The sequence below is a fragment of the Balaenoptera ricei genome, chromosome 7 (assembly GCF_028023285.1).
Source record: "Balaenoptera ricei isolate mBalRic1 chromosome 7, mBalRic1.hap2, whole genome shotgun sequence".
Classification (NCBI taxonomy): Eukaryota; Metazoa; Chordata; class Mammalia; order Artiodactyla; family Balaenopteridae; genus Balaenoptera; species Balaenoptera ricei.
In genome coordinates this window covers 106,557,106-106,629,194 of record NC_082645.1, presented here as the reverse complement: position 1 = coordinate 106,629,194, position 72,089 = coordinate 106,557,106, and the positions used below count along the sequence as shown (strand labels likewise).

Sequence of the window (72,089 nt, the reverse complement as noted above, 5' to 3'; positions counted from 1 at the left end):
AAAGTCATTAACTTGAGATATCTGTTCTTCTTTAATTAACAGTAATTTTTTGATGTTCCCACCTCCAGGTTGTTTTAGCAAAACCTCCTCTATATCCTGGTTCCTCGCTTTACATCTTCAAACCAGTCCCTCAGAGCTATCAGAGAGGTTGTCTCCCGGGCTCAAGTCCTCAGCAAGTCCGCCAAATAAAACATAATTCTCAACTTTCAGGTTGTGGTTTTTTTGTTTTTTTTTTTTCAGTCAACAATACCATGGCTGAGATTTTTTTTTCTCTCTCTCCTTCCTCCAACATTGCCCAGCCTAGCTGGGTCTTCTCTCTCTCTATTATGCAGAGAAATTCTGCTTGCCTCTTGTTTCTACTCCCAAACTGGCACATATAAAACCAATTCATAGCTCAGCTAAACAAATAGCCTCCTGTTAACAGGACTCAGGCTCCACAAAAGGCCGTTTACTATTATTATTGTGATTTCTACTTAATCATATCCTTGGGATCCCACCTTCCTAACCCAAGTTGCTTATCAAAATATTTCTTTCCAATAAATAAAGTGCTTTCCCAAGAGGAATCTGATGAATTAAGTTTTCTGTAAATTTTCACTCATTGTTTCAGCTGATTGTTGTGAACTTTGAAGTGATATTTAACACAAAATCTAGCTCATTCTTGTGGACCTTTGTCATAAATTGTATGAAATTCTGATTGTATTAAGGTGTAGGGATTTTTAATACATAAAATATATTGTAAGAATTGAAACAACTCATGCGACTACACATCAGATTAAAGCTAACAAGCGTGCTGTTTTTTCCTGTGTCCCAAAACAATGCGGAGTGTTGTGAAGCTGGCCTAGTTTTTCTCACTGCTCTTTGTCAATTTTTGACTAAATGGAGGTTGTGTTAAAGGAGACGTGGGGAGAAAAGAGAAACCGTATGTGTATGTGTGCTAGTTTGAGGAAAGGAGGTGACACCAGTTACCTCCATGGCTCACAAGACTGAGAACATCCGGAAACCTCCTCCTGAACAGACAGTTTATGTAACATGAAAACAAAATATTCACAAGTTAGAATTCAGGCAAAGAGTCCAGAAATTGACTTGATCTAGATTCAGAGAACTGGCCTGAGGGGCTACAATTCCCATCTGACTGCTCATTCCAGCTCTGTCATTGCTGGTTCTAACATCTCTCCTTTTCCTGCTGTCGCTCCTACTCAGTGACTATGTGATATTAAAGTAAAGGTAAGGTTCTTCCTTCCTCACCTATGAGAACAGAAACCAGCATAATTTCTTGTGCCTGTGTTAAACAGTGCTGAAATGGGGCATATTGTCCTTACATTAAACAAGAAGCAAAAGTGTCTTATCTGCTTGCTCCAGGAAATAAATACTTGCTCCTGGGAGAGAAGACTATGAGTCAACCAAAAGCGCTTACTTATCAAGACTAACAACTTGCTCATCAAGATTGGCTTCAGGACCCTTGCTCCACTGTGCCCACTAATGCAAAACTATTGTGTGGTAACCCCTACCCAGTGCCAACCAGTAACTCAGCTTCCAAGACCTGCCTTAATGTCACACAACCAGGCCTAAAACCCTGTAAGCATCCTCCCCTGACCTCCCCCTTCCGAGACACTAATACAACCTTTAAAGACATGGTCTTCCTTCCTGTAACAGGTGTAGTAAACTCGGCTTTGCTTGGCCAACAGGTTTTCTGATGGTTTGAAGAGCCAACAGTTGACAAGTGCTTCTTAAGAAAAATGGGGATGAACAAGGAAATAAATGACTCTCTCCTAAAATGGAAATAAGTAGTTGTTTAAAGTCTAGAGGTGGGAATGTAAAATGCAGCCACTATGGAAAACCTTTCATGGTTCCTTAAAAAGGAATTCTAGACTTAGAATTACCATATGATCCAGCAATTCCACTCCTACATATAGACCTAAAGGAATTGAAAGGGACTCATGTTTTAGAACACTTATGTTCATAGCAGCATTAGTCACAATAGCCAAAAGGTGGAAGCCACCCAAGTGTCCATTGATGGAGGAATGGATAAACAAAATGTGCTATGTACACATTTATGAATAGAAGGATCCAGAGTAGAGAGTTAATACTTACTTTACTGTGTGGTTGGTTGCTCCCAGAGAAAGCCCTTTTACGTGTGTGGTCTCAGTTGTTACAGAGGTCTGGGAATTAGAACTTATTGTAATAGGGAAGAACAAATTACTTTAACCTTTGAATTTTATTGTTTTTGCGACAAGTTAATCACTAAAGGGATGTTGCCTATAAGCTTATATTATACATAATAGCCTATCTCAGAGAACCCTGCCTCCTATGTAATCAGCATTAAGCTAAAATATCTTTGTTTAGGTCACAGGAAACATCCTGACCAGGCCCATCTGTGAATGACTGCAGGAAGGAAGAAATGAACATATCCCCTCTGGAGGCTGACCAGAACCAGGAAATGTTTGACTTTACTCCCTCCCCTTTTAGTATAAAAGAAGCCTGAAGTCTAACTTGGGGAAGATGGTTCTTTGGGACACTAGTCCACCGTCTTCCATCTGCTGGGTTTCCGAATAAAGTCGCTATGCCTTGCCCCAACACCTTCTCTCTCAATTTATTGGCCTGTTGTGTGGTGACCAGTACGAGCTTGGACTCTGTAATATTATTATCTTCATTTTGCAGATAGAGAAGGAGAAGCTTGGAGGGGTTCCCTTTACGTGCTTCGTGGGTGAGCAATGAAGACACCAAGTCCGGGCTTCCCTGGTGGCACAGTGGTTGAGAATCTGCTTGCCAATGCAGGGGACACGGGTTCGAACCCTGGTCTGGGAAGATCCCACGTGCCGCGGAGCAACTAGGCCCGTGAGCCACAATTACTGAGCCTGCACGTCTGGAGCCTGTGCTCCGCAACAAGAGAGGCCGCGATAGTGAGAGGCCCGTGCACCGCGATGAAGAGTGGCCCCCGCTTGCCACAACTAGAGAAAGCCCTCGCACAGAAACGAAGACCCAACACAGCCACAAATAAAAATAAATAAATAAATAAATAAATAAAAGAAGACACCAAGTCCATGCACTTTCTGCCACGTCCCCTGGTGTATGTCTAAGAGCAGGAGAGAAAAAAAGTCTGAGGATGAGGAAAGAGCCAAGGAAGCACCATGCTTGGTTGGAAGCCAGCAGAGTGCCACCAACCAGTGCTTTCAAAGTCTAAATGGCAAAGGAATCTTGACTTTCTCCTGTATTATAATTCTTGGCCCCTATAAGTACTCTGCCATCAGCTCAGCTTCCCTATGAGGAAGCTAATACACAAATCTCGAGTTAATCCCTTAGCTTCTCTGAGCCCCAAGATTTCCATCCATGCAAAAGGTAGGCATTCCTTAATGATCTACTGTTCATGGATGCTACAAGGATTAAAAAGAACATCAGTGATCCCTGGAGGAAAGATCTGCAGGTGTTGTCACAATTTGACAGAGAAATCTTGGGCTGGGTCACTATGAATTAAACACACTAAGCAAACCAATGTGGAAAGAGGGTGCTAAACTGCAATCCACAACTGTTCTCATGTTCACAGCTTTGTTTCACATTTCTTTAGCATGTGCAACCTTGGCATGTGCTATTATAACCTCCTAGCTTCTGAGTCCAAAGAGATGGAAAAGGCAGGAAAAACTCAGCCAAAAAAGGAAATAGACTTTCCCCTAAACTGTCTGTTCCTTGATGATCTGAGCTATTTTTTTCCCATGCCAGCTTGCACAGCGACTCATGCTGCAAATGCAGCTGCAAATTCCATGCTGTCTGGGTATTTTAAATTCAGCTAATAGCAAACTCATCTCCCAAGTGCTTTATTGCTGGCAGTTGGAGGAGCAATTGCAACAGATAGTTTATTCAGTGGGCCCGCTTTGAGAGGCGGCCTTCCAGGATTAAAGGAAGTGATGTGATGGGAATGAGGAGGAACTGTTATCCAAAAAAATAAATAAAGGAAATGATTCCAGTCCCTTCTGCATCGCAGTGGGGGAGAGTTGTGTGAAAAGATGTGGGTTGTGTTTTCCACTAGAGAATCTATCCTTTGTGCCTTACTGATTGAGGAAAGAAATACTTTCCTGGGCATGGTCTGGAAGACTATTACATTAAGAAATGAATAAAAATGAAAACATGCCATATAACAAAGTAACAGATAATCCTGGAAATAAACCATTTATGAGGCTTTAGAACTTAGCAAAATGGGAGCTGGGAAACATATCTGGGGAAAAATGTATCAGTAACAAAATAATTTTTAAAAAGGGGGGGGGGGTACTTTGACACCTGGAGGAGCCATAGTAGTAAAGGAAAGGCCCAGTGTCTATATTTTGAGGGCCTGGACAGTGGAGATGCGATGCCTGCCCCTCTTACACAAATTCTTTTTGAATAAAAGTAAGACATTCCTTATGCTAAGTAATAGGTGGTTAGGGTGTTATTTCTACTTTCAGCAAATTCATAGAGAAAAGTCAATTGAGGTGATCAGAAAGTGATAGAAATGTCAGATAGATGCTAAATCTGGGAGTAAATATCACACTCTTTCTTAGAACAGTCCTTGAAGAAATGCTCCAGCAAAATGAAGGAATAAACAAAGAAAGCATAGAATCCAAAAAATAGCGGGTCCATCTAAGAAAAGTGGTGAAAGGTGGCTTTAGAAGGAGAGCTGTGCCGCTGGCTGATTAGTCCTGATGGGAACAGAAGGATGGAGGGAAGGAGACGCTTCAGGGGAAAAGGGGAGGGACACCCCAAACAGAATATCTAATTGGCGAAAAAGTATGGGGAAAAACTGTGATTGTGATTAAGGCAAACAGTGCAGGAATAGAAGAAAGAAAGAATAAAATAGAGACCATTAGAAACTCCAGGAAAGATGAAAAGGTGGATGAAAGAAAAGGCAATCAGAGCAATAAGCTGATTCTGCAGTGAACAATTTTTACATAGACATCACCATTTGAAACATACTGACTGATTTTCAGCTTTTAGAAACAACCTATAGACAATATATGGAGAACTAAGTTATGTTTACAGAAGAAAATATAAATGGTATTGACCTTGGCAGCGTAAAAGGAGAACGACAGAAGATGGAAGGAGAGAGGACAACTAAAGGAAAGGTTAGGGGTGTCAATATCTTCTTTTGATAATTAGGGGATCACAAGATCTGGCTGTAGTCTAGAAGAAATAATGGTGCTTAAATATTATTCAAACCATAAGTGTAACTTGTTGAGACCATAGTGATATCATTTTATATGTTGAGAGAATGAAGGAATGGAGAATAAAAGGACCAGAGCCCAACAGATAGTGACTAAAACTGAGTCAAAACAGCAGAATCCTATTGTTTACCAGTTTTAGACGTATCTACCAGAAGAAATGACTAAGAGAGGAAAAAGTGATTGCCTCTGGGAAGCAGGCTAAGGAGGTGCAGGGCACAGATCAAAAGGCTATTATTCTTCACCATAAATATTTCACTTCTACTAGATTTGAAAAATAAAACTGTATGCCCAGATGACTTAGATTTAAAAATCATATTTTAAAAGTCTGTCGTATGAATGAGGCCAAAAAGAATGCTTCCTTATGGGCTTCCCTGGTGGCGCAGTGGTTAAGAATCCTCCTGCCAATGCAGGGGACACAGGTTCAAGCCCTGGTCTGGGAAGATCCCACATGCCACGGAGCAACTAAGCCAGTGAGCCACAACAACTGAGCATGCGCGCTAGAGCCCACGAGCCACAACTACTGAGCCCACGCACATCTACTGAAGCCCGCGCGCTCTAGAGCCTGTGCTCTGCAACAAGAGAAGCCACCACAATGAGAAGCCCGCGCACCACAACGAAGAGTAGCCCCTGCTCGCTGCAACTAGAGAAAGCCCGCGCACGGCAACAAAGACCGAACACAGCCAAAAATAAAAAGTAAAAATAAATAAAAAATTAAAAAAAAAAAAACCACTTCCTTATTGTCACATCCCTTGTTTGCGTAAAATTCACTTCAAAATATAATAAAGCTTTTTATGAGTATGCTACCAGTTGTGTAAAAGTTGGAGTGTGCGTGTGTGTGTGTGCTGTGATGGTTAATTTTGTGTATAAACTTGACTGGTATATATAGATATAGATAGATACAGATATACCAGTATATCTATACACACTTATACGTGCATAAAATATCTCTGGAAAAGCACAAAACATTGCAAGGAGAGGAACTGGGTAGATTTGTAGCTGAAAGTGGAGATAAAGTTTTCACTCCATATCCTTTAATATTTAAAAATTTTAAATGTTAGAAATACACCACCGGATGCTTAGAAGACGGCAGAAGAGTAAGACGCGGAGATCACCTTCCTTCCCACAGATACAGTAGAAATACATCTACACGTGGAACTGCTCCTACAGAACACCCACTGAACGCTGGCAGAAGACGTCAGACCTCCCAAAAGGCAAGAAACTCCCCCCGTACTTGGGTAGGGCAAAAGAAAAAAAAAATAACAGAGACAAAAGAATAGGGACGGCACCTGCACCAGTGGGAGGGAGCCGTGAAGGAGGAAAGATTTCCACACACTAGGAGCCCCTTCGCGGGCGGAGACTGCGGGTGGCGGAGGGGGGAAGCTTCGGAGCCGCGGAGGAGAGCGCAGCAACAAGGGTGCGGAGGGCAAAGCGGAGAGATTCCCGCACGGAGGATCGGCGCCGAGCAGCACTCACCAGCCCGAGAGGCTTGTCTGCTCAGCCGCCGGGGCGGGCGGGGCTGGGAGCTGAGGCTCGGGCTTCGGTCGGATCGCAGGGAGAGGACTGGGGTTGGCGGCGTGAACACAGCCTGAAGGGGTTAGCACAGCACAGCTAGCTGGGAGGGAGTCCGGGAAAAGGTCTGCAGCTGCGGAACAGGCAAGAGACTTTTTCTTGCCTCTTTGTTTCCTGGTGCGCGAGGAGAGGGGATTCAGAGCGCCGCTTAAAGGAGCCCCACAGATGGGCGCGAGCCGCGGCTATCAGCGCGGACCCCAGAGACGGGCCTGAGACGCTAAGGCTGCTGCTGCCGCCACCAAGAAGCCTGTGTGCGAGCACAGGTCACTCTCCACACCGCCCCTCCCGGTAGCCTGTGCAGCTCGCCACTGCCAGGGGCCCGTGACCCAGGGACAACTTCCCCGGGAGAACGCACGGCGCACCTCAGGCTGCTGCAACGTCACGACGCCTCTGCCGCCGCAGGCTCGCCCCGCCTCCTCCGTACGCCTCCCTCCCCCCCCCCGCCTGAGTGAGCCAGAGCCCCCGAAGCAGCTGCTCCTTTAACCCCGTCCTGTGTGAGCGAAGAACAGACGCCCTCAGGCGACCTACACGCAGAGGCGGGTCCAAATCCAAAGCTGAACCCCGGGAGCTGTGCAAACAAAGAAGAAAAAGGGAAATCTCTCCCAGCAGCCTCAGAAGCAGCGGATTAAAACTCCACAAACAACTTGATGTGCCTGCATCTGTTGAATACCTGAATAGACAACGAATCATCCCAAATTCAGGAGGTGGACTTTGGGAGCAGTATATATTAATTTTTCCCCTTTTCCTTTTTTTGTGAGTGTATATGTATATGCTTCTGGGCGAGATTTTGTCTGTATACCTTTGCTTTATAATAGCTTTATTTTACTTCACTATATTATATCCGCTTTCTTTCTTTCTATTTTTTCTCCCTTTTACTCTGAGCCGTGTGGATGAAAGGCTCTTGGTGCTCCAGCCAGGCATCAGGGCTGTGCCTCTGAGGTGGGAGAGCCAACTTCAGGACACTGGTCCACAAGAGACCTACCAGCTCCACGTAATACCAAACGGCAAAAATCTCTCAGAGATCTCCATCTCAACATCAAGACCCAGCTTCACTCAACGACCAGCAAGCTACAGTGCTGGACACCCTATGCCAAACAACTAGCAAGACAGGAACACAGCCCCATCCATTAGCAGAGAGGCTGCCTAAAATCATAATAAGGCCACAGACACCCCAAAATACACCACCAGACGTGGATGTGCCCACCAGAAAGACAAGATCCAGCCTCATCCACCAGAACTCAGGCACTAGTTCCCTCCACCAGGAAGCCTACACAACCCACTGAACCAACCTTAGCCACTGGGGACAGATACCAAAAACAACGGGAACTACGAACCTGCAGCCTGTGATAAGGAGACCCCAAACACAGTAAGATAAGCAAAATGAGATGACAAAAAAACACACAGCAGATGAAGGAGCAGGGTCAAAACACACCAGACCTAACAAATGAAGAGGAAATAGGTAGTCTACCTGAAAAAGAATTCAGAATAATGATAGTAAGGATGATCCAAAATCTTGGAAATAGAATAGACAAAATGCAAGAAACATTTAACAAGGACGTAGAAGAACTAAAGAGGAACCAAGCAACGATGAAAAACACAATAAATGAAATTAAAAATACTCTAGATGGGATCAATAGCAGAATAACTGAGGCAGAAGAAAGGATAAGTGACCTGGAAGATAAAATGGTGGAAATAACTACTGCAGAGCAGGATAAAGAAAAAAGAATGAAAAGAACTGAGGACAGTCTCAGAGACCTCTGGGACAACATTAAATGCACCAACATTCGAATTATAGGGGTCCCAGAAGAAGAAGAGAAAAAAAAAGGGACTGAGAAAATATTTGAAGAGATTATAGTTGAAAATTTCCCTAATATGGGAAAGGAAATAGTTAATCAAGTCCTGGAAGCACAGAGAGTCCCATACAGGATAAATCCAAGGAGAAACATGCCAAGACACATATTAATCAAACTGTCAAAAATTAAATATAAAGAAAACATATTAAAAGCAGCAAGGGAAAAACAACAAATAACACACAAGGGAATCCCCATAAGGTTAACAGCTGATCTTTCAGCAGAAACTCTGCAAGCCAGAAGGGAGTGGCAGGATATACTTAAAGTAAGGAAGGAGAAAAACCTACAGCCAAGATTACTCTACCCAGCAAGGATCTCATTCAGATGTGATGGAGAAATTAAAACCTTTACAGACAAGCAAAAGCTGAGAGAGTTCAACACCACCCAACCAGCTTTACAACAAATGCTAAAGGAACTTCTCTAGGCAAGAAACATAAGAGAAGGAAAACACCTACAATAACAAACCCAAAACATTTAAGAAAATGGGAATAGGAACATACATATCGATAATTACCTTGAATGTAAATGGATTAAATGCTCCCACCAAAAGACACAGACTGGCTGAATGGATACAAAAACAAGACCCATATATATGCTGTCTACAAGAGACCCACTTCAGACCTAGAGACACATACAGACTGAAAGTGAGGGGATGGAAAAAGATATTCCATACAAATGGAAATCAAAAGAAGGCTGGAGTAGCAATTCTCATATCAGACAAAATAGACTTTAAAATAAAGACTATTACAAGAGACAAAGAAGGACACTATATAATGATCAAGGGATCGATCCAAGAGGAAGGTATAACAATTGTAAATATTTATGCACCCAACATAGGAGCACCTCAATACATAAGGCAAATACTAACAGCCATAAAAGGGGAAATCGACAGCAACACAATCATAGTAGGGGACTTTAACACCCCACTTTCACCAATGGACAGATCATCCAAAATGAAAATAAATAAGGAAACACAAGCTTTAAATGATGCATTAAACAAGATGGACTTAATTGATATTTATAGGACATTCCACCCAAAAACAACAGAATACACATTTTTCTCAAGTGCTCATGGAACATTCTCCAGGATAGATCATATCTTGGGTCACAAATCAAGCCTTGGTAAATTTAAGAAAATTGAACTCGTATCAAGTATCTTTTCTGACCACAACGCTATGAGACTAGATATCAATTACAGGAAAAGATCTGTAAAAAATACAAACACATGGAGGCTACACAATACACTACTTAATAACGAAGTGATCACTGAAGAAATCAAAGGGGAAATCAAAAACTACCTAGAAACAAATGACAATGGAGACACGACGACCCAAAACCTATGGGACGCAGCAAAAGCAGTGCTAAGAGGGAAGTTTATAGCGATACAACCCTACCTCAAGAAACAGGAAACATCTCGAATAAACAACCTAACCTTGCACCTAAAGCAATTAGAGAAAGAAGAACAAAAAAACCACAAAGCTAGCAGAAGGAAAGAAATCATAAAGATCAGGTCAGAAATAAATGAAAAAGAAATGAAGGAAACAATAGCAAAAATCAATGAAACTAAAAGCTGGTTCTTTGAGAAGATAAACAAAATTGATAAACCATTAGCCAGACTCATCAAGAGAAAAAGGGAGAAGACTCAAATCAATAGAATTAGAAATGAAAAAGGAGAAGTAACCACTGACACTGCAGAAATACAAAAGATCATGAGAGATTACTACAAGCAACTCTATGCCAATAAAATGGACAACCTGGAAGAAATGGACAGATTCTTAGAAATGCACAACCTGCCGAGACTGAACCAGGAAGAAATAGAAAATATGAACAGACCAATCACAAGCACTGAAATTGAAACTGTGATTAAAAACCTTCCAACAAACAAAAGCCCAGGACCAGATGGCTTCACAGGTGAATTCTATCAAACATTTAGAGAAGAGCTAACACCTATCCTTCTCAAACTCTTCCAAAATATAGCAGAGGGAGGAACACTCCCAAACTCATTCTACGAGGCCACCATCACCCTGATACCAAAACCAGACAAAGATGTCACAAAAAAAGAAAACTACACACCAATATCACTGATGAACATAGATGCAAAAATCCTCAACAAAATACTAGCAAACAGAATTCAACAGCACATTAAAAGGATCATACACCATGATCAAGTGGGGTTTATCCCAGGAATGCAAGGATTCTTCAATATACGCAAATCAATCAATGTGATACACCATATTAACAAATTGAAGGAAAAAAACCATATGATCATCTCAATAGATGCAGAGAAAGCTTTCGACAAAATTCAACACCCATTTATGGTAAAAGCCCTGCAGAAAGTAGGCATAGAGGGAACTTTCCTCAACATAATAAAGGTCATATATGACAAACCCACAGCCAACATTGTCCTCAATGGTGAAAAACTGAAACCATTTCCACTAAGATCAGGAACAAGACAAGGTTGCCCACTCTCACCACTATTATTCAACATAGTTTTGGAATTGTTAGCCACAGCAATCAGAGAAGAAAAAGAAATAAACGGAATCCAAATCGGAAAAGAGGATGTAAAGCTGTCACTGTTTGCAGATGACATGATACTATACATAGAGAATCCTAAAGATGCTACCAGAAAACTCCTAGAGCTAATCAATGAATTTAGTAAAGTAGCAGGATACAAAATTAATGCACAGAAATCTCTTGCATTTCTATACACTAATGACGAAAAATCTGAAAATGAAATTAAGAAAACACTCCCGTTTACCATTGCAACAAAAAGAATAAAATATCTAGGAATAAACCTACCTAAGGAGACAAAAGACCTGTATGCAGAAAATTATAAGACAATTATGAAAGAAATTAAAGATGATACAAATAGATGGAGAGATATACCATGTTCTTGGATTGGAAGAATCAACATTGTGAAAATGACTCTACTACCCAAAGCAATCTACAGATTCAATGCAATCCCTATCAAACTACCACTGGCATTTTTCACAGAACTAGAACAAAAAATTTCACAATTTGTATGGAAACACAAAAGACCCCGAATAGCCAAAGCAATCTTGAGAACGAAAAATGGAGCTGGGGGAATCAGGCTCCCTGACTTCGGACTATATTACAAAGCTACAGTAATCAAGACAGTATGGTACTGGCACAAAAACAGAAATATAGATCAATGGAACAGGATAGAAAGCCCAGAGATAAACCCACGCACATATGGTCACCTTATCTTTGATAAAGGAGGCAAGCATATACAGTGGAGAAAAGACAGCCTCTTCAATAAGTGGTGCTGGGAAAATTGGACAGGTACATGTAAAAGTATGAAATTAGAACACTCCCTGACACCATGCACAAAAATAAACTCAAAATGGATTAAAGACCTAAGTGTAAGGCCAGACACTATCAAACTCTTAGAGGAAAACATAGGCAGAACACTCTATGACATACATCACAGCAAGATTCTTTTTGACCCAGCTCCCAGAGAAACGGAAATAAGAACACAAATAAACAAATGGGACCTAATGAAACTTAAAAGCTTTTGCACAGCAAAGGAAACCATAAACAAGACCAAAAGACAACCCTCAGAATGGGAGAAAATATTTGCAAATGAAGCAACTGACAAAGGATTAATCTCCAAGATTTACAAGCAGCTCATGCAGCTCAATAACAAAAAAACGAACAACCCAATCCAAAAATGGGCAGAAGACTTAAATAGACATTTCTCCAGAGAAGATATACAGATTGCCAACAGTCACATGAAAGAATGCTCAACATCATTAATCATTAGAGAAATGCAAATCAAAACTACAATGAGGTATCATCTCACACCGGTCAGAATGGCCATCATCAAAAAATCTAGAAACAACAAATGCTGGAGAGGGTGTGGAGAAAAGGGAACACTCTTGCACTGTTGGTGGGAATGTAAATTGATACAGCCACTATGGAGAACAGTATGGAGGTTCCTGAAAAAACTACAAATAGAATTACCATACGACCCAGCAATCCCACTACTGGGCATATACCCTGAGAAAACCATAGTTCAAAAAGAGTCATGTACCAAAATGTTCATTGCAGCTCTATTTACAATAGCCAGGACATGGAAGCAACCTAAATGTCCATCGACAGATGAATGGATAAAGAAGATGCGGCACATATATACAATGGAATATTACTCAGCCATATAAAGAAATGAAATGGAGGTATTTGTAATGAGGTGGATGGAGTTAGAGTCTGTCATACAGAGTGAAGTAAGTCAGAAAGAGAAAAACAAATGCAGTATGCTAACACATATATATGGAATCTAAGGGGGAAAAAAAAAAAAGGCCATGAAGAACCTAGTGGCAAGACGGGAATAAAGACACAGACCTACTAGAGAATGGACTTGAGGATATGGGGAGGGGGAGGGGTGAGATGTGACAGGGTGAGAGAGTGTCATGGACATATATACACTACCAAATGTAAAATAGATAGCTAGTGGGAAGCAGCCGCATAGCACAGGGAGATCAGCTCCGTGCTTTGTGACCACCTAGAGGGGTGAGATGGGGAGGGTGGGAGGGAGGGAGATGCAAGAGGGAAGAGGTATGGGAACATATGTATATGTATAACTGATTCACTTTGTTATAAAGCAGAAACTAACACACCATTGTAAAGCAATTATACTTCAATAAAGATGTTTTAAAAAAAAAACACACAGACAATATCAAACATCAAAAAAAAAAAATTAAACTATTTATGTAAAGAAAAATAAAAAAGAAATACACCACCTGCACATGATATAAGATAAAATAAATATGTAAATTCAATAAGATTTGCTATGTTTGGTTTTTAGCTAATATTTTTAATTAGGATCCCATAAAGAATGTATTGCTAAAATATACATTTCTGGAAATTAAAAAATGGAGCCAAAGTTTTTTTCTTTTTTCTTTTTTAACATTTTGAGATAATTTTAGACTTACAGAAAAGTTACCAAAAAAATGCCAGAATTCCCATATATCATTCACCCAGCTTCCCCTTACATTAACATTGTACATAAATATAGTATAATTACCAACAGCAGGAAATCAACATTGGTACAATATCACTAACTAAACTAAACAGAACTTGTAGCCAAAGTATTAACATGATGCCCATACAAGCATTTAGAAATTTCTTGCTGACTGCAAGAAAAATAATGTTGGTACTGGATTGATATGCTGCTCCAAGAGGAATTCACCTGCAATATGGGAGTCCTATAGGCAGCATGATACCCTGGGACAGTGTTGATGGGGGAGGGGCAGGGAGCTAAGGAAACCTGAGTGTCTCTAGAACTGTCACTAACAAGTTTGGTGACCTTGGTCAAGTCACTCAACTGCTCTAGGTTTTCATTTTCTGGTAAAATAAGAGGATGAGGCTAGATGCACATTTATTAATATTTTTGGCATTAAAGATATCTTTGAAAATCTGATGAAATAAATCTAGAGATCCATACTTTCAGAAAAATTCACATTGTGCCTAAATATTTTTGTATAGCTGAAAGGGACAAAAATATGAAGTTATAGGAGATCACAGACTTTCCTCTTCATTTCACATCCTAAAGAAGATACTGTATCAGTTCCACTTTCTTCAGGGCCTTTGTTATACAGTTCAGGGTGATGCGTAGAAAGGAGAATCAGAGGTAACAAGAGAAGCTAGATTGATTTACCTCAGGGTCAGGGCACTAATGTAGAAGGTGAGTAAGAATAGATCTAGGGTAGATAAAGTGTACTTAATCAAAATTAAAAACCTTCGTGCTTCCAATGGCATCATCAAGAAAGTGAAAAACAACACACAGAATGGGAGAAAATATTTGCAAATCATATATCCAGTAAGGGACTTATATCCAGAATGTATGAAGAACTCTTACAATTCAACAATAAAATGATAATCCAATTTTTTTTTTTTTTTAAATTTATGGCTGCGTTGGGTCTTTGTTGCTGCATGCGGGCCTTTCTCTAGTTGCGTCGAGAGGGGGCTACCCCTCACTGCGGTGCACAGGCCTCTCATTGCAGTGGCCTCTCCCACTGCGGAGCACAGGCTCTAGGCGCCAGGCCTCAGCAGTTGTGGGTCATGGGCTTAGTTGCTCCATGGCATGTGGGATCTTCCTGGATCAGGGCTCGAACCTGTGTCCCTTGCATTGGCAGGCGGACTCTCAACCACTGCACCACCAGGGAAGCCCTGATAATCCAATTTTAAAATGGGCAAAAGACTTGAATAGACATATCCCCAATGAAGGTATACAAATTGCCAATAATATCATGAAAAGATGTTCAATATCATTAGTCTCATTAGTCATTAAGGAAATGCAAGTCAAAACCACAATGAGATGCTACTTTGCACCCACTAGGATGGCTAGAGTAAAAAAAAAAAAAAAAGACAATACCAACTGTTGGTGAGGTTGTGGAAAAATTGGAAGCTGCATACTTTTCTGGTAAAAGTGTGTAAAACAATTTGGAAATTCCTCAAGAAGTTAAATATAGGGACTTCCCTGGTGGCACAGTGTTTAAGAATCCACCTGACAATACAGGGGACACAGGTTCGAGCCCTGGTCCAGGAAGATCCCACATGCTGCAAAGCAACAAAGCCCGTGTGCCACGATTAGTGAGCCTGCGCTCTAGAGCCTGCGAGCCACAACTATTGAGCCCATGTGCCACAACTACTGAAGCCCATGTGCCTAGAGCCCATGCTCTGCAACAAGAAGCCACCGCAATGAGAAGCCTGCAATGAAGAGTAGCCCCCGCTCACTGCAACTAGAGAAAGCCTGCGTGCAGCAAGGAAGACCCAACGCAACCAAAAATAAATTAATTAATTAAAAAAAAAAGTTAAACATAAAGTTATCATATGACCAGCAATTCTACTCTTAGGTTTATATCCAAGAGAACTGAAAACTCATGTTCACAGAAAAACTTGTGCATGAATATTCATAGCAACATTATTCATAATAGCCAAAAAGTAGAAAAAACCCAAATGTCCATTAATAGATAAACAAAAAGTGGTATATCCACACAGTCAGATATATTCAGCCATAAAAAGGAATGAGGTACTGATGTGTACTACGACATGGATGAACCTTGAAAACATTATGCTAAGTGAAAGAAGCCAGACCAAAAAAAGGCCACATATTGTATAATCCCATTTGTGTAAAACGTCCAGAATAGGCAAATCCACAGGCAGTAGATTAGTGGTTGCCAGGGGACAGGGGAAGGAATAACAGTAAGTGACTGCTAGTGGGTACCAGCTTATTTACGGGGTGATGAAAATGTTCTGACATTAGTGGTAATGGTTTCACAACCTTGTGAAGACACTAAAGCTCACTGATTTGTAAAATAAAAGATCTGGGGGCAGAGGGGGAGAGAACAATGAGAAAGGGAGCCAGCATGGGTGGGAATTTGGGGAAGAAAAAGAGAAGAAAGTTTAAAGCACCTGCCTTATATGAGATATGGGAGAGATGGATGGGTAAAGAGGATTTTTAGGAAGTTTGATATGTATTTGGGATATATCTCCACCTCCCAGAAACTTTACAAATTACATATTTTAAAAACAATTTTGGAATTGGATTTGTGGGTTAGGGGGATGGGATATTGAATTTAGACTGGTTCCAAAGAATCCATTTATTTGGGGTTTACACATTCATTCAGTCAACAAATGTTTATTGAGCAACTACTGAGTGCCAGGCCCTGTTCTGTGGACACTAGGGTGCAGTGGTGAATAAGACAGGAGAAGGTACTGCCCTCCTGGAGCTTACAGTCTAGTGGTGTGTGTGTGTGTGTGTGTGTGTAGCAGAATGGGAGGCTCAGGCACAGACAATGAGAAAAAGTAAAAACATGATCAATTTCAAGCGGTGATAAGTGTTTTTACTAAAAATGTAAAGAAAAGGAATAAAGAGTGGCAGGATTCTGAGGGTTACATTTTAGGGGTTCATGGAGTCCTTAAGCCCATGGGTTTAGAGCCTCCAGATTCAGAATCCCTGGACAAGTTAATTTCTATATATCCCTTTTATCTAAAAAAAAAATCTGTAATATATGGAAGAGGTATGAGAGTAAACATGACAAGAACTCAAATTAAATACAACGTTAGTAATTTGGAACCTGCCAATTTGGAATTTGTGCTAATGTAAAGAAGAGCTTAGCTGAGATTTAGTTTATATTATCAATAAAGAGTTTGTAGAGACTTCCCTGGTGGCACAGTGGTTTAGAATCCACCTGCCAATGCAGAGGACACGGGTTTGATCCCCGGTCCGGGAAGATCCCACATGCCATGCCACAGAGCAACTAAGCCCATGCGCCACAACTACTGAAGCCCGTGTGCTCTAGAGCCCGTGAGCCACAGCTACTGAGCCCGTGTGCCACAACTACTGAAGCCCATGTGCTCTAGAGCCCGTGAGCCACAACTACTGAGCCTGCGTGCCACAATTACTGAAACCCATGTGTCTAGAGCCTGTGCTACGCAACAAAAGAAGCCACCGCAATGAGAAGCCTGTGCACCACAACGAAGAGTAGCCCCCGCTCGCTGGCCACAACTAGAGAAAACCCGCGCACAGCAAGGAAGACCCAACGCAGCCAAAAATAAATAAATAGTTTGTAAAATAACGATGTTAAAGGGAAACCACTTAACTAACTCCCTCAATTAACTGCAGCATTTCCTCAGGGTCCACTGTGCCAGAGGCATTGAGATAGACAGGGAGGTCCACGCTTGGTGGATGCTAAAACTGGAAGGAACTTTGGAGATGATCTAAGAATGACTTCAATCCCTTCATTGTACAGAGGAGGAAACATATTCAGAGGCTCCAGTGATTAGCCAAATTTCCACGGTTTACTAGTCACAGAGCTGGGATCACAGTTCAGGCGCCCTAATTCCAGGTCCAGTCAGAACATTCATTTAAAAATAATTGATACGTTAATGCAAGATTGTGTATTTACTAAATCAAGGACCTAAAGTTCCCTCTGAAACAATACATTGCTTCTTTGTTCTGCTTCTACCCGTTAACAATAATGAAACAGCATTTTGTTTGGTGATTCTTTTCATTTATTCAGGTTCTCTATGAAACAAAACATTGCTTCTTAATTGTGTTCTTAGTTAACAATAATGACTGATTTTTTCATTCATTGAGCACGATGCTAGGCACCACTAGGAACAGGAACATCGTTCAGATGTAGCCCCTGACCTCAGAAAGCTAAACATCTGGAGGAGAAAATAAGACATGTTCACAAGTAATTAGGATGTCGGATAGATCTTGATAAGTCCATCACATGCTACCATATGTCAGGAGGTTCCAGAGGAGCAAAGTCATGTCTGCTTGGGAGAAAGGAAATCAGGAAAATACATTCTGACTTTACAAAGCTTCAGAGAAATAACTTCTGGAGTTCACGGAAATTGCTGAAGTCTTTGGGCAACAAAAAACACAGAAACTACAAGGGGAAATCAGTAATTTCCTTAAAAGTACCCAAACAAACCTGTCTGTCTTTAACCACAGGACACATTTTCTTAACTGACTGCTGAAACTTTTAGAATATTTAAACAATACTCTGGGAAAATATAATTGCACCCAAGCTGACCTCAATTGTGACTACACTTAGAATAAATGTACTTTAAAAATTCAGTTCTTTCTAAACTTTAGCCTTCATATTTTAAGTTGGCCACCATAACTGTGTTAGAACCTTTTCAAATGACAGCGTTATGTGTGATTAATGAGACTTGATAGTTGAAATGGAATAGATGTCTTTTTAAAAACCCTCAGGTTTGTTCATGTATAATTTAGATACAGTAAAATTCGCACTTTTTAGGTGCATAGCTCCATGAGTTTCCACAAATGGGATGCTTTTACTGTGATTCCTACAGTTAGCTATTAGCACAGCGAAGACCTACAGAACTGAATGGAGAGAAACAGGCTAGGAATCAACGATAATATAAAGCAAACATCTCCGCATGTACTATGTGCTCAGACAGGGGAGTATGCCCTTTATATGAACAATCTCAGCTCCTCTCCCATCCCTATAGAAGATGTTCTTTTAAAATCTCTACAGGTGGGAAAAATGAAGCTCAGAGAAGTTGAGTTTTTTGACCAAGGTCACATACCCAGGATGTGGCAGGCTCCTAAGCAGGGAGAATTTCCTGCCTCTGTCACTAAGTAGTTTTGAGATTTGGGGAAATTCATTTGGCCTTTTGGGGCTTTGTTTTCCTCATTCTCATAAAGAGAAGGTCCTATTAGGTTTCCGGTTCCCCAGACCTCTTTGATTCCTTATCAGAGCCCCACCATCTTGGTTCACAAGTGGAAATAAAACATCTGACCAGTAGTAGCCCTGGGGCTGAGAGTCTCAGACAAAGAGCCCCAGAAGTTAGAGAAACAAGTAAGAAATACCACGCACACTTAGACGGAGCCCAGGCTGCACCCACACAAACTCTTCCCCGTTTTCTCACCATCGGCAGCTGGCAGGGGGCGAGGACAATGCCGTCTAGTGGAGTTCAGGAGGCCAGAGAAACAAATGGTGAGGAAGTACGTTCGGTCTCAGTCCCGCAGAACAATGCGGCCACTGTTTTCTGTCCCAGCTTCTCTGGTCGCATCACATCCTCACCGACCACGATTACAGGGATTGGAGCTGGCCGAGCCACCCTCATTCTCTCAGCTTTCAGTTCTGCGGTTGGCAAACCATCCTCCAGTACATCGCTCCGCTAGCTGCCTCCTGCCATGCCCCCTTCTCGCTGTGAACGTTCGTTATTGTACGGTCGCCTCTGAGGGAAGCGGTAACATGAGGATGGAGAGCTGGGAATAATAAGTGTGCCTCTTCTCTCCGCAGCTGTAGAGGGAGTCTGGAGACCTACTTCTGAATTCTGACTCTGCCACCCAAATGGCTGTGGATGGGGGCACTCCATTATTATTATTTTTTTTTTATAAATTTATTTATTTATTTTTGGCTGCGTTGGGTCTTCGTTGCTGTGCGTGGGCTTTCTCTAGTTGTGGCGAGCAGGGGCTACTCTTCACTGCGGTGCACGGACTTCTCATTGCAGTGGCTTCCCTTGCTGTGGAGCACAGGCTCTAGGTGCGCGGGCTTCAGTAGTTGTGGCTCGCAGGCTCAGTAGTTGTAGCTTGCGGACTCTAGAGCATGGGCTCAGCAGTTGTGGCGCACGGGCTTAGTTGTTCCGCGGCATGTGGGATCTTCTCGGACCAGGGCTTGAACCCGTGTCCCCTGCATTGGCAGGCGGATTCTTAACCACTGCGCTACTAGGGAAGCCCTCCATTATCTATTATCTATTTTTATTTTATTTTTTAAACGGGGCTGAAGGCAGGAAGTAAACTGTATTTCCTGTATAACAGTTTCTCTTCGGGGTGCCGATGTCGAAGGACCTGGGGAGGAGTACTGCTTCCTCCTGATCATTCAACACCCTGTACTTCACTGTCCTTCAGACTTTAGAGCAGCCTTTTTTTTTTTTTTGGCCATGCCATGTGGCTTGAAGGACCTTAGCTCTCCGACCAGGGATCAAACCTGGGCCCCCTGCAATGCAAGCACTGAGTCCTAACCACTGGGCTGCCAGGTAGTTCCCTAAAGCAGGCTTTATCCATGTAAAACAAAACAGTATCACACCATGTACCAACCTAATAGGCTGAACCCTTTTCTCATTTTTGCCTGTTTCTGGCTTGCTTTTCAGGGAACTTCAGGTCACTGAGTCTTCTTTGAGGCCTTTAAGGACATAGCAGGTGCTCAGCAAATGCTTGCTGATTGTCTGTCATGGGAATCAACAGATAAAGATGAAAATGACCCAACCCTAGAGTGGGGATTTTAAAAACCTTATTTTATAGGATAAAATTCTTTTCTTAGTGGTAGAATGTCTGATTATTTTTTAATCCTCAAATATCTAACTTATCCAGGGACTCAGTTTCTATACTTGGAAGAGATTAATAATAACTTCAGAAGGCTCCTGTAAAGACCAAGAGAGAGATAATGCACATAAAGGCCATGAGTGAGTCCCAACACATGGCTTCCGGGCACATTTTACTTGATGGTACTCAAGAGTAAAGGATGATATTTGTACAGTGCATCGAGGGTAAATGGACAAGGCAACCAGAGGGTGCTGTCACTGCCCCAGGGGCTCCAGCAGCCCTAAAGATTCTTGCTACTCCAGTCCCCTCGAAGCAACCCCCAAGGATGAGGGAATCATTAGTTCATCACACCTACAACATCTGTGTCCCAAGGTCTACTTCTTGAAAAGCTGTTTTGAACTTTCATACAAATGGACAAATGTAATGAATGATCCTATTGATGTGAGTGGATCATTTTGCCTTCCTTCACTCAGTTGCCACAGGGGAAACTGCCTAATCGCCAAGATCATAATATTATTTATGAAAGTAATACAATGACATATTTGGACCAATGGTGAAAATAGAAATGCTTTTGGTCCACCCCCCCCCCCCCAAAAAAAAAACAGGCAAGACAGATTCACTTTGGCTTGGGGAGACTTGAGTTACACAGTTACTGGTATTGGTTTGGGATTTGTTGATGCCCGGGCTTTGGACTGGTGTCTTCGGAAATTCCCTTGGTTGTGCCCTTGTGGTTGGAAGACGTCCACAGAGAGCTGGAAAATGACATCATCACCCTGTTCAAAGCCAGCCTGCAGAATCTCTTTCCCAATGCCCTAACTCCTCATCAGGAAGGACAAAACTTCCCAGAGGTCCCTAAGCAGACTCCCTTATATGTCATTGACCAGAACTGGGCCACATGGGCACTCTTAGCTGAGACTAAGACTGAGAAAGCAAGTATCTGACCTGTTTACTGGGATGCCAGTCAGGGAGAGGGGGTTTTGAGAGGCCAATTAGTAGTGTCTGGCTTGTTGCTATGCAAAGCACTTCTGGTTGTAACTCAAAGGGAAAAGCAAGTCTTCATTTCCCAATATTATCTGAACAGACTTCCCATTATTAAAATATACAAACAAAAAGGTTTAGTAACAGAGCATCTGTAATTTCTACAACATCTGCCAACCCTGTTGATATTTGGCAGCTTGGTTCATCATGATTTGCTCAGATTTCTTAAAACAGGAATTCCCACTTTTCCTCCTGATAGTTTCAGGATTCTTTCAAATGCCTTCATATCTTAAGCCCATGAGCTCCCTTGTAAACTGCTTCTTCCCCCTGGTCCATCGTGCTGCTCTTCTCACTAATTACTTCACACAGACTTCAGGTACACTTATAGCTCAACATCTTATTGGGAAGCAGTCTTCAAGAAATGAGATATTAACATTTTTGCTATTTTAAAGTATATATAAAATATTTTAGAATAATATTAAAACTAATAAAAATGTTAAAACACATTTTAATGTTACATGTACGGTTTTGTAAATCAAATAAGTATTGGCTTGTAATAAAAAGCTGCAGTCTCCTGTCTCACCTTCACCACCCTCAGTTCCCACTTCCAGTCAATAATTTTCTACTCATTTAGCTTTCTTTATGCGTTTATATCTATATTCTAAATTACATGCTTAAATTGCTATTTCTTGACTTTTAATTTAGACTCCATCTGTTGGCTCTATTCTACGCAATAGGAGAATTTGACTTCCTCATACATACATTCCCGCACCTATTTTTCTCCTCCTCCCATCATCCCTGTATGGTTATGTCACTATCTTTTTTCTTAATCCTCTTTTTTACATAGCATTCTGTTCTTGTTTTATTGTTGCAAAATTTTCTCTTATCTCTCTAAAGATATAAATTATCGTAAGTGTTCTTTCACTGTCTCCATCTCTCCCATGTTCTTCATCTGTTATATTTGCTCCTGTTGAAGCCTTTCTTGAAATGTCGGTTGATTCTTGGATGTCCATTACTGCCACTAAAAAGCTGACCAGCAGCTCTGTGTAAATAGAGTTTATTCATTGGTCGGCATCATTATATTGTGGCAGTATATTGTGGCAGATGGGGACCCACAAGGACTGGAATCTATATGTCTTCTTTCTTGGGTTGGTTGCCTTCCCCAAAGAGGAATTCTCCAGTCTCCCTTTGGGGGTAATAGAAAACCGGTTGCCCGGGATCACGGGAACCTAGTGTGAGAAGGAGGCTGTGGGAATTACCATTCAATATGAAGATTGTCACTCAATCTGCTTTAAAGGCACCTCACCACCCCATTCCCCTCCACTGAGCTTGGCGCCCCAGAGCTCAGAGTTTCTCTAGAATTTCCAAGAGCAAAGCTCTTGTGCTATATTCAGGTAGGCGATGGACAAGCTGCAGGAAATAGGGCAGGGAATCTGGGAGTCTGCTTCTTCAAGAGAACTTCGACTGCTCTCTGTTTTTGGTCCCCTCCACAGCCAACTTTTTTTGTGGTTTTTTGTTTGGTTGGTTGGTTTTTGGCTGTGCCATGTGGCTTGCAGGATCTTAGTTCCCCGACCAGGGACTGAACCTGGGCCACGGCAGTGAAAGTGCCGAGTGCTAACCACTGGCCCTCCAGGGAATTCCCCTCACCCAAATTTTGATAGGTGGTGCCTTCCATGGTTTGGCCTTTCCGAGAATCGGCAATGGGAATCAGCTTGCTTCTCACTGGACATTCCCCCTCAACTCTCTCTGGCATTAAGTTTCTGTTTTTTCTGTTCTGCCCAGTCAGTTATCACTTGTTCACCTGTTTTCCATTATGCAAAATAGGGTTGACATCACTTTCTCCTCTTATTCCTCCCCCTGTTCTCTTTGACTTTTCGACTTTTCACTATTTTTATCTCTTTATTCTCATGTCAGTAGGGTTTCATGAAAGAGTAAAGATTAATGCAAGCATTCAATTTACCATGTTTAACTGAAAGTAATAAATGTTTCATTTTTAGGTATCAAATCTTAGCTGGGCATATGCCCATTTAGCTATTTATGTATATATATGAGTGTGTGTGTTTAAAGACAAGAAAAAAAATATATTTATATCTTAGATGAGAGAAGGACTATACTCTCCAGCTTCCCTTGCAGCCTGTGCCAATACAATAAAAGCGGAAGTGAGGTGTGTACTTCTGAGCCTTGGTCTTAGCATACAACTCTGTGCTTCTCTGCTGTTTTTCCTCTGGGCTAGAATGTGGATGTGGCAGCAGCCAGCTTCACCTATGCAGACAAGGACAACTCCCTAGGGGATGGTGGTCAAACAAATGGAAGTAACTTGGGTCTTTGAATGAATAGACCCAGCATCCTGGACCATTCACCTCCAGACTATTTTGTGAGAAAGAAATTAATTTCTTATTTAGGCCTCTGTAGTTTGAGATCTCTTTGCTATGGCAATTTATCCTGTACTCTAATGCAATCCCATTGACTGGTTCACAAAGCAAATCTACGGATAAGCTGCATATCTATTGCCTGGGGTGTTTAAAAATATACAGAATCTTGGACCTCACCCTCAGATTCTGATGCAGTCAGTCTGGGGTAAGGCACAGAAATCTTTTTTTTTTTTAACTACCTATACTTTTCTGATACATTGTCAAGATTATGAACCACTGACCTTGCCCCCTTTCACTATAAAACATTTTCTTTACATTCCCATGGTTTTCCCATTCCTCCTTCATTTTCTTTGAGTCTCCTTAATGTCTTCCTGATTCGTTTGTTAAAAGTAAACTGCTAATGTTACTGTAGTGGATAGTTGCTTGTCTTTCCAGAATCCATTCACTCTGATTTTCCTTTGGGGACGCACTTATTCTCAGTTCTCTGACCATGTGGTTCAGGCAAACCAGTCAGCTCCATAACACCCCCAGCTCTAGAGAGGGACACTTAACCACACAGCCCAAGCCAGGCCAGTCGGCATATTCCAACCTCTTGACCATAGTGATGTGTTCAGGGGTGAACGCATGATCCAAGTCAGTTCAGTGAGACCCAATCCTAGGGAAAAGAGCAGGTCTTTTTCCTCTGGGAATGCTAAGCTGGTAGGATGTATGCCTGCAGCTGTAGGTGCCCATCTTACCACCACTGAGGGAGTCTGAGCATGAAGTCAACACAGTGGAGAGAAGAGAGGAGAGATGATGCAAGACTAGTTCTGATGATATCACTTGAGCATATGGAATCATGCCTGAAGCCCTAGACTCCCCAGCTACATAACTCAATACATTTCTTTTTACAAGAAGGAAGTATCAGATTACATAGATATGTATATATTATATATCTATATATTATTCATAGTATATATATATTAGGATTATTTCATATTAAAATTATACATATATATATTTAAATATTTATATAGAAATACACAAACGCAACATAATTATAAAATTAACTATGAAGTTCAAAAGAAAATAGAAAATGAACATGTAAGATTTTAGAGATACTTTCAAAGAGAATAATCATTAGATCAGTGTATCTAACACATCACTCTCCTGTTTTAACTAGTATCTCGGGTAATTTTGTCTCTGAATTTGTATGAAGTTGATGCAAACAGACCTTTGAGGGATTATGCAAATGCCTTTGTTATAGTGTCAATAATTTTCTGGTTACAGTTCTAGACTGTTCTAGAGTTTTCTCATGTAGAGTCTGATCCAGTTTTGCAGTCACTACAGGGCAACTTAAAACAAAATATGTAAAATATATAAGGTTTCCTGATCCAGGAAATCAGCAGTACAGATTTTCTGAGTTAAATGAATCTGGTAAACTTCACTTTGTTCATGACAAGGAACATGAAAGCAGGTGTTTTCTTGTTGATCTCAGGAAAATTAATGTCTGCTTGATAGATTGAACATGTCAGCACTTTTCAATAATCTGTGTTCAAGGTATAGGGCCTATTTGCTGCAGCACGTGGTGGGCCTTCCAAAGCCATTCACACCCTTCTCTCACACAGAGGACTGGGGTTCTGTGTTTGTATAGCCCAGGAGCCAAGGATGATTTCCACACTTCTAAATGGTGGAAGAAAGATCAAAAGAAGAATAATACTTCATGAATATTACATGAAATTCAAAATTCATTGTTCACAACTAAAGTTGTATTGGAACACAGTCACATTAATTCATGTACACATTATCTATGGCTGCTTTTGCATCACATGGCAGAGGTGAGTAGTTGTGACCAAATGGCCTGCAAAGCCTAACATATTTATTGTCTCAGTCTTCAAGTTTGCTGACCCCCACTACAGAGAATGGAAAGTCAATACTCACTTTCCCAGAGATATTTGTAAGGGGAGGGGAAAACCATGTGACCCAGTTCTGACCAATAAAATGTCAAGGAAAGTTTGCAAGAGGGATGGTAGAAAAGATAGTGTAGATCCAAATAAAGTAAAAGAAGAGAGTTGACTCCTCTCTACTTCTTCCTGCCTTAAACACAGATGTGATGTCTGGAGCTGTGGTGACATTTTTGTGACCACGATGACACAAGCACAAGGTTGACTGCATTTTTATCTGATATATTACTTTTTTGTTCAAAGATCTAATGCTTTCTTCGGTCTCTGGCGTTGGAATTGATTTGAAGCAGTCTATAGTTTTTCTAAACCTAGTCTAAACAATGGTCACTGGGGAAAGAATAACTTAAGACAGATGCTTCCCATGGGAAACTTTCCATTTCTTTAGGAATTTGATTTTGGTCACGTAATCCCAGGCTCCAACTGAGGGGAGTTCAACTTTAGCCTGAGTTAAATCTGCCAAGGTACTTGGGGTGGGAAGGATATAAAACGTTTAAGAAGCTGCGTTCCAAAATTAAATGTGCTCATTTAACTGTGGCAAAGATGTAAAAGCATCAATCACTGCTAGTTCCTACTACTCAGTGAATCTTCTATAAAAGAGAGATAATTTTATTATTGTAAGTAAATACTCAGCTGGAATTTGGTATCCTTATATTCAATTCTCCTTTTTATTAAGTTTCGTAAGTGACCATTTAGATCATGAAATCTCTAGCAGAGCTATTCCATCTATAGTCCTTCTAGGAGCAGGGTGTAAATAAATAACATTTATTTGAGGGACTTCCCTGGCAATCCAGTGGTTAAGACTTCACCTTCCAATGCAGGAGGTGCAGGTTCAATCCCTGGTCAAGAAGCTGAGATCCCACATGCCTCGTGGCCAAAAAAACAAAACATAAAACAGAAGCAATATTGTAACAAATTCACTAAAGTCTTTAAAAGTGGTCCACATCAGGGCTTCCCTGGTGGCGCAGTGGGTGAGAGTCTGCCTGCCAATGCAGGGGACACGGGTTCGAGCCCTGGTCTGGGAAGATCCCACATGCTGTGGAGTGACTGGGCCTGTGAGCCACAACTACTGAGCCTGCGCGTCTGGAGCCTGTGCCCCGCAACAAGAGAGGCCGCGACAGTGAAAGGCCCGCGCACCGCAATGAAGAGTAGCCCCCACTTGCCACAACTAGAGAAAGCCCTCGCACAGAAACGAAGACCCAACACAGCCAAAAATAAATAAATAAATAAATAAATTTATTAAAAAAAAAAAAAAAGTGGTCCACATCAAAAAAAAAATCTTAAAAAAAGATTTATTTTAATATATATATATTTATATTAAATGAAATATATTGTTAAAATAAATATAAATTTATAAATAACAGATTTATATATTTGACATGTACAAGGCAGAACAAAACAAAATAAAAGCTTGGAGTAAATGCTATATAAAGATTAGGGCATTTTCTAATATTTCAGACCTCTAAGTATACCTGGAGTTTCAAAAGTCCCAGGGTCTAGGCACCCATTCATTAAAAATATTTTAGAAATCCATTATGGGAGAAAATAATTTCTCCTTGTAGAGAGAGAAACTGAAGCTCAGAAAAGATGGTCACAGTCACAGAATAACTCTCTCCACAGGACCCGGACTCTTGGGGCATATTCACTGTCATTAATTTTGAGGCCACTTGGACAAAAGAGGGCATTAAGGGGAACTCATGACAAAATCTCACTCAAATGTATGGTGACCTTCCAGAGCCTTAAGCCCATCATTCACATTGAATTCCCAGTAGCTGGGAAATTTCAGAGTATTATAGGCTATATAGCTAAGCTGGAATTATTTTTTCCAAAGATTGGTTTAAAAGCTGCTCTCTAATGCATTAAAAAAAAAAAAAGCCTCCCTGCCATCCCTCCTACAGGTCAAGGTAGCCACTCGCTCTGCCTTCCTGCCTACGGTGGCTGACCATCCCCCTTTGCTTGGGATTGAGGGGTTCCTAGGATGGGAGCTTTCACTGCTAAAACCAGGAAAGTGCTAGGAAAACTGTGACAAGCTGGCCACCCTATCCTGACTCCTCTGCCTGAGATTCTCCTTTGTGCTCACCTAGGTCTTCCTCAGTTTTGCAAGCCCAAGTTGATTCCGTTCCCTCCATGACTCCTCCCGGATACCCCAGCCATAACTCATCTCTCTACACGGCCAAAGCTCTGGGCTGCTGCTGATCTTGTGACAGCTGCTTCCCTCTCTCTCCTGTAACACACTTTCTAATTATGGCACCGTAGAGGGCAGAACACATGTCTTGTGCCTTGGCTCTTTTCACTGAGTCAGTGCTGGATGAAAATTGTCAGACTGACTGGGAAGATGTTCAGAACTGGACCCCAAGCATCTTCCTTCACGCTGTGCCCAGACTTCTTGCATTTACTCGTAGAAATACACCTTGCAGCTCGGGCCTTGGCCCCTCCAAGAAAATCTTTGAATTGCCAGGAGATGCAGGAAATTCCGATTGAATCTAGTAACTACAAACAAACCTGAAAATAATTCTTCAGCGGATTCTTGCCAAATAATTCTGGCAGGGAACAACCCTGATGGAACTCAGTGAATTAGCAGAAAACACATATATACCCCCGAGAGAGGATCAGACGGAAGTTACTGCATGCCTCTGTTTCACAAAAACTAGAGCCCTGAGCAAAGAGAAATCACAGACAGGATGGAAGAGAAATTTCTCTTTTGAAATAATGGCCCTGGGGCAGTTTCTAAGCCTATCAAGATGTGGAAAGGAAAATAATACCTGCAATAAAGTCAGGCCAGAATGATGTGGTAACAGCTTCAGAGCAATTCAAAAGTTCAGTACCATCCTTATGAAAAGGGGCTTCTCTGGCCACAAATGACCCCTCAGGCACACTGCTTTGCATAAGCTCTGTCATCTAAACATCTAAACTCAGCAAATTACCCTTAGCCAAACTATCCTGATGGTTTGTTTCATTGAACTCTCAACAGTTAACCATGCAAATACATAGTTCTAATGGTCACATTGCCTAGGCAGATTTAAACACCATTTTACTCTTCTGTTTTCACTTGACTATTTGATCTTTGGGCTAGTTGCTAATATCATCTGTCAACCTGGCACAGTATTGGGGAAAAAAATACTTTCAGCTAAGATTTTCAACTGTCCAGACGTCTAGGTAAGAGATACCGGATTCATAACAGTAATCAGGTAAACAGCAAAGATCCTTATCACAGTGGTCTGGTAGAGCTAAGAAAATGTGAACTGCTAACGTAGGAATCACTCCTTCACATTACCAGGAAAGATACCAGAAGATAGATCTTTCTTCACTGGGGCACCATTTCTGAGATGCCATTTCACTCAGGCAGCACCAGATGTGTTCCTGTCACCTGTTACTGACATAAAAGTCCTCCAGGACAAGGACACACCATGGAATGGAATGTGAACAGTCCTTTAACGTAAAATGTAGAATCATGAGACCTCCTCCTCTTCATGCAGCCCCATTGCTTTCTTATTAACTCTTCCCTACTTTCATGGTCCTTGACCTGACCTCTGGCAAAAAGTAAGTTTCTTGGTTGCTTCTTGCAGTTTAACTTACCCCTTCACTTCCTCTTATTTTTCTTTTTCCTGGATTATGGACAAAGTAGAAGCCAATGTTTTGAAAAAAACCTGAATAACAGAAGAAGATAGAAAAGGGGAGGAGTGTGGGTGGGATGTCTGATCAAGGTCTTCCCTGGTTGGGAAGGTCACACCTCCCTCTGGAGCTGCAGTGCTTTTCAGGTGCAAATATGCTTGTGTCCTGGTTTGAAACAATACACTATGTTGGAACTTCTGGAAACACTGTAGCGTGACTATGCCATATCTCCTATGTTTACTGGTAATAATAACCGCACTAAGTTCAATCAACTATATATTATTCAAAATACCATAAATCAAATCCACCTTTAAAAGTAGAGCTAGTTCCCAAATGAATCACATTTACTTTTCTTCTGAGTGATTTAAAATTTCCTTTGTCTGGATATTATTTCAATAACAGTAATGAATATATATATATAGCTATACATCAATGCCTGTATCTATAGGTATATAATATATAAGCTCTTCTGCAAATCCCACTAAAATTATTTAATATGACTTACACTCCATATGCACGGATTCAATGTTATTTTAAAGTTAAGAGAATTTGAAACTACAAATTATGTGATCCTGCTTTTATAGAGTCAACCAATCTAAGATAGATCACAGCATTCCTTTATTTCAGCGTCACATGTAAAATGCCAGTATCAGGTCAAACTAAAGATCAAACTTCCTTTCCATCTTGAACTTTTAAAGATATTGTTGGTGAGCTGGAGAAGACAGGCAAGGAGACGTCAAACAGGAGACATTTCTTCTTAAATGCGGAACATGTGGCAATTGTATGGAGAAAAATTTTTAAAGGTACTTAGGAACACACATATACATACACACATGTGATAAGTGAAGTAAGTCAGAAAGAGAAAAACAAATACAGTATGCTAACACATATATATGGAATCTAAGGAAAAAAAAAAAAAAGGTCATGAAGAACCTAGTGGCAAGATGGGAATAAAGACACAGACCTCCTAGAGAATGGACTTGAGGATATGGGGAGGGGGAAGGGTAAGATGTGACAAAGAGAGAGAGTGGCATGGACACATATACACTACCAAACGTAAAATAGATAGCTAGTGGGAAGCAACCGCATAGCACAGGGAGATCAGCTCTGTGCTTTGTGACCACCTAGAGGTGTGGGATAGGGAGGGCGGGAGGGAGGGAGATGCAAGAGGGAAGAGATATGGGAACATATGTATATGTATAACTGATTCACTTTGTTATAAAGCAGAAACTAACACACCATTGTAAAGCAATTATACTCCAATAAAGATGTTAAAAAAAAAAAAAAAAAGAAAATGAATTTTAAAATACAATTTGGAAGGGGGGAAGGGATAAATTAGGAGTTTGGGATTATCATACACATACTACTACATATAAAATAGATAACCAACAAGGACCTACTGTATAGCACAGGGAACTAGACTCAGTAGTTTGTAATAACTTATAAGGGAAAAGAATCTGAAAAAGAATATATATATGACTGAATCACTTTGCTGTACACCTGAAACTAACATACTATAAATCAACTATACTTCAATTTAAAAAAATAATAAACTAAAATACAGTTTGAAAAAATGATCTTTTCCCCCGCTAATGCTCTATGTAGTAACAGTTTCCCCCCAAAATCAAGCCTTTTAATTAAACAAGTATTCTTCATATCACATTTTAAACTTTGACAACAAATATTAGTCCATTGATGAAACTTCCTCACTCTGTCCTTCTGATGGAAACACAACATTTTTCCATCTCACAATGGGTCCCCAGAGTTGTTGTCAGCGCCGAGAATGGCTGCCACGCCCACTGGGTTTGGGGAGTGGTTTGGAAATGTAGACGGTTTTAGAATAGAATCACGTCTAGGTGGACCTACAAGGAATCTTCACAATCATGTCCCACCTTCTCATTTGATAGGTAAAGAATACAAGGTCACTTACCCAGAGTCACGCAGCCAGTTACTGAAAGAGACGGCACACACCCCAGGGCTCCTGAGCCCTACACCCAAAGCACTGGCCCTGGCCAGAGGACCTCGCATCATGTCTGAGCTCCACCACCCGCCATCAGGGTTGCTTCCACTAGAGCTCTTAGCTGCTCTGAGCCCCAGTTTCCTATGGGATAAAAATAGTACCAATCCATAGTGCTATTTTAAGAGCTAAATGCCATAACGTAAAGTACTTAGCCCTGAATCTGGCACATTGTAGGTGGTCAATAAATATTGATTGTTATCTTTACATGATAATATGTACTTAGTCTTCAGCTACAGTATTAATAAAATACTGGGAAAAATGAAAGTCAAAAAGTATTTTACACCATAATAAAACAGCGTGTTCTTTATCCAATAAAATACTTTAAAAGAGTACTGAAAACATCTATTTTGAAAAGGAACAGCAGAAACACCAACAGGTCTCAAAAATCAAGGTATAAGCTTTATCATTCAAAGTGCTGGCATCAAAGGGAGGCCATTTCATTTTTGACACATTAAACAAAAGAATTTTTAAACTTCTTCCTTTATTTTGGCAAGTGTCTGATTGACTTGAGTTTATAAAATATCTTTACTGAGACATGATTCACATGCCATAAAATTCACCCATTTAAAGCGCAGAGTTTAGAGGTTTTTAGAAAATTCACAGAGTTGTGCAACCATCACCACAATCTGATTTTAGAACACTTTCATCATCCAAAAAGAAACCCAGTACCCACTAGCAGTGATTCACTTGACTGAGAACCTGTAAATTTTTTGACCAGTTTTTTAATATTTCTGGATCTGAGAGGTTTCACACTTATTCCAACCACATGAGACCACAGCAATTTCCTGACTTGTTTCCTCTCACTGTCCTCTACTCTTGCTTCACCCTGCACACCTGCACTTTTTCGTTAGCCCTGCCCCTGCTTTCTGTTTTGTCTTTTATCCCATCAAGTGAATTTAAAGGACTGACTCTTCAGTAGGAGAATTTGCAATGCTCACATTTTCACTGCAATTCTCTTGCTTGTATTCATCCCCAGGTCCAAGTTAATTCAGCCTTGTCAAGGTGTCAGAAAAGGAAAAGCATTCCATCCAAGTGAAACACCACACCCACACAATTATAACTTGGGCAGAAAACACATTTATTGGTCAAAACTTTACAAACCGAGAGCTTTTAAAAAGCACACAGCCACACACCCAATAAAGAAAATATAAAAATTCACCATCTCCTATAAAGAGTTTAACAAGTAATAAACTGTTATGCCCTAGTTTTGAATGATATAAAGGAGGAAGCCTCAGAGATAAATTTCTCTAATTTTTACTTAGAGATTTAAATTACTTCTTAAAAACACCATGATGAAAGGTCACTGTGAAGAAATTTCAGTAGCAACCTGTGTTTTATAAATAACAAGAAAGTGAGACAATCGTTTGAACTCACTGCATGTCTTGTAGGAACACAATCAAATGAGGACGGTACAGGGAAAGGAAAAGTCATCACATAAATCTGCGTCTCCAACTAGATGTCATCACAATGACAGAAAAAAGGCCAGGGAGAGACCACAGAGATAGAGCCAGAAGGAACCTCGGAGATCATTCACTCCTAACTCTATTTACATAGGAAGCCACTGAGCCCAGGTCACACAGCCAATTAGTGGAAGGCCAGAGGCTAAAGGATGATTTGAACATAGAAGCCTGGGGAGCAGAAAAGAATGGGATAGTTACTTCTCTGGTTGTCGCAACATGACTGCATCTTCATAAAAGAGGGATTGAAATCCAACCAGCAAGACCTTAAGCTCCAAGTTGGTTTGGAAATGGAATAGGAGAGAATCACGCCAATTCCCAATTCCTTTGGGAATACAAGGAAGGTCGGATTTATCTTTATTCTCAAGAGAGCCTAAGATACTTCTTAACCAGAATCTAAGAGCTATTTAAAAAAAAAAAAAAAAAAAAAGCAGCTGTGACAAGCCAGCTGGAAGAGGCTGAAGCCAAAATGGACTGGGGCTTGGAGATGACTGTGAGGTGATAGAAGCTCTGCTTGCACCTCTGTCTGAGTAGTGGGGTTGCTTTGGCTGCATTAACGATCGCAACACAGCTGAGAGGGAAGATGTTTGCAGGCTCTGTCACCCATCCTGGGCCTGAGGCAGCTTGCCCCATCCTGCTGCTCCAATACGTAAGGCTCCAGTGGCTAAGCCTGCTGTTGGAAACTTGGGCTTTGCCCAGGACACATCACCAAAATAGCTCTTGCAAAAAGGAAAAGTCAACAATGCGGTGTACTGATCTCAAGAAAGAAAAATGTTCTTAATGCCAGTAAGACAGAGCTTGCTGCAGAGTTGTTAAATTCCTTGCCTTAAGTGTATTTTTAATCGTACTCTACTTCTTTGACGCTTTTGCTTTACAGGAGGATTCCTGGGTTTATTAATCAACAGTCACAGAATAGCAGTACCTCCTGTTCAATCTAGAACATGGGCTCAGTTCCAATGCGTATTAAACCTCACTGGGGTTCAACTGCTTCATCTGCAGAAGGAATAACTGACAGACTATAAAGTCCCTTCTAGCTCTAAAACTGGGCTTCCACGGCACCATCCATCAAACTTCCAGGTCAATGCCTCAAGCATTCACAGAGAGATGGCAGAAGTCTGCTCTCTTTGGGCCAGGATCGAAACATACGCAAGGCACAGATTCTGCCACTGAGGAACTCATCACCCCATGGGTTATCTATGGATTGAGATAAAATTTCTCCTTCTCATATAAGATATTAAGGCACTAAGCTGATGGTGTTTGGGAAGGATTAATTAAAATAACTAAAATATTGGGTTGGCCAAAAAGTTCGTTCGGGGTTTCGTGACACTGAAATCTGGAACAAACTTTTTGGTCAACCCAATACAAGGCATTAGAGAAATCCCTTTGTTTTAAATATAAAGAACTGCTTCTGTGTTTACCATCCTAGAGAAACAGGAGCAACTACTTGGTTATTTCGACACTGCCTTGTTTTTCTCCTTTAAAAACATATACAAATTCTACTAGAAGGAACTTTCCCAGCCCCACAAATAGACATTTTATCACCTAGCTTAGAAAAAATACATATATATATGAGAACTAGCAAACTTGGGCTATTGGAAAAAACCAACCAACCGACAGATCCCATCAACATTTTCTCCTGTTTCAGAGGAAAAGAAGGCAAAGATAATGCACCACAAACATGTTTTCAGATTTATCACAAATTTGGCAATCTGCACCAGTGAGGTAGTTTGGAAGAGACGCAAAGTTACAGAAGTAAGAGCACTGAATCTAGATTCCACCTCCTGTGCTTCCCTTGACAGAAATGTACCTTCTACTGGAAGTAGGGATTTTACTTTTAACCCTACACAAATAATAAAGGCTCACTCATCATCCCTGATTTATACAGACTTTGACTGTTTTCACAGTCATGGTGAAGGGTTTGCATAAATCACGCAGCATCCCTTGCCCTGGTTCCCCTTGAGACAGAGCAAAACTGGCTGGCTTTCATAAGCACCAAAACTGCAAACTTCAATGTGAACGTCATAGACCTAGCTGGGTAGGGACAATTTCAGTACTTCTAGCTGCAAGACAAAGGAAATGACTCAGCCTGCACCTGGTGTGCAAAGGAAACAGGAGAAAGAAATGTCCAAATCAAATAGCATAAATGCACATTTTCTTAAGGCAATATGCCCAGTTTCTCTTCCGGTGTTCTGGGGTTATTTTTGTTGTTGTTGTTGTTCTTGTTATTTTGTTTTGCTGTTTAAATTTTACATGCAATTATATATTAGATGAGAAGTTTTAAAGTTGAGGAGATCTCCATCCAACCATACTAGTGAATACAATATATGGCTCACGTTTGTGTTGTAGCAAAAATTCCTATCAAAATATTCATTTGCGGGCTTCCCTGGTGGCGCAGTGGTTAAGAATCCGCCTGCCAATTCAGGGGACACGGGTTCGAGCCCTGGCCCGGGAAGATCCCACATGCCGCAGAGCAACTAAGCCCAGGAGCCAAGACTACTGAGCCTGCGCTCTAGAGCCCGCAAGCCACAACTACTGAGCCCACGCGCCTAGAGCCCGTGCTCCGCAACAAGAGAAGCCACCGCAATGAGAAGCCCGCGCACCACAACGAAAAGTAGCCCCTGCTCACCGCAACTAGAGAAAGCCCGCGCAGCAACAAGGACCCAACACAGCCAAAAATAAATAAATAAATAAATTTATTTTAAAAATATATATATATTCATTTGCAGTCTGTAGGACTGTATGGAACTTACAACTATGCTTTGAGTTTATGAAAGGACTTCTGGCTTTGCTGGGTTAAGACTCTGGAGATCAACTCCCTAATACGTACCTAAAAATAAAATTTTATGTATGCCAAAATTAAAGTTGCTGATGTCTAGATTTTTTAAATGGCATAATTCTAAATAAATTCATCAGAGCAGAACTTTTCCCATTTTTCAGGGCCTCTGCTTTCCACACATGGGCTTTAACTGCTTACTAGACAATCCAGTGGAGGTTGGTGGTCATCTTGGCCCCCTCACTACTGAGTGTGAGATTAAAATTCATACCTTGTGAGATCGCAAAAGACTGTGTCATGAGATTTTCATAAACTTCTCCAACGGAATGAAGTTCATGGATTTTATAATACTTAAAGGCCTTTAGTTGTTGTGGTTACTTGGGCCTCACAGCTCTGCTCAGAAAGACTTACCCCTGACCAGCTAGGGTATAGTTTTATGTAAATGGTGCTCCTTTTCCATTTGTTCGGTATTGAGTAATACCAAAAAGGATTTATCATCAAATTATCCACATCTATTAAAATAGGATGTGTCCTGGTAATTCTCTGGAGGTCCAGCGGTTAGGACTTGGCGCTTTCACTGCCAGAGGCCAGGTTCAACCCCTGGTTGGGGAGCTAAGATCTCGCAAGCCACAAGGAGAGGCCAGAAAAAAAAAAAAAGAGAGAGAGAATAAAATAGGATGTGCCCTATTCCTTGCTTTGACAAAAAAACTGATCTAATTTTAAGGCCTTGGGTCAGTGGCCTCCTGGACTGCTCAACCATATGAAGCCAAAGGGATGCTGGCCTAAAAGTCTTCTATAGAACAATTGAGATGGTTCCCTTTTTTGTGTGTGAAATGCTTTCCTACTCACAGCATTACCCAGCATGACTGTGTTTTGCTGTTGCTACACCCAATCCAGGCTCTAGCCCAGGGCCTGATGTTTTAAAAATTAGGGGTTTTAACACGTATTAACAATAAGTTAGAACAACTCAATATAAGCTGTCCCCAAATACTGAGCGTGCAGGAGATATAGAAAGACACGTGGCAGTGGAGATCACCTGGAAACTAGATATTCTTCTTACTTATTGGAGAATTACTTAATGCTTAGTGACTAATTCTCAGAAACCTCCTCAACTTGCTCCTTACAAACCAGCCAGCAATATTGTCAATTACTGGCACGGGACAATCAGACATACATTATCTCCTTCGGAAAGTACGTCTTTTCTTAGAATAGGTTTCATACTATGGTACAGCTTTAAAAAATTCTTTACCTATGGCAAGGTTTGCGTGTTCACCTAGAAATACAACCATTCAACAAGTACTTATTTCATGCACCCATTCAACAAGTACTTATCTCATGCACCCATTCAACAAGTACTTATTTCACGCACCCATTCAACAAGCACTTATTCCATGCACCCACTCAACAAGTACTTATTTCGTGCCTACTATGTATCATGAGCTGACCCAGGTGCTAAGGAGACATCCACGAACAGGAAGGACAAGGATCCCGCTCTCTCAGACCTGACATTCTGGTTTAGGGAGAATCATATAACCCGAGTCAACGGTGAACTGGTCACATCTCACCAGAGAGGGCACTGTCTCTCAGAGCTCATCTTACTCGAAGAGGCCATATTGGAAGACAATTAAAACCCCTGCTTTTACTGTGAAAACCTTTTGGAATTTCAATGTCTTAAAACCCGTCCAAAGCATGTCTTCCAAAAGACCTCCTTACCTGTAGCAAATGAACATACTTCTAAGCAAACGGCAACAATGAATATTTCTAAGCATAATTAGAAAAGAGAAGACATGCTCTCATCCACATGGGTTTCCATATGGTAGATTCATTCTGTTTCCAAAATGGCATTAAAATTCTGCAATATTGTATAAAAAGGTGTTGGTTGATATGACCTAAAGGATCAAATTATCTAAGTCTTAAAAATAACATTATTCACTAATAAATGGTCTGTTCAAGCAGAAAAAAAATGATGTCCTCCAGTTCCACATGGCAAATTATTTTACACACTGTCTTGTAAATGTTCCAGCTGTGCTGAACAACAGCTGTCATATTCAGTGAAAACGCCACATTAAGTTATCGTAATATTTAGTAAAGGGGTCTAATTATTTTTTTTGAAGCTGTCATTTTTTTTAAGCACATGATAATTTTGGGGTTTTTTTTGGCTGCGTTGGGTCTTCATTGCTGCCCACAGGCTTTCTCTAGTTGTGGCGAGCAGGGGCTACTCTTTGCTGTGGTGCGTGGGCTTCTCATTGCAGTGGCTTCTCTTGTTGCGGAGCATGGGCTCTAGGCACACAGGCTTTAGTAGTTGTGGCTCGCGGGCTCCGTAGTTGTGGCTCGTGGGCTCTAGAGCACAGGCTCAGTAGTTGTGGCGCACGGGTTTAGTTGCTCTGCGGCATGTGGGATCTTCCCAGACCAGGGCTGGAACTCGAGTCCCCTGCATTGGCAGGTGGATCCCTAACCAATGCGCCACCAGGGAAGTCCTGCATGTGAATAATTCTAAACCTTTTCTTAACTTGTAAAATGATTTTTACCTTCCTAAATGAGGAAGACGAATAAAAGGCTGATAATCATCTCCAACCTTACCCTATAGTCACCCACTGGATGTTTAGTTACCATAGATAAACATCAACTTCTGTCACCATACATAATACTTCTCAGTTGCAAATTTGATTCCTTCATCAAAGAAAAAATTTAATTTATTTAAAATATTTGTTCTTTCAATGGGATATTCTCTCGCCCTCTTGTATCCTTCTAAGAGGACAGTTATCTAAAAATGAGAGTTTCATTTTCTGGAATACCGTACTTCCCTTTGTGCTCCTCAAATAATTTCCTTAGCTCCTCCATATAGGTCTGATGCAACTCCTCAACCTGCTCTGGGGTCGGGTGCAGGGTCTGATGAACAGGGATTGGGCGGCCAACTGCAAAAACAGAGAATACATCGTACGTAAGAAATCAAAACCACTCCACCACAAACTACCACCTCCAATGGACAGCCCTAGAAAGATCTCCCAATCAGAATCTGTCAGGCCTGCCAGCTCCCATCCCTTTTTCATTTTACTGGCTGCCTGCCGTGGTCACACCATCTCTTTTGGTAGCAAATAAAGAGCCTTCCTTCTCAGCAGACGCTGGATTGTCAGGACACTTGTGGTTTTGACTTTGAGTCAAATGAACTACTGTGCTGGCTGCAGCTGGGAGATAAGAGGACATCGCTGTGTGTGTACGTCAGCAGCTTGCTCCTCTGGTACAGCTGACAGCCAGACCACAGTGCTCTATTATCACTGTCTGGGAAATCTTAACTCAGGAGGCAACAGTCCCCTATTCTGGCTCTGTTTAATGGCATCCTAAAAAAATGAAAAGAATATATATCTTCACTGCTAAGTATCTGTGCTAGAAAACATAATCACAAGGATTCCACTGTCCGTAATGGTGGAAAACAAAACCAGCCAAACGTCTTAATAGAAAAAAACATTAAATAAACCACAGACCATTCATTCAGTGCAATCCTAGGCAGCAATTTTTTTAAAAACTAAATAATATTTTTGTAACTGTGTATGGTGACTTATTGTGGTGATCATTTTACAATATATACAAATATCAAGTCAACACTTGAAGCTGTTATATGCAATTATATCTCAATTTAAAAAATGAAATATATATGTGTGTACACACACAGAGATGTCTAAAATGTTGTAGGTGGGGAAAAGTTGTAAAATAACATAGTATGATCCTATTTATTAAAAATTTCTATATCTAGGTGCATTATAAGCTTTTAGTGCACTAAGAAAATCTACAAGGTACCCTGATAGCCCTTACCTGGAGGGAGGGAGGTAGAGCTGGGGGAATTTACATTTTATCTGTATTGTATGAATTTTCTACAATGAGAAGGCATTGGTGTAATCTGTATAATTAAAAATGAACTAATTAATTTTTTAAAACCTAGCAATTTCTACATGTATTTTAAGGCATTTATATAATAAATAACTTTTATCTCACTTGTGTCAGATTTTGAGAGACTAGATATACGTGGCTCCGCCTCCTGCTGTCCTCAGTCCTCTCTGCTACTCATTGCGCCCTCTGCTGGCCTGATGCTGCTACCGATGCCAAGAGTTAAAAATGTACAGGATGTTCAAGGAACTGCAAACTGCTTACTACCTTTGATTAGCTTGGGCATGAGGTCAAATGGGGCTGTAGGTAACAGAATGGCACTCGCAGGGCTTCCTTTGCCCACCCGGAGTCTCCCCATGCTACATCCAAGGTTCGATCCATGTTAGTAACAAAAGGTGATTAGTTAAGAAGAAACCAGAGAAAGAAGGAAGTGATAAATAACAGTAGAAGGAAGTGTGACAATAGTATGGGAGGTAAGGGAGCACAGAGAAGGGAATGTATACACACAAACACACACACATATATTATAATATATATTAAGAAGATATCTATCTATATCTATCTATATTTATATACAATGTTACACATAATCTATATATCCTATGTATAGATGTATAATCTCCTTATCACAACATTAGTATTCTCAAATTGCTAAGTTTTTAACCATATATAGCCTCAAGAAGCTCCTATACAGTTTTCCTTGAAAGCTTGGGTGTCAAACATACATAGCAGACATCAGTCCTTTGTAATTTAACATAACTATCTCGCTGTCAGTAAGGTTGACTTTTTTTTTTTTTTTTTTTTAACCACACAGCTTGCAGGATCTCAGTTCCTCGACCAGGGATTGAACCCAGGCCCAAGGCAGTGAAAGCACTGAGTCCTAACCACAGAATGGCCAGGGCACTCCCATGTCAGTTGTGGTTGAAATACAGACTTGGAGAGGCTGAAATGATGGGGTGGAATTGGGGGCTGGTGTTGCACAAGAAGCACCAGGCTAGACCAGATCCAGTGCCAGCTCACCAGCAGGTACACCGAGCTAGTAAGTAACTTCTTCACTGGCCTTAATTTTCACATGTATGGAATAAAAGAGTAGGCGACCTTGAAGCTTCCACCCAGCTCTGATCTTTGTTGTTGTCTGAGGAAAGAAACTGAGAAATTCACGTGCTCATTGAGAAATCTACTTGCAAATCTACTAGCAAATTTGTGGTGTTATAGAAATAGCTTCTGTTTTCTTAGTGAAATTATCCCAAGGAGAGAGGTTAAGTGCAACTATTCTGGGTGGGAGGGGGGATTTATAAAGAGATACAGTGGTCTAAGAAGATGAAGAGTGTTGTTCCCAGCTTACTTCAATTAGGGCTTGTGAATTCTGAATTATTGAGTCTTATTTCCTGAGATATCCTACAGTTAATTCCAATCCTGTTCTTTTCCTATTAATGGTTTTATTATATTTCAGATAGTTCTTTCAGAGAGCTCAAACACGCTCATATATATTGAATTTATCATCATTAGATTTTTCCCTTTAAACTGTGAGACAAACACAGTCATACTTGTCTTTCTCTTATTTACCCACAGAGAAACTGAGATGCTGAAAGTTTCTAAACTATACATACACATACACAAAAACAAACAAACAAACAAAAACCAAAGGAAATGAAGATTTAAACCCAGCACTTCTGCCCCTCATTACTAAACTAACCCAAAATTGGATTAGAGAGTAAGAACCTTTCTCAATTACTTTTTAGGAATACAGACAGAGGTAACAAAACAAAAACTTGCAAATCTGAGAAGGGTCCCCAGAGCCCTAGAAGACCAGAGTTCCCTCTCTCCACAAAAAGGAGATTTTTACTATCAAGGAGAAGAAAGCTGTTTTCCACATAAGACTGGGTTAGTTGCAGACTGCTGCCTGACTCCCTTTTTATAACACAAAGGAAAAACCAGCTGCATCAGGCTGCTCTGGAGGTAGAACTCCTTGCCCTGGAAAAATCGGCTAACATCTACTTATGGCAGAGTCAGGAATCTTAGCTCTTGTTTATGTTTCAGTGCTTTTTATAGCTGGCATGCTCCTTTGTTCCCTTTTCAATTCCATCCAACAATTCAGGATTAGTTATGTCTTTATTGCCTTACACAGCAGTCTTGCTCTAATTTCTGTGATGCTGTGTTGTATTTACCTAAATGAAGAATAAGCAGCTTCACGAGCTATTGTATTTGCAGCTGGAGAAGAGCTTGGAGATGGGAGTTATTTTCTTCTCATTGAGGCAAAGAGTAGATCTTTCACAATAAGAAGTCTTTGTTCTATTTCTCTGTAATTGTGAAAATTCTGCATAGTTTTCTCTCTCTAACGGTCTGACATAGGAATTACTCTTTCTTTAGATGCTACATAGCCATACACAAGAGAGAGACCAGGCAGAGAGCTGGGCAGAGTGGGACTGGGAAGAGTCAAAACCTGGGTTCAAGTAAACCTCTGGCTTATGATGCAGTCTCAGAAGATGCCCAATGTAAGTATGTGTGTATATAAGTGTGTATACATATGCACACACACACACTCATGAACATTAACTGAGCACTTAATACATTATACTGGGTACCATACTAATTCGTTTATTATTACCTCCTTTAATCCCTACTTTACAATTAAAATTTAAATTAGGTTCCCCTTCCTTCCTTTCTATTTCAGAAAATCCATTAGCCTGCTTTTTTTCCCATTAGGATAGAATAATGACTTGAAACAAAATGGACTACTTTTGTCCTCAAGTGGTTCCAAACCAGTTTTATTTAAATAAGGTACATTCCCTTCCTTAATTTTTTTATCAAAAAAAAAAAAAATTCAAACCTATAGAAAAAAATAATACAATAAGCACTTGCATCTTCTTCCTCTAGACTCACCAGTTTTAAACATTTTTGTGCACACACACACACACAATATGTATATGGATATACACATGTATCATTATTTTTACTTTTGTAGAACCATTTGAGAGTAAGTTGTAGACATCATTGATTCGATCATGTTATCAGCCTTAAAACTGCTCATGCTATAAAGACAAAAGTTGACAACCTATTCCAGCTTAAAGTAGGCTAAAGAAAGTGAAAATTAAATGCAATGTATGATCCTGCTATGGGAAAAAAAACTGCCCTTCACCAAAACCCATAGCTAAAAAGAATGTTATTGTGGCAACTGATGAAATTTGAGTATGGCATGTACACTAGTTAATAGCATTTAATCGATGTTCAATTTCCTGAATTGTACTGACATTATAAAAGAGAATAATCTTGTTCTTAAGAGATAGACATAAAAGTAATTAGGAACAAATGGTCATGTTGTTTGCACTTAAACAGTTCAGCGATAACAATAGTAAAAGGTGTATTTGTGATACCATTAGAGAGAGAGAAAAACCGTAGCAAAAAATGTTAACCGGGGAGTCTAGGAGAAAGGCACACAGGAGCTCGTTTTACTACTCATGAGACTTTTCTGAACATTTGAAATTTTTCAACATGACATTTTAAAACTTAAATCCAACACATACTAGGACACATGAAATTTCCTCTTTTAAAAAGCAAGTTTCCCTTGTATTTTACTTTCTTACCCAAACAACTTTCTGTCATACCACCTGTACTGGCTCTATGACTTGAACTTAATAGTAAATTGATCTTAAAAAATTTTAATATGTACTTGTTCTATTTCTGAAAACTTAACAATTATAATCAGACAGGCCTAACTAAAGCCTAGACTTTAAGAACAGTATGTAAAGAGTCACAGTTCCTTGCAAGAATGTTGCTTTTTTTTGTTTGTTTCTGCATCACAGACCTCCAGGAGGGCAGGGATTTTGCCTTATTTGTTCTCTGCTATATTCTCAGTGCCCACAGGGTGGGAGCTCAAGACACATTTGTGAATCAACAGATTAGTCTTTAGTTAGTTCCTTGCAACATTCTTGCAAGGAACTGCGACTCTTTACAAACTGTTCTTAAAGTCTAAACTCATTTCCTTTTTCTCTCCCAGTTGTCATGATGGATGTGACATTGAAATCAGTTTCTCTCCATTATTATGTAATAAAATATAATCTATGTGAACGTTTTATTGTACTTGGATAAACTGATAATAACCCGGATAAAATATATAAATGACATACTATTTGTGACACATAAAGAAAATATATGGTAGCTTCTTTATAAATTATGTCCATTGAGAATGACCCTCAGGAAAGAGGAAAGAAGGTTTTGATGGAGGATGCAGAGAAACCTGATGGTTTAGCAAAGTCTGGTGTAAGAAATATGCAGAGACTGATGATGGCACCTTAGAATTAGCCAGAGCACATTTTTAAAGGGATTTTAACTAATAAGACATTAACAGACAAAACCATTACATTCCTAGTGAATCTTAGTGAATCTTGCTCACACTACAATGAATGCTCTAGGGGCTTCCCTGGTGGCGCAGTGGTTAAGAATCTGCCTGCCAATGCAGGGGACACGGGTTTGATCCCTGGTCCGGGAAGATCCCACATGCCACGGAGCAACTAAGCCCATGCGCCACAACTACTGAAGCCCATGCGCCTAGAACCCGTGCTCTGCAACAAGAGAAGCCACCGCAATGAGAAGCCCGCGCACCGCAATGAAGAGTAGCTCCCGCTCGCCGCAACTAGAGAAAGCCCACGCGCAGCAACAAAGACCCAACGCACCCAAAAATAAATAAATAAAATAAATAAATCTATTTTTAAAAAATGAATGCTCTGGTTGAAGTTGCTGATAAAGTGGGGTCTGAGAGATATGGGGGAAAACTATTTACAGGATGGAGAATCAGAGCATCTCTGGACACCTGGGAGTGAGAGGATTATAGATGCAGTAACGATTTAGGGTGAATTCAGCTAATATTTAATGAGTTCTTGTGATGCAAGGTAGAGTTAACAAACTCTTAATTAAGTAGAAGGGGGAGTAGAAGGACCCCAAAATAACTTGCCACTCTGGACGCTGCCTGAATTCTGCTTGGGGTGTGTCAGGGAGTCAGCAGAGAAACAGCTCTGGGTTTGAAGCGCACTGATTTAAAATAGAAATGAGCATAGCAACTTAGATCATGGTTTCAATACCATATTGTGTTTTATTCTCTGGCGCACGTGAATGATACACAGCTTTTGCTTTTGTTTATGGAACTGTAAATAACTTACCCCTAACTTGTGTTTCTCCAAGTAAATAAAAGTCTTTAAGTACACATTGTCAGAGGGTCCGGTTCACACAAACCAGGCTGCCCTCAGTCATCTGACTCCCACCTGACCACCCTAAGAGCACGCAGCTGAGTCTTTATGAAACATGCATATTCTTAGCTTGGTTTTTAAAAGGCTTCCCATAATAGCAGGATTCTGAGGATGCTGGAGACTAGAATTGGTGTTTCTGATGTAATCATTCGGGGGGGTAAGTGGAAGGATGTACTGAAGCAATTTTCTTTTGTTCTGAGTCTTTAAGAGATGCACGCTTGACAGGCACTAAGTAAAAACCAGAGCTATAAACACGGAAGGACCCAGAGATGATCATACTAAGTGAGGTGAGCCAGACAGACACAGACAAATACCATACGCTATCGCTTATATGTGGAATCTAAAAAAAAAAAGATACAAATGAACTTATTTACAAAACAGAAATAGACCCACAGACTTATGGTTACCAAAGGGCAAAGGACGGGGGGGAGGGATAAATTAGGAGCTTGGGGTTAATGTGGTCGTCATCCTCCTCCTCCATTTTAATCCCCCCACACGTGCCATTTTTAAAGATAAAATCAGTCTATATTAGAATACATGTATCTAGTTGGGGAAAAAATGCTTTTGCCGTATGAACTGATGCCTATGTGAACTGAACATGATGAAGACATCTATTACACAGAAATGTCCACATATTAATAGACTCTGATGTAATGTGTTCAAAGAACTGCTATGTTGTAATCTGCTAGTACAGAGAAATAGACTCATCAGAGTATTAGAAATTCTATTTCTAAAATTGAATTCTATTTGCAGTTCAATAGCAATATTTTTAAAATAATTGATTCCCATTCAAATGGAAAGCATAGTCATTTCATAAATAAAAGGCAGACTGTAAATGAAGTTCAAATAACACCTATAGGATTATTATTTTAGGAAGTTCTTACTCAAAGCTATTTCAGTAACAATAAACATAGCTCAAAGTAAGGTAATCCTTTTTACTCAGTTTAACAAGCCTCGAGTCTTTGATGTACATACCAACAGTGTGGATGGGTTTCCTATAGGGCATTAGGCCAAAATTGTATTGAAAAATTCCTCTGGCGTGGAACAGTGGCAAAGCAAATCCCATGATCTTCTGTAGTTTCTCCTGCACAGTTCGAAGCCATGAGCCTTCAGGGTTGCTAACTTGTTTAAATAGTTCATTTTCACCAAAAGAAAACACTGGCACCAAATAAGCACTGCAAATAACAAGGAGGAAGAATAAGCATTTTCAATGAAAAGGATTTAAATATTTCATTTAGCCCAGCTGACTTTTAGAACAGATTCCTAACAATTCTTTGATGTTCCCAAGCCTCCCTATAGCGCTAAGTTCATGTTCCATACATTGAAACTGACTTATACCTGAGGTCCTTTGGGGAGGTACCTCAGTAGTCTTAGTGATTTGTGGAATTTTATTCTATAGAAAATCAAGGTTCCAGGAAGCTTCTTTGTCATCTGCGGTTTTGGCCATGGTTCATTTGTTCATTTGGCTAGGAATTTATACTGTGCATATAAAATTTTGTGTTTTTTTTGTTTTCCTCTTATAGACAAGTTGAATGGCTGGACGCCATGACATTGAGTTACCTTAGTGGGAAGGTTGTATTTCATTCCCCCTAAACATCCACATCTGCTCTCATTAGGAAGCCGATTAGGAGCTCCGTCTTTAAGGGCCAGAAAAATGACTTTCCTTCTTTGTGTTCGTTTAATAATGTGTTAACTTCCCTGACCCAGGTGCCTGAAATGAAAAGCCACTTACCCATGGGTCAGAGCAATTTTCACAAATCCCTTCCGCTGGCGGATGAACAGAGTGAACTTTCCAGGATGGGCATCCAGTGATTCCTCTGCACCCCCAAGCACGATGACTGAGATGTTTCCACCTCCTTCCTTGCTGAGCACGTGACACACGCTTCTCCTGGAAACTGAGACTGGCCCTTAGTGAAAAAAACAAAAGGCGTTAACTAATTGCCCTTTTACACTCTTATCATAATAGTCTATGGCACCAGCAAATATTTCACAGAATTTCCTAGACTGCTTACATTTGGAGCAGTTTGCAGGTTTATAATTTTTTCATAGCCGAATCTTTGGTAATAGATGCCATTAATAAGATCTAACGTTCTGGCAGGTGACAGGGTTAGGTCTTTAAAATGTCACTTGCTTATTACTAGGTCTATCACTTGTTCAGGTAGGTTGTGTACTGCTCATTTCTACAGATTCCATTCATATTGCATTATAAGTAAAAGGTGCCCCCTGGAGCTGTTCAGTGCACAAATCTGCATAGCTGTATGTGGTAGTCTTCATCATTATCCTGGCAGATAGATCCTTGCTCAGAACCAAACAGTATAACCTCCAAGAGGTTGCCCTGGATCTTTTGAACACACAATGGTCTGTTTTCAGGTATTCTTTATGGATTCTTATTTCTCAGACATGGATTTATAATGTAAATGGTTTCAAAAATTCAGACATCTGACAAATAACATACATCAATTGCTAAATCTGTGCGTGATTCCCAAATGCCTAGTTTGACTTTGGTAAATTGTTTATTTAAGACATAAGTTACATAATTGTTCAGTCTTTATATCAGCCTTTCCCATGTAAAAATAACTTTAAAGACTCCTTTTCAGATTTTAAATGGACTACGTACTCTTGGAGGAAAATACTATGAACTCTTGGAGGAAAAGAATAACAATGAAAACACAAACAACCTGTGACCCATATTTCAGAGACAACCACTTTTTAATGTCTTATTGTTTCCTTCCATTCTTGATTTTATCTGTTTTCTTTTTTTAGTCATAAAAGAATGTGGGGCTTCCCTGGTGGCGCAGTGGTTAAGAATCCGCCTGCCAATGCAGGGGACATGGGTTCGAGCCCTGGTCCAGGAAGATCCCACATGCCATGGAGCAACTAAGCCTGTGCGCCACAACTACTGAGCCTGCATGCCACAACTACTTAAGTCCACGGACCTAGAGCCAGTGCTCCGTACAAGAGAGGCCACCGCAATGAGAAACCCGCGCACCACAACGAAGAGTAGCCCCCGCTCGCCGCAGCTAGAGAAAGCCCGTGCACAGCAACGAAGACCCAATGCAGCCAAAAATAAATATTTTATTAAATAAATAAATAAAGGTCAGAGCCTTGAGAATGGGCTATCCTGTATGTTAAAAAAAAAAAAAAAGAATGTGTTCGTTTTATCAAGACACGGCCCTTCGTCTCCTGAAGGAAATTACATGCTCATTTTACTGTGGGTTCCTATTACTGGGGGAATATAAAATTAGGACAGGATTCTGAATGATCAGCGACTCTCTGAAGAGAAGAGGCAGAGGAGGGTAGGTTAGAGGGTAGAGAACCTGAGCCCAAATAGGTGTGAGCTTTCACTGAGTTCAAAGCCACGGCCATTCTGCTCTGCGTGCCCTGAGTCAGAGCTGGAGGCATTGCTTCCACTGGAAAGAGGGCCTCGTGATTTCCAGACACCTGGCAGTCCTCACTTGCCTCTGGACACTTCTCAGTTTCCTCCTGAGGCTTCCCTTCTTCAGGCCATGCTTAAATGCTGCATTTCTCAGGGCTGTTAGGGACTAAATGTTTAAGTTCCTCCAAAATTCATATGTTGAAACCTAACCCCCAATAGGATGGTATTAGGAGGTGGGGCCCTTGGGAGGTAATTAGGTCATGAGAGTGGAGCCCCCAGGAACAGGGTTAATGTTCTTATAGGAAGAGGAACAGAGCTAGCATGTTCTCTCTTTCCACCATATGAAGATACAATGAGAAGATGGCCATCTGCAAACCAGCAAGTGGGCCATCACCAGACACAGGATCTTCCCAGCCTTCAGACTGTGAGAAATAAATTTCTATTGTTCAAGCTACCCAGTCTATGGTATTCTCTTATAGCAGCTGAACTAAGACAGGCTCCTTCTTCGTCCCTGTTGTCTTTAACCTTATCTCTACATGTGGCTCACGGATTCAAACCCCACTTATGTGTCCTGAGTTCTCCAAAATCCATCTCCTTAGAGTTTTACTCTAAGAAACTGTAAACCCAGCTGGTTTGGGAGGGGACATTCTACGTGGTCCTGCCCACCCAGAACCCTAGAGAAATAAACAGTGATCTGCCTTCACTTACCACTACTCATCAGATATTCTCGGAAGAGCGGACACCGGAACCAAAATGGAAGCACATGAAGATACGCAGTAAGGCCAGGAAACAGCTCCTTGAAGTTTGAATAATTTGTACAAAAGTTTCCAAAGGCTCCAGCAACAAGCACTCCATGGGGGTGAAACCCAAATATGTAGTTGTGACTTGGATTCAAATCCCAAGTTTTGATGAGCTACAGTGCATTTATATTGACATAAAAAAACAAAATGTTCCCTGATTAGTTTCCAATAAGAAACAGAAGGACTCAGAATTAGTTCTATGTTCAAGAGGAAATGAAGAACATGACTCATTTTCATTTCCTGGGGCAGAGCTGTTTCCAAATTTTTAAACTGTTTCCTGAACCCAGAGCCCCTCATACACAGCCTTCTAAATTTTGTCAATTTAGGTTAGACCCCATTTAGTAACTTGGGCTGAATTGCAGGCTCTCCCCGTCTAAAAAGGGAAACGCTTGAAAAATATGTGATAAAAACACATTTGAATTCTTTTCCCAGCTTAAAACCATACTATATAAAACAATTCTACTCACATGAATTGGAAAATAGTCCTTAAAGTACCTCCAAATGGTCCAGCTTCTGACCCAGTCGGATCTCCTGCCTCCTTGCTCTGGGGTTTGCCAGTCAAAGTAAAGCCATGTCAAATAAGGGATGTAGAGGAACCAGTAGTTGTATATGATCAGGAACACGATGACTCCAAGGCACACCTGTGCTGTAAGAAAGGGGAAGACCTCAGGAATCAGGGTCAGTTAGCATCTGCTCACTGTACTGTACAATCATTGGCCCAAGGTAGGGGGAATCTAACATAGACAAAGTGTGTTCAACTGAACCTTGGTTCAAGTGAGGTAGTGTAACAAGACAGCAATGGTACAGTATGACCTAACATTTCTTGGATGTTTAGTATATACCAAGTACTGTATTGTGGATTCCACCAAAAAATATTTTTAAATTTAATCCTCATATAGCCACAGCATCAATGAAGCAGCCCTAGCACTCCTAACATTCTTTTTATAAGAGGGAAAATAGCAGCTTAGGGAGGTTAAGTGAATTGCCCAAGCTACACGGAGGTGTAAGTGGCTGACCTGTCTAAATTCAAGGTCCATTCTCAAAGCTCATGGCCCTACACCACCTCCCCGACGTGATACATGGAGGAACCGTCGCTGACAGGAGGAATGCAGAGGAATTGCTGCTACAAGTGTTCACCTTGATTGAGCAGCCATTATGCATGTGCCCATGAAGAGGGCACATTCCAATGACAAACTTCATTTCCCGGAAGTCTATTGCCAGAGATAGAAATGGCACAGGAGTGACTCTACGCCTTAGCTCACCTACCACTTCTCTTGACATTTCATAATGACAGAGCAATCCTAATTGTGCACCTAATGATATAGCTTCAAATAGATGAAGCAGGAATTGATAAAACTTGACCTGGGCAGTAGGGACAAGAATATTTGCCTTAAAGGAATACATTAAGCTAAGCTAGACATTTTCTTTTTATGTCTGTGCTATGTGTTATACTAAAAACTATTTATGAAAAGAAAAATATATCAATGGGGAGGAGCACAAAGACTTAAAGCGTGGCACAGAGTAAGTGCTCAACAAATGCCAGCTATTACTACTGGTTTAAGGAGTGCCATTACCTCTTTCTTCTTTATTATGTGCTACAGTCTTGAATCTAGTACTGACTTCGGTCCCCCAAGCTCCTATCCATTCTCAACTTTATTAAAAAGAGCTTTGTCCCCAAACGATCCATCATGGTATCTGAGTAAGAGCACCTTGATCTATTATTGTTTTATAGTTATAGATGTAGGTATAGATTTGGTTTTTTTTTTTTTTTTTGGCAAAAACAGAACACATGTTTATATTTCTAGAAATATATAAATCAACAAATTTCCCAGTATAGATTTAACCCAAATACTGAATTGAACCCATCAGAGGACTGACTTGCTCTCTCCAGGGTGGGTTAAAAGTTAAAAGGGTGTGAAAGGTTAAGGAAGCATGTGCCCTCCACGGTTCAGTGGGGTGTTTTCTTGCATTCTGGAAGTTTCCACGAGTCTAGAAGTGAGGCCAAAAGAGTGTCCTCTGCCCTCATTCCTACCAAGATCACTCTATTTTGATTTACCTGCTTCCCTCTACCCAGGTCTGTGCGCTGACAATGTACCCCTGTTAATTAATTTTATTTTATTAAAATGTGCAAAACATTTACAAGAAACATAAATAGGTCTCATTATTCTCTACCCCAACCTGGATCAGGTGAGCTATGATGGAACAGGGGAGGGAGGGCATAGGTACTGAGTAGTAACTGTCTCGCATGGGCAACAGGCAACCTTATTTACTCCTCCTTGCAACCCTCACGGTACAGAGTTCTGTCCCTATTTTGCAGTTGTGGAAACTGAGGCTCAGGGAGTTTGAGTGTCCAAAGGACTTGAACCTGGATCTGCCTAATCCTTAAACCCAGGCACGTTTTTTTTTTTTTTAGAAAACCAAACTATCCCCAGCTAATGGTCATAACACCATAAACATGTGTTTATTACAAGTACATAAGCAGGTTCATAAGCATAAAGAATCAGGCACATGAAAGGTTTTATTTTCTTTACTATAAAGGTGGAGAAACTAAGACCAAAAGCAAATTAACTTAATTTCAATCACAGAGTGAGTCAAGAGTAGGTCCAGAAACAAAGTCCCCCGGCTACTAATTCAATGGTCCACTCACCCAACCACATTCCTCTAGGTGAATACACACTGCATATCTCTAACATTCATTATGTGTTTTGCATGTACAGTGGTTAAGACATGGATGGGAAATTGGACTCCTTATGTTGGAATGTGCCACCAACCAGCTTCCTGACCTGGGGTGAGGTCTTTTACTTCTTGAGCCTCGATTCCTTTACCTGTGAAATGGGCTAATAACAGCACCACTCTCCAAGGACTGTTGGGGGAATAAACAGAGAGATGTTACACTGCCTGGCACAGAGCAAGCGCTTGACAAATGGGAGCCATTTTTATAATAACTGTGTTTACTAGGATACATTTGGAGAATGCAAAAAGTAGAAGCAGACAAGATAACACTCATATTCCTGTCACCCAACAAAAACTACTGTTAAATTTTCCCGTCTTTTTTTTTTCTTCCATCAAACAGGTTATGTTTTTTTAACACAGTTGATCACACATATTTTTTATTCTGTATTTGATCACTTACGATTATCTCATCTTAGCTGCTTGGTATTATAAATTTGGCATTAAAACCTCTCCACAAGTGTTATTTTTAATGACTGAGCAACATTCCATTGGTTGTCAGTACTAATTCAAATTCTCTTGTTTTTGAATATTTGGGCTTCTAACAACTTTTCTCTAATAACATAATCTTGCATAAAGATTTATTTCATATCATAAATAGGACCAAAGTAGTTTTTTAATCCCTTGATCCTAAATTGGACTGAAAGCAGAAAACACTACAAAAACTAGGTGACTAGATCACCTCTATTTTCTATTTTTATCCCACTAAGCAATCCAAGGTAACACGATTCTCCTAAACTGGAGGTCAAACAGAAGAGAAAGTTTAAAAAATTTACTCCAAAACATTGTGCAGCTCTCAAAACTAATGTTGATACTTTAAAAAAAATTGTTTAGATTCATAAACCAAGTTGCACTGAAGGCCTAAATTTCAGCTGCCTTTTTTTTTTAATTAGAAAAATTATTTATTTCTTCTCCTTTCATACATCTTATTGTTCAGGAAACAGTCTTACATACATGTCTGAAATGATGTACTGTCACACACTCTGTTTAAAGGCAAAGCACCACAGGTAAAGCCGATCATCTGTCCAGAGTTCTCAGCTTATGGGATCTCACTTTCTGATTTTACACTAACTCCTGAAGGTCAGAAATGTCATCTCCAAAAAATGTTAAGGGGTTTGTAAAAAATAATTATTTTATTCAATATTATAGTTGTAGAAATGAAGTATATTTTCTTTAAGAAATAAAAAAAAGAAGAAAATGCCACTTAACATCATTGGTATGTCAGTATAGGCCAGCAGGAAAAAATACTGATAAGCTTGTCTCTTTGATACCAAGAAGACATTCTAGTCCAAGCTATAATACACTTCCTATGTTTTCACTAGATGTTTCTTTTCTGCTGCTTTTCATCCTTTTCCATATTTCATATCAGAGGACTGGTACAGCCTTTAAAACTTCATTAACAGGAGCAAATTCAGTATCCACCGATTTCTTCTCAAAAGGCCTTCTAACCCATCAGATAGCCCGGCAGTTTCATTCTCATGAATACTCTAGCCACGAAAAAACTCAGTAGGACACAGACGAATCCAATGAATAGAAGGAGAAATCTATTGAGTTTGGGAATGTTTGGTGCATTGGATTGGTCCAGGATTATGAAACCTAAACCTCCCATTGTAAACAAGAAGCTGGATGGGAGTCCTTCCATAATATATTGTTCATTTACTCTGTAGGCCAAGAAAGCTACTGGCCTCTGATGCCCATGTTCTTCAGTCATGGAGCCGACACCTGGAGGTTCGACAGTAACATCCTAAACGATTCCTCCGGCGATGAGGAAGTAAGACACCACCACCAGAGCGTACATCGTCATGGCCGACGGCATGTGCACCCAGGGTGGCTTCTTCAGCTTCAGGTTGGGACATTCCAGCACTAAGAACGGGACTTGGTACAAACTCTCCATGTTGGTGGCGGCAGGGGCAGCTGTCGGCCGCCAGCCCCACGCACCACCCAGGAACAGCTCTTTTTTTTTTTTTTTCTTTGGCTGCATCACAGTGTGTGGGAATCTTAGTCCCCCGACCGGGGATGGAACCGTGCCCCCTGCAGTGGAAGGGCAGAGTCCTAACCACTGGACCACCAGGGAATTCCCCGAAATTTCAGCTTCCTTGACTTGGGTACATTCTGGATAAGAAACCACAAGTCAGCCCCCAATCATTTATACTCTATTTTCACTTAACTGCCATAGATTTCTACTTTCTCTACATCATTGAGGAAGCTGCCTCCCGCTATTTTTTTTTTTTTTTGAGGTGAAATTCACATAACATAAATTAGCCATTTTAAAGAAAACAATCCAGTTGCATTTAGTACATTGACATTGTTGTGCAACTCCCACTTTTATCTAGGTCCTAAACACTTGGATCATTCTGAAATAAAACTCTGTACCCATTAAACAGTTACTCCTTATTTCCCTTTCCCCTGTCCCTGGCAAGCACCAATCTGCATTCTTTTTCGATGGATTTACCTATTCTAGATATTTCATATAAATGCAATGATCCAATATGTAACCTTCTGTAGGCTTTCACTTACCATCAAGTTTTTGAGATTCAGCCATGTTGTAACATATATCAGCACTTCATGCCTTTTTATGGCTGAATAATATTCGCATGTATGGATAGATCACAACTTGTTTATCCATTTGTTTATCTGTTGATGCACATGTGGGCTGTCTCCACCTTCTGGCTACTGTGAATAGTGCAGCAATGCCCCACTCCTTTAACAGTACTGAAAGTCAGAAAGGCTCAGCCAAAGTGTATGCATCGGCACTAAGCTTACCATCATCAGTAAAGGGTCAAAATGACATTTGCCTCTTCTTACGATCAAGTGGGAAATATACCCCATCACCTTTGTGACCTTGTTGCCAAAAATGTCTAACCTGACTCTAATCATGAGAACATAATTAGGCAAGTCCAGACTAGGGGACATCCTACAAGATAATTAGCTGGGGCTGTTTTAAAAATATCAGTGTTATAAAAGATGAAAAAACAAATAAAAAGTATAGGAACAGGTCTAGTTTTAAAGGAAAATTTGAAGACAATTAGGGAAATTTGAATATGAGCCATGTATTAAATAAGATTATTGTTTCAATGATACATTTCTTGGGTGTGATAATGGAATTGCAATTATGCACAAACTCCTTGTTTTCAGGAAACACATTCTACAGTATTGAGGAATGAAGTGCAATGATTTTTACAACTTAATTTCTTACTTTCAAATGGTTCAAAAGCAACAGTAACAACAAACTGGGTGTGTGTCTATAGAAACAGAGAAAACAAACACTGAAAAATCCTAAGAGTTGGTGAATCTAGGTAAAAAGAATGTATACTGAACTATTCTTTAAATACTTCTAAATTTCCAAAATTAAAAGACGGGGGTGGGGGCTTCCCTGGTGGCGCAGTGGTTAAGAATCCGCCTGCCAGTGCAGGGGACACGGGTACGATCCCTGGTCCGGGAAGATCCCACATGCTGCGGAGCAACTAAGCCCGTGCACCGAAACTACTAAGCCAACGTGCCACAACTACTGAGCCTGCGCTCTAGAGCCCATGAGCCACAACTACTGAAGCCCACACGCCTAGGGCCCATGCTTCACAACAAGAGAAGCCACCGCAATGAGAAGCCCGTGCACTGAAACAAAGAGTAGCCCCCGCTCGCTGCAACTAGAGAAAGCCCATGCGCAGGAACGAAGACCCAATGCAGCCAAAAAATAAATTAAATAAATATATTTTAAAAAATAAAATAAAATAAAGAAAAAAAAGATGGGGAAATGTATGAATTATACATGTAATTGATAATAATGCATAATAAGTTAAGCACTGCTATTTGACTGGGAACAAGTTGGGACCTCACAGAGAGCCCTACATTTGCAGCAAAGTCTTCATCTCCAATCTCATACATACAGGGGGAATGATCGATCCAATGACCCACTTTTAGCTTCAAAGCTGCCTTCAGGTATCCCTAGTTTTATAGAAGGAAGTGTTCCAGCAAAATCAGGGATATAAATTTCCTTTTTTCATGAACTAAAGACTTTTGGCAAGGAGTGGTGGCCAGGTCTATAGCTTTTGGGTGGTGGAAGGTCCTTCAGTGCTTACGTGGACTTTTCCTACCTCTGCTGCCTCCAACCGTTCTGGCTTCAAGGGATTCAACCTGGATACTTAAAATACAAGAGAGTACAAATGAAAATGTATTGTAGTGTTTGACCCATGGCAAATGCTCCATGGATGTTAGCAGAATTTGAAAAGTAAATGAATCCTAACAACACACTTTGCCTGTGGCATTTCTTCAAAGACCTGATGTATATAAGTTGAAAAATTCCTTTAAGTTCTAGGTTTTAGTTTTCCTTCTTTATCAGTTTTTTTACGATTTAATAAAGTATTATTTATAATATGGAAAAATAATTGGTTAGTGAAACTTAAATAAAATAACACACAGAAAGCCATTAGAACAATGATGGTGCAGGAATTCCCTGGCAGTCCAGTGGTTGGGACTCCACGCTTTCACTGCCGAGGGCTCAAGTTCGATCCCGCAAGCCACGCGGTGTGGCCAAATAAATAAATAAAAGGAGAATACTTAAAAAAAAAACAAAAACAATGATGGTATGATGGTGGAAGCAGCTCTTCTGCCCCTTTCCTGTTTGCCCATTTCTGTTCCCCTCTAACCTTACAAGAACCTAATTATAGGAATGAGATCACTAAGCAATTGAAACTAACTCCTGACTTATGCTCTCCTGAATGCATACCATGCTTTGCCCAACCTGCTGATTCTTTTCCTAGATAAAAAGAAGTAAAAATGAAGAATTAAGCAGTTAAAAAATGACTAGCTCTCTACCGCCAACAGCCCCCCTAAGCAATCCTGCAGACAGATCACACGGGCAAGATAACATCTGAAGAGAGTCAGCCAGTCTGCACTCAATGGAGAACCCAACCTCCTGCCTTGATGATTCACTGAGATTCTTCTTCCTGCCCCCATTTTTCCTTTTAAAGACTATCATGGCTGAGCAGAATCTTCAGAGCTGGTCTCTGGACACGAGCCCACCTTCTTCCCAGATTGCCAGCTTTTCTGACAAAAACACCTTTCCTTTCTACTGACACTTGCCTCTTGAATTACTGGCTTACGAGCAGCGAGCAGCTGAACCTCGGTCTGGTAACAATGGCATCTAGGAAACTCTCAATAAATGTTAGCTATCAGCCACCACTGACTGCTTGAGACCTTTAAAAACACCAGTTTCATATGGCTCAACCCAATGTATTATTTGATTTATTTTCTAGCGCATATATTATTTTAATAAATTTTTTTAAATAGGTAAACAAGAGGAAAGGAATATGCCAAAACATTTACAATAGTTATCTCTGGATGGGAATATGGACTTTTTTCTAGTCTCTTCTAAAAGCTCTTCTACAGTTTCCAGTTTTTCTAATAACTAGCATGAACTACCTTATAATCAAAACTTATTTTAAAAAGATAAATAAAATGGTTCCACTAAAGGGAAAAAAAGAAACTAAACACTGCAGAACAAATCTACTTATGTAAGAATATTCTCATCTTTAACATGACTCTATTAAATCTGATGAGCAAACTCCATCAGAAAAACACTGTGAAAACTAGTGGAAGTTTACTTACTTGCATTAAGTAGTGACCAGTGACCAATTAAGAAATAATTTAAAATATTTAACTTGTATGTGTATCCTTTCCACTTGTATCCAAGAAGTTTTCATTTTTCCCCCTAGGAAAACTGTTTCTATACTTATTTTAGCCATTTAACATAGTATGGAGAAAGAAAACAACTGAGAGGCAAGCAAAATCCTTTAGCACGTCACATTCTTTTCCTTTTTATTCCTGAGGCATTGTATTTCAAAATATCAATCAGTGTCATCTGCTGAGTATAAGAATGTAAGTATAACATTCCTCTAATTTTTAAAATTCCTGCTTTAAGAAAACTTGCCTCCCAGAGTTTCTTAGGGCTAAAAGAAACATGGGGCTAAAAGACAAATCTCAGAACACTTTGCAGAATTTTTCAGCCTAGTATTCCTCATACGTGGGTCTGCTCCATACCGCCTTTAAAAAGTATTGCCGTACAAGGATCTGCATTTTTCTTGTTTAAAAGTGAATTCATTATTGGACCTATTTCTTTGCCTAATGAAGTCAAATAAATTATAACAAGGATCCAGTTGAAACCAGTCCCATTTTCATACTATTTCAGAAAGCTTTACATGCTGAAGGACAAAAGAAGCACAAATACTTTGTATACCTACAAACTGAAAACCACAGAAATAATCCACGATAAAAGAGGCACAGTAGTGTTTATGCAAGTCCAGGAATCTAGTATGAATCACTAGAGTGAATGTTAAAATGTGCTCCCTCAAAATTTTCCAGATGAAGGGAGACTAAAGAGATGTAACTACATACAACATGTGGATTCCTTTGCTATAAAGGACATCAGCAGGACAATCGCTGAAATATGAATAGGGCCTCTGGATTAGGTCAGAGTACAGAAACACTGTTATTTTTCTGATTTGGATAATTGTACTGTGGTTATGTAAGAGATATATATTAGGAAATATGTGCGGAAGTACTTAGGGATAAAGGGAGACCATGTCTGCAACTTACTCTTAAAGAGTTCACTTGATGATGATGATGATATACATGTGTGAGAGAGAAAGATAAAGGAAACATGGTAAAATGTTAACATTTGGGGAATTTGATGAAGAAATATAGAAAATTACAAAAAAAATCTTATAATTATTATTTTTGAAGTTACTGCAAAATAAAAAGTGAAAACAATTTTAAGGGCCCTCCCTGACACCTACAGAATCAAAATCTCTGGGGAATTTGCATTTTAACAAGTCCCCAGGTGATTCTTAGATATACTCTAAAGTTGAAAACTTCTGATATAAATAAAATCAACAGTGGAAGAGTCAGCATTTTTTGATGTCAAATTTCTCCAAATTAAACTATAAACTAATCTCAATCAAAAAGCAATTCCAATGAAAACCCCAGCAGGCTTTTTAGTATAAACTGACATGCATATGAAATGCATATGAAAATGTAAAGAACCTATAACAGTCAAAACAACTCTGAAGAAAAGAACAAAGCTTGAGAACTAACACTATCTGATTTCATGAATTATTATAAAGTCACAGTAATCAAAACAACATGGTAATGGCATCAAGATAGATAAACAGATTAATGGTACAGAATAATCCAGAAATAAATCCACACATATATGGACAACTGATTTTTGACAAAAGCACAAGCCCAATGCAGTAAAGAAAAAACAGCTTTTTTTTTCTTTTGAACAACAGAGCTGCAACAATTAGATTAAACATATGCCAAAAAAATGAACTTGGACCTTGTACGATATACAAAAATGAACCCAAAATGGATCATAGATCTATATGTAAAACCTAAAACTAAAAAACTTGAAGAAAATGTAGAAAATCTTTGTGAACTTGGATTAAGCCAAGATTTCTTAGATATAACACCAAAAACACAATCCATAGAGAAAATATGGATAAGTTAGACTTCACCAAAATTTAAAATTTCTGCTCTTCAGATACACAAAAGATAACCCATAGACTGGAAGAAAAAAATCTATGCAAAGTGTATACCTGATAAAGGACGTATATCCAGAAGAACACAAAGTCTCAAAACTCAATAATAGGAAAGCAAGCAACCCAATCAAAAATGGGCAAAAGATTTAAACAGGTACTTCAACCAAGAAACCATACAGGGACTTCCCTGGTGGCACAGTGGTTAGGAATCCGCCTGCCAATGCAGGGGACACGGGTCCTGGTCTGGCAAGATCCCACATGCCGTGGAGCAACTAAGCCCGTGAGCCACAACTTCAGAGCCCGCACGCCACAACTACTGAAGCCTGCGTGCCTAGAGCCCATGCTCCGCAACAAGAGAGGCCACCGCAATGAGAAGCCTGCACACCACAACAAAGAGTAGCCCCCACTCGCCACAACTAGAGAAATGCCGTGCGCAGCAACGAAGACACAACACAGCCAAAAATAAATAAATAAAACAAGTAAATTTATATTAAAAAAATGAAATAAGACTAAGTTAAAAGAAAGATTATTTTAAAAAAAAAGAAATACAAATGACAAACAAGCACATGAAAAGATGTTCAACATCGTTAGACATCAGGGAAATGTGAACAAAAGCTACAGTGAGAGACACCACTACACACCTGTTAAAGTTGCAAAGATTAAAAGGACTGTCTATATCAAATGATGGCAAGGATATGGAGCAACTGGAACTCTCATACGGTGCTGGTGGGAATGTAAACTGGTTCAACAACTTGGGAAGAAAGTTTGGCAATTTCTTAAAAAGTTAAACCTGCTCCTACCATAACATGATCAACCATTCCATTCCTAGGTTTACCCAAGAATAAAGAAAGTATAGGGCTTCCCTGGTGGCACAGTGGTTGGGGGTCCGCCTGCCAATGCAGGGGACATGGGTTCGATCCCTGGTCCGGGAAGATGCCCACATGCCACGGAGCAACTGGGCCCGTGCGTCACAACTACTGAGCCTGCACTCTAGAGCCTGCGAGCCATAACTACTGAGCCCGCGAGCCACAACTACTGTGGCCCACGTGCCTAGAGCCCGTGCTCCGTGGCAGGAGAGGCCACCGCAATGAGAAGCCCGCTCTGGCCGCAGCTGGAGGAGGCCCGCATGCAGCAACGGGGACAAAACACAGCCAAAAATAAAAATAAATAAAATAAATAAATTAAAAAAAAAAAAAAAGAAAGTATACACTCGTTAAGACTTGTAGGTAGAAGTTCACGGCAGTATTACTGATAATAGCTACAACCCAAATATTCATCAATAGATGAATGAACAACAAATTGCAATATATTCACTCACTAGAATACCACTTAGAAACAAAAAAGCTATGAACTACTTAATACACCTACAAAAGAATGAATCTCAAAATAATTATATTCAGTGAAAGAAGCCAGACCAAAAAAAAAAGAGTACATATGCTGTGTCTCCATTCATATAAAACACTAGAAAATGCAAACCAGTATTATGAATGACAGCAACCACATTAAGAAGTGGATGCTTGTAGATGGGGGAAGGAGGGGTTACAAAAGGGATATGAGAAACCTTTGGGGATGATGGCTATATTCACTACCTTAATTGTGGCAATATTTTTTTCGGGTGTTCATGTGACAACTTAAACTGTACACATTAAATATGTGCAGTGGGAATTCCCTGACAGTCCAGTGGTTAGGACTCTGAGCTTTCACTGCCAAAGGCCCTTGTTCAATCCCTGGTCGGGGGACTAAGATCCCACAAGCCTCACAGCACAGCCAAAAAATAAAATAAAATAAATATGTGCAGTTAACTGTTTGACAGTGTCACAATAAGGCTGCTTAAATAAATAAGTAAATAAATAGACCCATTCAGTAAAAGATCACAGTCTCACCACACGGTCTTAGGTAAGATACATACCTCTTGAGCTTCAGTTTTCTCACCGAAAAAGATAAACCTAATAATCCCTGCCACAAGGAGTTGTAGATAGGAGATGGTCAATAAATGTTGGCTCTCTCTTTTTCAGTTTTCCACTTTTCAGTTAGCAGGTTGGTAGCACACAAGCTAGTAAGTAATGTTTCAGTTTCTTGAATATTAAGATTGGAAGATAGGTGATCCAGCAATTCCACTTCCCAGCATTTACTGAAGGAAATGAAATCACTATCTGGAAAAGATATCTGCACCCCGCCATGTTCACGGCAGCGTTATTTACAATAGTCAAGATGTGGAAACAACTAGTGTCCATCAACAGATGAATGGATACAGAAAATGTGATATATACTACATATATGAACTAGAATATTATTCAGCCATGGAAAGGAAATCCTGCCATCTGTGACAACATGGATAGACCTTGAGGGCTTTATGCTAAGTGAAATCAGTGAGGCAGAGAAGGACAAATACATAATCTTACATGTGTGGACAAACAAACAAAACAAAAGAACAAGCTCATAGATACAGAGAACAGATTGGTGGTTGCCAAAGGTGGAGGTATGCAGGGGGGTCTGGGGGGGAGGCAAAATGAGTAAAATTGATCAAAATGTTAAAAACTTCCAGTTATAAGATAAATAAGTCCTAGGCATGTACTGTACAGCATGGTGACTATAGTTAATACTGTATTGCATATTTGAAAGTTGCTGAGAGTAAATCTTAAAGATCTCATCATAAGAGAAAAAAATGTGTAACTATGTGTGGTAATGGATTTTAACTAAACTTACTGTGGAAATCATTTTGCAATAGACATATATCAAATCATTATGTTGCACACCTAAAAATAATACATTGTTATAAGATTGGAAGACAGGCACTTAACATTTATCTCAAGGAAACAGTATTTGATTTCATGACTAAATGAAACATTCTGCTTTTTTTTTTTTTTTTTTTTAAATATATCCCAAGTGCTAATAGCTTAAACTCATTTCCTGATGGTGGAAAGAAAAATGCATTCCAAGATTTTGATTTAGAGACTTTAAAATACATAGTTAATAAAACTTCTCTTATCACCATTGGAAGGAGATACTACATCAACTCCTTACTTTAAAATAATTAAAATGGAAAGAAATAGGTAAGCGTTTATCCTGCCTTTACTGTAAGAATTGAATTGTAGGGTAATCAATGGCCCTAGATGATGAGGAAAAATTATTCCTGACATAAATTCTAGTTAATATGTGAAGAATGAATGATAGAATATGAAAATTACCATTTTGTAGTCCCAAATAAAACAGTTAATTTGGTCAATGATCATTAATGGAGACTAGGTGAAAGGTCAACGGTCAATAGGGAACTTTTATTTGCAGCATGTCAATTACCACCCCTCACATTTCTTCCTACCTGGACCCACTGACCACTCTTAGACACTAATAATGGGATAGCTAGACATTATGTGCATTCTGACATAATGCAACATGAGCACACAGCAGCACCTTGGAAAAGGACTTGCAAAAAGGTTTCACCTAAATCTAATCAAACCTTTAGCTCCAACTTCCATTTTAGAAGAAATACAGGGAATTGAGGAACAAGTTAACCATACAAAATAGCAATCAGAGAACTCCTGAAGGTGACACATCTTGCAGGACAGATAACCTGGCTTCTTCAATGCTTCACTGACAAGAAAACAAATGGGGGAAAAACTGTTCTAAATTAAAAACTAAATGCAACCCAGAGGGCTTTTTTGGATCCTGATTCAAGTAAGTCACACATAAAAGTGTATTTGGGGCTCAATTTTAGGAAATATGAATATTGACTTGGTTTAGATGATTTTAAGCAATTACTGTTAATTATGCTACATGGGACAATGTTACTATAATTATGTAAAACAATTTTATAATAGGCATACTAAAGTACTTGGGATTAAAATACAATGTGATTTGCTTTAAAATATTTTTGCAAAATAGGTAAAACTAATATAGCAAATTGTTAAAATAATTATAAATCCAAGTAATGGGTATATGGGAGTTTATACCCTTCTCTACTTTTCTGTATGTTTGGAATTTTTCATAATAAAATTTCCAAAATATATGATAATACAAAATAACACAAGTGTCAAATGCATGCAATAAGAGCATTTAAATGAATTGTCTGTCAAGCCACTGTAGTTTGATTCAAATTAGGACTGGTGGGCCATGTCTAAGTCATTAGTCCATTCATATGTGACACATAAGGCTCTACCACCCACCTTGTGACCTTGAGCAGTTACTACACCTCCAAGCTCTATCTTTGGAAAATGAGTACAGGGGTTAGCCCCTACCTCTAAGGTCGCTGTGGGGATTTACATACAAGAGTTGATACAAATAGGGACATGTGGGGTGGACCACTTCCCTTTTGGGTAACAGAGTGAAGACATTCAACCAGTACTTATTGTGTGCCTTCCATGGGCCAGGCACGTGCTGGGTACTCCCTCACTGAGCTTGTGAACTAGGATGTATCAGGGAGGAAATTTTCCTCTACCCTCCTATGTTCCTCTGGCTGATCTAAGAATTAAATTGACATGAGACAGATTAATGGGAGAAAATCAAACAAAATTTTAATAATATGTATGCCTGGGGGAGACCCAGGAAAACTGAGTAACTTGCCAAAATGGCCAAAACCCTCCCCTTAAATACCATCCTCAGCTAAAGACAAAAAAGGATATTGAAGGTGGGTTGAGTCAGTTATGGGAGGTTATCAGGAAAAGCACAGTCAGGAAGGGTAAGGTTTTATGCAAATTTAAGTCCCTGCCTTCTTCATTGGTAGGTTTCTAGAGATTTGGTCATCATCCTCTTCCTGGTACCGCAAGGGAGACACCCTTACAAATAGAGATTTCCCTTATAAATGTAAATGTTTCTTACAAAAGGGTAACTCCCACTAGGTTTTCAGAGTTTTTCCCATGTCTGCTGCTTCTTAGAAAATAACCAGCTTAAAATAATTAATATACCAAAGAGACATATTCTGGGATGGCAAATTCTGCTCTCCTACAGATGGCAATAGAGACCTTTCTCAAGTAACCACAGACATACACAAATACAAGCAATGATAAGGGCCATAGAGGGAAAGGACAGTGGGCTATCAGAGATGTGCTGGCTGATGAGCAAGAAAGTCAGCCTCCAGGTTCAAGGCATTAAATTGGACAGCGCAGTGGTTAAAGCAGGAACTCTGGGTAGAATATTTGGGTTTGCACGTAGCTCCTGCACCTCCTACTAACTGTGTGACCTTGAACAGTTCACTTCACCTCTTAGTTCCCTCATCTGTACAATGAGCGCAGGAAGACACAGTCCATACCTCATAGGGCTGTTGTGAAGATTACATGGTTAATAGTGTATGGTGCTTAGAACTGTAGAGGTAGATGGCAAGTGCCAAGCTGCAGCTGGCAGAACAGTACCTGACACACACGAAGCCCTAGATAAGTGTAGTTGTTACCTCAATGGTACTTTGGCCTAGAGCAAAACAAAGTGCAATGCTGTCTCAACAGTTTGGCCTAGGAGGACTAAATGAGTTAATTATTTGAATGTCCTTTTTTAGTAAACTCTAGCTGTACTTGGAGAGTTTATTAAAAAAAAAAAAAATCACGATGTGCAGGTTCCATTCTGAAACAAATGAATTCAAAATTCTAGGGATAGAGCCTGGGTATCTTATTTTTTAGAAATTCCTCCAGTGATCTTAATGTGCAGCCAGGGTTGAGAACCACTGATCCAGGCATTCAAAATGTAAAATGGTTTCAAAATTGTAAACCTCTACAGTGGAATGAATTTATTATTACTGTGGCCTGGACAGTGTACAACCCATGGTCTTATAGCACACAAATGACTTTAGCCTTCTGAAGAGTTTAAGTTCCCAGTAATTCCTGTCCTCTTATACCCCCTCCTTTTCCTTGACTCTCCCCATGCCCCCCCACCAAGAGCAGAACAAACATCCAGAGAAAAAGCTCGCAGATTAGCCCCCTGCCCCATCTAGTGACTGGCTCCTGTGCATTTCTATATGAGCGTAACTTGGGAACTGGCCAGAACACACTCTCCTGGGTCGAATTATTTACAGACAGAGGCCATCCAACCCAACCTAACGTGTGGTGCAGTCTTCTTTGCAGCAAGGTACCTTTCTGCATCTGGAAAATCTTAAACACGGAAAAGCTAACACAGATATTTGTTATGAGGGTGGGGATAAGGAAGGAATCAGGTTTCAAATCCTTGGGCATTGTTTTTCCATTTATGAATCGATAATTCAAGAAACGAGTTTATCTACTTTTGAGGGGCTTAAGTGCAATGTCCTATAGCTCGATTGGGTCGTGGTTACACTTGGAGGTATACATTTGTCAAAACTCATCGAGTTAAAATCTGTGCCTTTTACTGTGGGTAAAGTACACCTCGAGTCTGAAAAACAGCACAGGGGAAAATAAAGTCGGCAATCAGTGGCTTGCTACAAAGTTCACGTGGAAAGATGAATCAAAGAGGGGAGTCCTAAATTAGCTACAAATGCCCTCTGTGACCTGCCTGCTCTGGCTGACAAGGGAAGTAGTGATGTCCGGGAGGGGGGAGACGGAGCCCCAGGCACCGCGGTGTTTCGCCCGGATCTTGCGCGGCCGGGAGTCCTTACCGAGCAGAAGGAAGGACAGGACCCACTGCAGCACCGCCGCCGTCTGCAGCCGCCGCGCCAGCGGGATGTTGAGCGGCGCAAACTCGACCTTCATGGCCCGGCCGGAGCGAGGACTGCGCCGAGCGCTGCCGCCTGGGACCTCGCTGCTCCGCGGCGCTTGCCGGGTGTACGCTGCCTGCCGGCCCAGCGCCCGGCACCCCGGCGCAGAGGAGGCGGCGACCGCCCCGGAGTGGGCGCGGACTGGACTTAGTCTTGGGTGGGAGGGCGCGCCGGGGCTGAGGCTGGAGGCTGCCAATCACGCGCCCGGGCTCGGGAGCAGCTGCGGCGCCCGGGGCGCATTGGCTGGCGCGCCCGGGCGCAGAGGAGAGCGCGCCGCGTTGGGCACAAGGGTGGACGAGAGGGGTCACCTGGCAGCCTGCCAGAGCTCGGCGACGCGGGCTCCTGCAACCTCGCCCGAGACCTGGGATCTCCACCGGGCTCTGACCATTGTTCAGCTGGTCGATTACTGTGCGCTAGGCTTCAGCATCCGCCTTTAAACCCACCTCTTCCTCCGAGGGTGTCTGCAGCTGCGAAAGGGTTAGGATCTCCCACCAGCTGGAGGAAGGCGCAGGAGTTAGCTTCTCTGGAGCTTGGTACCCATCTGTTTGTTGGTCTGTGTTCCCCACACCACCCCCAAACTCTGGGGCCTCCTCATCTTTGTGTCTCAGATTTCTATCCGAATCCTGGAAAACTTTCGCTTATTCATTCAAAGGACATTTATTGAATACCTCCCACGTGCCGGGAACCATTCTGGGCGCTGGGAATACACTCAGTAACCAAGTCATTCATCGATTCTGCTCTCAGAGGGTACAAATAATGGGGGGGGGGGGGGGGGCGGGGTGGAGAGAAACATAAGGAAAATAGCCACACAATTGGGTGTGTAATTGCAAAGTGAAACGCTACTATGAATGAATGAGAAGGTTCTAGGACTTAGACTGGAAGGTCAGTCTCAGAAGAAGTGACCTTGACTTTAATTATAACAGTGACTCTAATTCAAGCAAAGGGAAGCACATGTGCAAAGGTCCTGTGGCTGAAACTCAAAGAAGACCAATATAGTGGGAGCTCAGGGAACAAGGAGGAGAATGGAGTGAAATGAGTCAAAAATGGTAGCCAAGGACCAGATCCTAGCAGGCTGTGTTTAGGGTTCAAGTCTTTACCCTAAGATTTGTCAGTGAAGGGTTTCAATTATGATGTGTTAAATAAATGGATGGATTCTAAATTGTGCCTCATGCTGTGAGCGCCCACTACTTTTTCTTTGTAAATCTTCCTGTATAGTTGACCAACACCAAGTGGCAGGTAGCTGTCAAGTCATTGCTAGAAGGGATCTGGAAGAGGGCAAAACAACAGAGTTGACTACCCATCCCCCCACCATGCCCCTTTCTCCTTCAACATTTTAATAGAAAGTTGGATAAAAATAACGACCACTGGGTAGTTCAGGGGAGTTGTTTGTGACTTTTTGTATGCAAAACTTGCGGTTGTTTTTTTTGTTCCTAATTGAGAAATCACTTTTTTTGTGTGTGCCGCATTTTCTTTATTTCAAGCCACAGGTCTACTTGGAGGGTCATGCAGCAAGTGGATTATAAATAAAATCAGAGTCTATGAATAGTGTCAGCACATTAAGAGACAGAATCACTGAATTCTCTTGTTAGGTAAAGAGCTCGCATCTTTGAAATCCATGAGTTGGTATTATTTATGGCACACCTGAGAGGTACCTTGCTCCGATTAACATTACCATGCTACTCACTATAAAAAAGCCCAAGGGTAAACTACTGAAGATGCTAGGGTCACCGTTTTCTGAAGACTGGGTGCTAACCCAACCCATGGACTTCATCACAGCTTTCTTCCATGTAGAATAACGAATTTCACTTTCCTTGGCGTTGATCTGAGGTTCAAACCGCTCCATCGTGACAGCTGACAAATCCTCAGGCTCGAGACTCCAAACGCCAACCCCTTCTGCAGCCCCTGCTGCCATGGCAGCTCCCAGGGCAGTTGTTTCAGGCATCAAGGGCTTCACTACTGGGATATACAGAATGTCTGCTTGTAGCTGCATAAGAATTTTGTTTTTGGTCATTCCTCCGTCTACCTGCAAATGGCTGAGTGGAATTCCGCAGTCCCGATTCATGGCATCCAAAATCTCTCGGGTTTGGAAACAAAGAGCTTCTAATGAAGCAAAAGCAATATGGCATTTATTGGTGAATTGGGTGAGCCCACAGATGATCCCTCTTGCACTGGGCTCCCAATAAGGTGCATATAGCCCTGAAAAGGCTGGGACAAAATAGCAGCCATAAGAGGAACCTACCTCTTTAGCAAGTTTTTCAATTTCCTCTGAGGTCTTTATAATTCCAAGATTGTCTCTGAGCCAGCGAACAACAGCACCGGCTATAGCTACCGAACCTTCTAATGCATAATGTACTGGTTTGTCTCTGCCGAGTTTGTAAGCTACTGTGGTCAGAAGGCCATGTTCAGAAAATATACACTTATGGCCTGTATTACATAGTAAGAAACAGCCTGTTCCATACGTGTTTTTGGCTTGTCCATCCTGGAAGCACAGTTGTCCCACCAATGCAGCAGATTGGTCCCCCAAACACCCAGATATTGGCACACCTTCCAAGGCCCCAGCTTTCATTAGGCCATAGATCTCAGAAGAACTCCGGACACTTGGAAGAATTTTCATTGGAACTTCAAAAAATTCACAGAGCTCTTTATCCCATTCCAAAGAATGAATGTTGAAAAGCATCGTCCTGCTTGCATTTGTTACATCCGTACAATGGACGCCTCCACTGGCTCCTCCTGTCAAGCTCCAAATAAGCCATGAATCAATGGTCCCAAAAAGAGCTCTATCTTCTTCAACTGCCTTTTGAACTTTTCTCACGTTGGCAAGGAGCCAACGAAGTTTCACTGCACTGAAGTAAGTGCTAAGTGGAAGGCCTGTCTTGGTCTTGACAAAGTTATTATTTACTGGAATGCTTTTACTAAGACTCTCAACGGTAGATTGGGTTCTTAGATCAAGCCACACCACAGCATTGTAGAGAGGTTCTCCAGTTAACCTGTCCCAGACCACAGTGGTCTCCCTCTGGTTACTGATACCAATAGCTTTTATGTTGGAAATATTGAGCTGTCCAAGTTTCTCACACGTTTTCTCTATACACTCATAGACGGACTGCAGGATTTCCTTAGGGTCTTGTTCCACCCATCCTTCTTTCGGAAACTCTTGTTTTATTTCCACTTGATGATGACTAACTAGTTCGGCTGTTTTTGGATTGAAAACCAAAAAGCGCGTCGAGCTTGTGCCCTGGTCCACTGCTCCCACCAACTGCCCCAAAACTGCTTTCTTCGTGGCTGCCATGAAACTCGCTTAGGTCGGCGGGAGGGCGATAGCGTCCCGTTTCCCGGGTGACGGCGGCGGGCGGGGGAGGGGCGGACGGCGAGCCGGGAGGGCCAGCCGGCGCGCGGTCGTAGAACGCAGTATCGGCAAGGAGCTTCTCGCCCCGCCCCTCCCTCTTCTCTTCTAGATTCTTCTAGATTTCTTTCCTGCACCTTACCCCACTGGTAGTGGGGATGCGTTGAGTACACACCGTGTCAGACATTGTGCAGAGCCCTTCACCAGCCTGAGCTTATCCTGGCGCAACCCTGCGAAATAACTGTTAGCTCATTCGGCAGTTAATGAAGGCCAGGCTCAAAGTCACACAGCTGGCAGAGTGAAGATTCAAATACGGTTTTGTCGTCTAAAACGTGGAAAGGAGTCATCCCTTCATCAGTTGACCCACACGTGAAACAAATATGTAGGGAATGCCTGCTTTGCACGGGGCATTGCCCTGAGTGCTGATAGCACAAAGGTGAATTAAGACAGGGTCTCTGAGCCTTTGAGAATTCACACGCATTCATTCATTGATTATTTATGGAAAGGCTGGTATGTGCTAAGCACTAGGTGGGGAGTGGAGATGGGATGAATAAGATGGGATGAATAAGAAAGGTCTCTGTCCTCATGGGGTTCACGGTCTAGTGAGAGAAACAGAAAATAAACCAAATGTGTGGTAGTGCCTTGAAAGAAACATGCAAGTTCCAGTGATAGAGAATGAGCACCTAATTGGAAGAGATTGGAGGTAACAAGAGTGGAAGTAGGGAGACCCTAAGAAGGCTATTGTAGGGTGAGAGTAGAGGATGGTGGCTTGGTCTACTGTGTTAGCAAAGGAGAATAGAGATGGATTTGACATAAGCCTGGGAGATGTAAATGGCAGGACTGATTGATTAATTGGATTCACAATCTATTAGGAGATAAGAAAAGCAGCATACCCAGAAGTCCTACTCCTATTCACTTGGAGTTAACTCGTCTGATTCATGCTCTTGTCATTTTCCCCGTGCCCTCAGCAGGTAGAAAAGAACTGTCATACCCCATCACAGCTCCTTTAAGCAAAGCAGGGACCCATGAGGGTCCATCACCATTTTAATTAGCAACTAAATCATTCACTCATTTGTTTAACAGTCAACACATGTTTATTTGTGTACCAGGTTATTGGAGTTAAATGATTATTGGAGTTAAATGGTGAGAAAGTTTTAATTCAACAAGCTATTCAAAACAACTTTTCTGTAGGAGTTTTGTTGATCTCTAGAACTAAAACTAATAGGAAAACATGAACCTTACACATTTTCTTTCCAAACTACACATTTTGTGGAATAGGGAGCTTAGAGCAGAGAAGATGAGGGATTTGTCCAAGGTACCCCAGCCAGTTACTGGCAAGGAGTAGACCTAGATCTCTTTACAACTGTACTAAAACAGATGAGCAGAAGCAATGTCGTGTAGAATCATGGTTTCAAACTTTGACTTTAGCAGGGGGATTTTTTTTTAATCTTCAAATAACTCCAATTTATAAAAGAAATCAAAGTGAAACTGCTCTTGTTGGAAATGAATGGGGATCCTGACTCCCACCTTCTCAGTATCTTCCTCCTTCCCAAGGTGTATCTTTAGCAAAATGAAACTGATATCAAACAGTTACAGAACCTCTGAGGGATCGGCAAAACCCAGGTTGAAAACCACTTTTTTTTTTTTTTGGTGGTGGTGGGTAGGCTAATATTTGGAGAAATACAAAGTTTAAACAGGGCTGCAGTTAAAAAACTATATGTGATATGTCCACTTCACTCAGTGCTTACCATCTACCAGGTACTGGGCTACATGCTTTCCGTGCTGTGTTTGATTTAAGCCTCTCAGCAACTCTCCAGGGTAGGTACTATTATTCCTTTTACCAGTAAAGATAGTGAGGCTAGAGGTCAAACTAATTGTTCACCTAGTAGGTAGTAAAACTAAGTTTCTGTTTTTTGAAAATAGGCTTGTCTGTTTCTAGAGCCTGAGCAAGTAACTGCCATACTAAGCTGTTCCTCAAATGATACCACGAGGGAGGAAGGGGACGTTGAAACAGAGGAACCGGTCACTGAACCTCTGGTAGAAGAATGCAGAGGACCAACTTTGTCATGGTTTGGGTTGGGGTTAGTTATTCATTCAGTCAACAAATATTGATATTTACCAGTCATATACTATATGCTTGGCTTTGGGTACATATGAGTGAATAAAACATGCATAACTTTTCAATAATTCAACAAAAATGTATAAAGCACCTCTGCCGTGGTTAAGTCCTGAAGTGGCCATGGTGATAGGAAATCAACACTGTCCAGCTTGAAGATCTGAGATTCTGGCAACCGAGTGTGATTCCTCTTTCCACTTCTCAACTCTAATTAAGGAATGAGAAGGTGATAGTTTAGATTGCCTTATAGATTACAAAACCCTATCCTTGGAAATGAATAACTAAAAATCACTTCCTTGTTTTATTTTGTTTCCTGTGCATTTTACCATAGCTAACTTCTGCTAACAAGAAGATGACGTTTTACTATTTTACTGTAGTTTAAAAGGAAACAGCATTCTCTCTAGATTAAGAGTCCTTAAAGGGGACAGTTTAGGACAAAGGTCACTGTTCTGGTTTTCATAAGATGCATTAGTCATAAAGATAAATATTTCTCTCTCATTCACACACACACCACATACACGGAACCCAACCATCACAGTTACCATAATTCATTGAGAGTGACTGGCTCGGGTTAAAGTCAAATAGAGGACCATCACTATGGTAATTTCGATGGAATGTCCTTCAAGAAATTCTATTCTCAAGGCTCTTCTGAACAAAGTTCAAGAAATTTGCCCAGGCCCCTCTGTTTTCTTATTTTCTTCTCAATGAACTATGTTATCAATCTGACAGGGCTGGAGTATGTTTGTTCTGGGCAAAGTTTCAGGAGTCTTTCCCAAGAGAGTGAGACTTTGTAGCCACCATGATAATGGTCCAAAGTTTACCTTTCCT

General features: G+C 40.7%; 2 protein-coding genes and 1 pseudogene across 2 annotated transcripts; all 3 read right to left on the bottom strand.

The window, feature by feature from the left end:
* Nucleotides 1-37,895: 37,895 nt before the first annotated feature.
* On the bottom strand, nucleotides 37,896-66,048 carry MOGAT1 (monoacylglycerol O-acyltransferase 1). The gene is made up of 6 exons (XM_059928811.1): nucleotides 65,707-66,048; nucleotides 49,356-49,534; nucleotides 48,797-49,001; nucleotides 46,445-46,619; nucleotides 45,688-45,887; nucleotides 37,896-38,502 (listed from the first exon to the last, which is right to left on the bottom strand). Exons 1-6 carry the CDS (start codon nucleotides 65,798-65,800, stop codon nucleotides 38,348-38,350), a joined length of 1,008 nt encoding a protein of 335 aa, XP_059784794.1. The 5' UTR covers nucleotides 65,801-66,048; the 3' UTR covers nucleotides 37,896-38,347.
* Nucleotides 52,857-53,518, bottom strand: LOC132369263 (oligosaccharyltransferase complex subunit OSTC-like; annotated as a pseudogene).
* A 1,387-nt stretch (nucleotides 66,049-67,435) lies between the features above and the next one.
* Nucleotides 67,436-69,091, bottom strand: LOC132368711 (glycerol kinase-like). The gene has a single exon (XM_059927436.1). The coding sequence runs from the start codon at nucleotides 69,089-69,091 to the stop codon at nucleotides 67,436-67,438; it is 1,656 nt and encodes a 551-aa protein (XP_059783419.1).
* Nucleotides 69,092-72,089: the final 2,998 nt, after the last annotated feature.

Coding starts and splice junctions, on each gene's coding strand:
- MOGAT1 (XM_059928811.1), bottom strand. CDS start 65,800: ATGAAGGTCGAGTTTGCGCCGCTCAACATCCCGCTGGCGCGGCGGCTG. Junction 45,888..46,444: donor AAAATTGCTCTGACCCATGG/GTAAGTGGCTTT, acceptor TGTTATTTGCAG/TGCTTATTTGGTGCCAGTGT. Junction 38,503..45,687: donor GAAACCCATCCACACTGTTG/GTATGTACATCA, acceptor CTGTTTTTGCAG/TTGGCCGCCCAATCCCTGTT.
- LOC132368711 (XM_059927436.1), bottom strand. CDS start 69,091: ATGGCAGCCACGAAGAAAGCAGTTTTGGGGCAGTTGGTGGGAGCAGTG.